The sequence below is a fragment of the Hakea prostrata genome, chromosome 7, assembly GCF_041222555.1.
Source record: "Hakea prostrata isolate BN-2017 chromosome 7, UWA_Hpros_2, whole genome shotgun sequence".
Lineage (NCBI taxonomy): Eukaryota > Viridiplantae > Streptophyta > Magnoliopsida > Proteales > Proteaceae > Hakea > Hakea prostrata.
In genome coordinates this window covers 66167503-66239591 of record NC_142606.1, presented here as the reverse complement: position 1 = coordinate 66239591, position 72089 = coordinate 66167503, and the positions used below count along the sequence as shown (strand labels likewise).

General features: G+C 37.6%; 4 protein-coding genes across 9 annotated transcripts in view; 2 read left to right on the top strand and 2 right to left on the bottom strand.

Moving 5' to 3' along the window:
• Positions 1 to 2643, bottom strand: part of LOC149011746 (casein kinase 1-like protein 2) — a 16902-nt gene extending 14259 nt beyond the window's left edge. Inside the window, exons 1-3 of one of the 3 annotated variants that reach the window (XM_089164225.1) lie at positions 2350 to 2643; positions 2069 to 2255; positions 1937 to 1977 (exon numbers count right to left, since the gene is read on the bottom strand). In XM_089164225.1, coding sequence (XP_089020351.1) covers positions 1937 to 1977; positions 2069 to 2144 — 117 coding nt within the window. In that variant the 5' untranslated portion in view covers positions 2145 to 2255; positions 2350 to 2643. The remainder of the gene's footprint in view (positions 1 to 1936; positions 1978 to 2068; positions 2256 to 2349) is intronic. The other 2 variants (XM_089164226.1, XM_089164227.1) reach the window with 2 other exon arrangements.
• An 11489-nt stretch (positions 2644 to 14132) lies between these two features.
• Positions 14133 to 21911, bottom strand: LOC149011745 (putative phospholipid-transporting ATPase 4). Its single transcript, XM_089161308.1, has 11 exons — positions 21680 to 21911; positions 18999 to 21021; positions 18792 to 18902; positions 18354 to 18630; positions 18157 to 18245; positions 17972 to 18059; positions 17404 to 17613; positions 17148 to 17273; positions 15506 to 15604; positions 15134 to 15325; positions 14133 to 15034 (listed from the first exon to the last, which is right to left on the bottom strand). Exons 2-11 carry the CDS (start codon positions 20828 to 20830, stop codon positions 14363 to 14365), a joined length of 3696 nt encoding a protein of 1231 aa, XP_089017434.1. The 5' UTR covers positions 20831 to 21021; positions 21680 to 21911; the 3' UTR covers positions 14133 to 14362.
• An 18859-nt stretch (positions 21912 to 40770) lies between these two features.
• Positions 40771 to 59260, top strand: LOC149011744 (glutamate--tRNA ligase, cytoplasmic-like). Of its 4 annotated transcripts, none has more exons than XM_089160727.1 (9): positions 40771 to 41061; positions 41230 to 41321; positions 41449 to 41614; positions 46805 to 46947; positions 49464 to 49560; positions 49719 to 49872; positions 50403 to 51526; positions 56456 to 56923; positions 57196 to 59259. In XM_089160727.1, the coding sequence occupies exons 4-9, from the start codon at positions 46811 to 46813 to the stop codon at positions 57409 to 57411; spliced, it is 2196 nt and encodes a 731-aa protein (XP_089016853.1). In that variant the 5' UTR covers positions 40771 to 41061; positions 41230 to 41321; positions 41449 to 41614; positions 46805 to 46810; the 3' UTR covers positions 57412 to 59259. The 4 variants fall into 4 exon arrangements, with proteins under 4 accessions (XP_089016853.1, XP_089016852.1, XP_089016851.1 ...); XM_089160726.1 differs by having other exon boundaries at positions 41220 to 41321; XM_089160725.1 differs by lacking the exon at positions 41230 to 41321.
• Positions 59261 to 68915: 9655 nt separating this feature from the next.
• On the top strand, positions 68916 to 70672 carry LOC149011743 (UPF0481 protein At3g47200-like). The gene is made up of 3 exons (XM_089164050.1): positions 68916 to 68996; positions 69116 to 69250; positions 69354 to 70672. The coding sequence occupies exons 2-3, from the start codon at positions 69134 to 69136 to the stop codon at positions 70614 to 70616; spliced, it is 1380 nt and encodes a 459-aa protein (XP_089020176.1). The 5' UTR covers positions 68916 to 68996; positions 69116 to 69133; the 3' UTR covers positions 70617 to 70672.
• Positions 70673 to 72089: the final 1417 nt, after the last annotated feature.

Sequence of the window (72089 nt, the reverse complement as noted above, 5' to 3'; positions counted from 1 at the left end):
TGATTCAAGCTAGGAAAATAGAAACTAAACTGACTTAAACTCTTAAAACTGAAAACAAAAGAAAAGAAAACTACTCCTTGTAACTTGACTTGGGCATATTTTACATAATTAGACTAATTAAATTAATAACTAAACTATTTTCATAGTTGACCTAGATGTAAAAATTTTAAGCCATAAAATAGGCCCATGACCATACAAACGTATTAAACAAAGGCATAACACCCATATCTATCAACCTTAGGTTAATTTCAAAAGAAAAAAGCCAATTCAGTGGTGGATCTGCATCAACACGGCTGATCTTCATCTCTATGCAGTGCCCACTCGGATGAGAGAGATTCTAAACTCATGCTTAAGCTATGCCCCAACTGAAGCCATACATAAAAGACATGATCCGGTAAGCCCTAGATGATATGCACAAGAGCATTGCAAGAGATCCAGCATACCATTCAACCCATGAAAGACAGTACTTGGATCCATGCAACTTACTTCAAGAAACTTGACACATCGATATGAAAAATATAAGGCATTCATTTATTCATCGTAGATGAATATTTTCAACAACGTCAGAGTTGATGTAGGTCCCAAGACCTACAAGAATGGAAGCCCAGGTCCCAAGAAAGCCACAAGGCTTGCTGCCCAACTCCACCATGCCACTACAGGCATTTAAAATTCCTTAGTCATTTTTCTTGGTTTTGGTTCAATCATCCAGGGTTGGTCTTATTCAATTGGTTCAATTTAAGTGGTTTTTTAACACACCTTTGGTCCAGTTTAAGTTAGGGACACTAGTGTATTTTCCTTACTTTATTCAGTTAAAAGCATTGTAATAGCAGACCACAATTAGGTTGTTGACTCCTATAGTCATGGTAGAAGTACTTAGGATTATTTGGGTCTTGCTAGCAATAGCTTTAAACTCCCACTGATGACTGGGTTTCTGTTTGTAACTTGGCTTGTTATACTCCAAATGAGATGGAGGAAGAAAATGGATTTCAGATTCTGTTTCCAGCTTTGCTTTTTTATTTGTTGATTGCTGGTCAAGGAATCTACTGCAGCTTGCCAAGGTACTTCCAAGGACTCCATTAGAGGTTCTAACCGTTAAGTTGTATCGTAAATCCTACAATGGTTATGGACTTAAGCTTGCATTATTGCTACCTCTAGGCTTCTCCATTGATTCGTAAAAGGCTCCTTAATCAAGGTAACTTGAGGCCACCAGTCCCATCACCTGTTTATCCCCTTAAAATAAATTTTCAAGCACCAAAAGCTTGCAACAAGCTGATCAAATTTCATCTTCTCCAAACAGAATTTTCCCATAACTTTATATCCCTTTATTAGAATCGCACCTCCTTTTTCACACATCACAGCCCCACACCATTACCTTCATTGGATCGAAAGCCTAGCCTCATCCACTCACCAAAACCCCATTGACCTTACACTTCTACATTACCTCAACAGATCCCCAGATTTAGGAAGTCTCCATTAAATTCAAAGTTTGACAGAAACCTCATTAACATACAATCCCTTCCTTTAAAGCCACGACTCTAAATAATCCATCAAACACTACACAAAAACCTATAGCACCTAACAGGAAATACCCGAAGCCAGCTCCGTACTGTAAGATCTTTGCAGCTTTTGGACTTGCTTGACCCTTTCATTCAAAGGCTACATTTGCTACCCACTTCCTTTCATCCAAACAATTACCTAGCCAATATTAGCACATCTTACAGGTGTATCCAGAATTTACGCTGGGAAAAACTTTTGAAATGAACATCCTTCGCATCCAATTAAGTTGAGCAATGAGTATAATTGTTGCATAACCTCCTGGAGGCCAAGCTCAAAGAAAGGGAACCAGAAGGAAGGAAAACGGGAAATAAAGACTAAACAAGAAAACGTAATAGTCATTATAAAGTTGGTAAGTTGAATTGGTGCCGGTATTACTCACAAGTTTAATGGCGACCTCTTCGTTTGTCTGAATATTGGTACCTGCCGAAGAAAAGGTAAACATGCTTATCAATCACAGTCCAAAATAACAAGAGTGAAGAAAAGAGGATAATACGCAGAAGAATCAACAAACCCAGATAGATCTCTCCAAACGACCCGCTACCGATCTTACGACCTAATCGGAACTTGTTCCCTACACGAGGCTCCATCAACAAAAATTGAAACCAGAATAAGGCAGAAAACCCTGAGTTTCCAGAGGAAATAATACGAGAAGAAAACCCTCCCTAAACGTCTTAAAATTCACTTCACCCCATCCAATTCTGCAAATTCAACGACAGCAAGACGCTGAAATCAGAAGTCCAATTGATGTCAGTCGTAACAGATGCCAGCAACGATTGAATGCTTAAAACCTACGGGGAACCAAAGCAGATTTGAAGATCGACGGAGAATAGTGATAGATGAAAACCTATGTATTCCTCCCCTTCTTCCTCTATACCTTTTTGAGGAGCAGGAAAAGCGATGATCGGGAGATCTAGGGTTTCCACGATCAAAATTTAATTTCCGAAGAGGTTAAGATTAGTTAGTTGCAGGTTTCGGAAGAGAGGAGGAGCGAAGCAGAAGACGAGTCATGATATCATCCTCACCATCACGCTTCGATTGGATCGAAGCGAAACTTTGAAGAACGGACCCAACATAGGGTTTTCCCCTCCCCACTCTCCCCACCTTTCTCTTTTCGGTACTTTTTCTTTTTATTAATTTTTTTACGAAAAAAAAGGCAAAAATTAATAAAATTTTCTATCTGGAAAAATGAAAATTATTCAGGAGCTTCTAACTTCTAAGATACACATATATTATACCCAAAAATAAAAATACATATATTACGTTTTATTTTTTTTTTTTTTTGTAACCAAGATACACCTATATTACAATTTTACAAGGGAACTTCTAAGGTATATGTACATTAGGGAACTATTACATTTACCACAAGGAAAGTCCAACCGTTAACTGCCATTGCGGATGAACCAGCCCTTTGATGGTACTCTCTCCATAAAATTGAATTGGTGCTTACACAACTCTAGCACTCGGCGCTCTCCTCTTTGGTTCGTAAACCATAGAGTGGTGGGGCACAGGATTGGTTCATTCACACCTTTTAAGGTCACTCGGGCCCTTTCATGTAGGGAGTAGATCATCTACTTGCAAGGGTTGTCATCTCCTCATACCCTTCCACTACATATTTAGAATAGGGTTCATCTTTAGTTTATCTTGTAAGTGCTCAAAGGTGGATTCCCTTCTTAAATGTATGGTAAAGAGGTGTGAGATGAGCATAATCCTCTATCCCTGTAGGTAGAGGATCTGAAGTCTAATGTAGGCTTTTAGATTCATTAAAGCCTGTTAAAGCCCTATCTATTACGCGTATGACAAAGTGATTATATTCATCTACCTGCAAGGGTTGTCCTCTCCTTAGATCCCTCCATCACATATTTAGGATAAGGTCCATCTTTAATTCACCTTGTAAGTGTTCAGAGGTGAATTTCCTTCTTAAATGTATGTAAAAGGTGTGATACGAGCATAATCCTCTATCCCTGCAACTAGAGAATCTGAACTCTAATGTAAGCCTTTAGATTCATTAAAGCATGTCTATTACGCGTATGACAAAGTGGTCACATTATACTCCTTGGCCTTGGCTTCACCAACCTTGTTCGATAGAATCTTTTGCAATGATCAGTAAATTTCGAATTAGGGCTAGACGCTTACTACCTTTTGGAGAAGCAACGTTTATTTAATGGAAGAAAGATTGTAAAACAACTACTTAGAGCCTCTAAAGTCACATGTGTGAGTTTTATGTTCATAAATGGCTGTGTTTTATTGAAAAATGAATACACGTTATTATTATATATTTTTTTAAATAAGCTACTTTTATATATTGTGAATGAGGGTGTTACATAATATACCATCAGACAGAATAGAATCCACGACTTCTTCACAAAAAGACATTAGTTTTACCAACTGAGCAACATTGCGATGGTAATGAATGCATATTAAATACAAAAATGGGAAATAAAACTTTATCCATAAGAAAAGAGACCTGTCTAGAATAGAAGATTACAATAAATCATGGAACTACCTATAATAAAAAAATTATAATAAGAGAAATACCTAAAATAGAAAGTTGTAGTAATTAAATTACCAAAAACGCAAGACGCACAATAATGTCAGATGACACTCCCCTCAATATGAAGCATGAAAATCATGAATGATCATCTTGGACTGAAAATGATAGAACAATGCATGACTAAAGGGCGTGGTAAATAAATCAGGAAGTTGCTCAGATTAAGCAATCTTGGTTGGATCGAAGATGATGGATAACACACGACCAAGGGAAGTGATAAATAAAACAAGAAGCAAACAAGTTTGCTTAGCAAGAATGTTAACCGGGCATACATGTTTCAGAACAAAAGAGATTAGTTAAGGTTTAGGATTTTGAGTCTAGGATTCAAGATTTTGAATTTAGTGCTTAAGATTTTGAATTTAAGGTTTAGGATTTTAGAATTAGGCTTCGATAGTAATTCATGCAAGATTTAGTATTCATGGTTTAGGTTTAGCATTAAGAGATAGTTTTGGATTTTTTGTTACACAACATAGATAATGGGGGATTTGGCTAAATCGTACTAATTTAGCACAATGAATGAAATTTAGGACGAGGATTTGAAATTATGAAGAAATGAAAGAGACAGTGGGTTAGCAACAGCTAAAGTAGCAACCGGGGATGGAAGATTGGTTGCCATGGGGAAGAAAATCGAACCAATGTTAGGTTGATAGCAAGTTGAGTTTAGAATTGACTAAGTATTGGTGGTCGTGTGTGTTTTATTGAGAAACGAATGGATATAAAGACAAGAACCGGAGATAACTTTCTCCAAAAAAAAAAATCTATCTCGAATTGAAAACTACGTACAAAAATAAATAAATAAAAAATTACAACAAAAGAAATACCAAGAACGGAAGAGTACAACAATTAAATTACCAAAAATAGAAGACACACAATAATATCAGATAACATTGAATCAATCAATGGGAGTTTATCCATGCACATCACACAAATAAAATTTTTGTTTCCTCGCAGGGAGAATATAATGCTTTCGTCTAGACAATGAAACCGCATGGATCACACCATCAAATACTATTGTTTTCTCATTACAAAAAAAAAAAAAAAATATTATTTTCTCCTAAATAAGTTTACACTTAAAACTTATATTTATCAAATATATTAATCTTTAAAACACTTAAATGATGGAGCCCATTAGAGTCTATAATCATGTTAGCCGTTGCTTTTCCTTATATTAGAGTAGAGTAAATAACACCTTAGATGTACTTTTCGAATTGGACACCTAAGGTGTAATCTACCCCAGAAGCAAAGAAATTTATTGAATTCAAAATTTGTTACAATTAGATAATAATTTTGTATTTTAATATGATATATCTGTTTCAATAAAGATAAACATATGGTTCTATTTGGCATAACAACTAGTGGAAATAACATATTAATAGATCAGTCTCATCATAACCATTATTTTAAAATATACCAAACAGATAACATTCAATGTATTTTATATTATAGATTGTAAGGTATAAGAATAGTGCAATAGGCACGCATAATTTCAACAAACCATAGGGACAAATTTGTAATAAAGTAAGAATAAGGTCACACCAACGTCCATGCAAAATTGAAAATAATAATAATAATAATAATAATGTAGAAAATTGAGACCAACCCCAACTACCTGGTCGGGTTAGTTTGGAACTTTTAAGACTCCTTTGTATTTGGTGGATGAATTGATTAGATTCACACCAAACCCATCCCAACCATTTCGACAACTATTCATTTTTTTCTTTTTTATTTTTTCCTTCAAAACTACTAGCTTTATATAGAGGCAAGATCATTTATTAGTCTGTGATTATCTCACACTTTTCTACCATATATTAGAAGGAAATTCATAGGAGACCCATTAGAGGTTCCACATCTAACTCATCTTGTCAAAACTTAGAGGTGGGCCCTCACCTAATATATGGTGGAGAGATGTTGGGAGGGAGGCATAGACTTCTACCTTTATGGATAGAGGATCTAAACTTCTTTATATAGCGGGTGAAAAAAACTGTTGTTTTTTTCTTTTTCTTTTTTAACATGCTCCTCTAAAATGAGTGTTTACACTCTCTCCTCCTTCTGAGTGGTAGTATTGGATTATTGCAACTATGTACATGCAAAGCCATGGCTCCACCAAGACCTCGAGGTGGTCGTCTGCCAGGCCCACCATGCCTTTGCCCTAGAAGGCTTAGTCACCGCCCTCCCTAAAAAACCTTAATCCCCACAGAGCTACACTAACCCAGGAACTGGACCCTCTCGTCAATCACCGATATATTGTCGTTCAACAAGGTATGAAGAGGATGAGATTGAGGTAGGAATCCAAAATGTGACATTAAATAAATGTTCATCAGTCACATAAAACACATCCTCATAGGTATGGATGTCCGTAGTCCAGTACAACTGCTCCAACACCAGGTGTTGCGGGCTAATCCTGGTGTGCAGCATAGTCCTCTTCGGTACCCTCACAATAATCTTCATAGTAGCCACTACCCTGAGGGTAGTGTGACTCATCATAGGGTGCTTCAAAGGACATGCCATCGGACTCTTCAAAACCTGTAGGATAGTCTAACAAAGCAAATGCACAGAAAGGAATGAATTCAAAGGAACTCAGCAGGGCAGTTAATCCATCATACATAAACCATATGATACAAGTCATAACATGATGTAAATGGTATGAGATAGATGATGCAATTATGATTCTAACTCTACATATGCTAGTCTCTATGGTGGACATGCTTTAAGTCATAGCACCATACTTCCTTGGGTATGTCTCAAATCACTCTTCCCTCAACCATCCAGGTATCTTGGGTTCTCCGGTGTGAATTGGGTCATGCATCCATCTCGGACAATTCCATGGTTGGGGTTTAGGTCACCACTCTCTCACATCACCATTGGTATAAGTATTGGCGCATGTCACGGTAAAGCCTAGCCCAATGTAAGTCATCTACTCAGTCATACCATGTCAGATCCAGATACGTCCATTCCTCACCCAAGACGATCCTTTCCGGTATCCTTTGTCACACCCCACCCAGCCGGATCCTGTCATTACCCGAATGCCCGTGGGGTGATACACCGCAAGATCTAGGTTCAATGACAAATCCATACAAAACATGATATAGCATAATTAAATGGACAAGAATAAATCAAGTTTATCATACTAAGTTATCAAAACCGAAATAATGGTTACAATCATCCATTACTTCAAAATAAAAATATAACATCAGAGTTTTGAAAAGAAAAGAGAGTAATTTTCAACGCAACGGAAAACTAAACTAAACTAGTTCTCTAATAGAATCCCACCCAAAAGAATAGTCTTGATACTGGCATGAAGCTCCATGTGCGTCCACTTCTTCTTCGATCACTCCTTAAAGAAGATATACTAGCAACAGATCCTCCATTTGGAAGAAGTCCTCATATCCTGTAGCATAATCTAATAGAAAAAAGACATATAAAAGGAATGAGTTCAACAAAACTCAGTGAGGTCAACTCAACATCATATCACACATTCATTCTCAAGATTCCACACCACACATATAACATAAATATCGATAATGAAATTAATGACAATGATATGATATATGAATGATTATGCTCCTAACTCTATCATGAAGTCTCTATGGTAGACACGCATTAAGTCACACACCAGTCTTCTTTGGGCGGTCTCATTACTCTTCCCTCACGGCTCTGATGCACGTCTGTTGGGTTCTCCGCGGTTGTTGTGTAAAGTCCTGTCAAGCCATGGTTGGGGATTAGGTCACCACTCTCTCACATCACCATTGGTATAAGATCTGGCGCATGTCAAGGATAATCCTAGGCCCAATGCAAAGTCATACGGTCTCGTACTACATGTGGTATAGATACTTCCCCTATGGCACCAACCAACTCGGTTCAGTATCCAATATCTCCCCTCATGCCTAGTGCCTTGTTGGTTTGATACTTTCCCACCTAGAGTCAACGTATCATATGGCACCAACCAACTCGGACTACGTTGACCCCTAACCCTATGGTCATGCACATATAATGGACAGGATGTTCTCAATGTCCTCTCACGGGTCATTTCACCGGTCTTGAGCGCCCATGAGCCCTTGTCTATTATATGCAACCCTACCATCTCATGATGACAATGGGCCTGCTTGACACACAGGACCCAACCACTAACATCACGAGTTAACCGGCTTCAATACCCCTGCCGAAAGGGTAGTAGTACTCATGAGGTCACCTAACCAAAGACTTCTAGACATGCCCTAAATATGTAAATCAGTAATCGGGAAAGAGCCAAGGGCACCATAGGAATGCGTCCCATACCGCCTCCTCTGGTATCCTATGGCAGAAATGCCAAAAGGGCATTCCCCATTTCCAACCACAATATGAGCAATCATATAATGTCACTAGGGCAATGGGTGAACCGACAACCCTAATAGAAAATACAAGGTAGAAGAAATAATAATATTTCTCCTCTCATTCAATCACATTCCATTTCATAATAACAATAATAGATTTCAAAGCAAGGAGCAACATCAGAAGTAACAATAAACATAAATTATAGCAATTCATATTTAACATAAGACATAAAATAACCACAAGATAAAACTAAAGCAATACAAGATATCAATAATGAAAAGTAACTAATATTATTACACATGTAATATAAAGTTAAGTATAGTCCTCACCTTTTACTTTGTTCTTCCTCCAAATCCAAGAATCCACTCTCAAAAATTAGTGATTAAAGATATATTTACCTATTTATGCAAAAGAAATAATTATCACAAATTAGAGCCAATTTGGGTTTCAAAGGATATCCTAAAATCTTCCCACGAAAACCCAAATCTGAAAACTAGGTTAAAAAGGGTAGTTTTCAACCTCACTAGTGAATGGTCTCTAATTTGCCACCAATTCGAAGTCTAAACGAAACGAAAATTTGGGGAAAGCTAATTGACAACAAAAGGATCTTACCGGTACCTTCAATTTTATTCAATTTGACCAAAATCAAAATGCCCCAAATTTGGCTCTCATAAATCACTCGTGGGTGACCCGGGGAGTCAAATTCTAAAATCTTTTGCAAGGGAATAAACCATTACTCCCAAGCTCAAGGGGAACCTTAATACAATAAAAGAGGATCATCCAATATACCAAACATGCATTCCTTTAAGATCTCTCAAAAGGAAAGAAGAGAAATTACTCCCACAAACCAGGAAGGGACATTAATACAATAAAGGAAAGCAACCAAGACACCTAACAACCTTCCCTTTCAAGATCTCCATGAAAGAAGAAAAGATGAACTCTCATCAACTATGATTAAAGAGAAGGGTTAAAGAAAACTAACCTTTCCTAGTGATTTTGCGAAGATTCGGATCCTAAAATCCTTCGGAAGGATGGAAGTTGCTCCTCTCTTTTGTTTCTCATTTTCTCCAAAGCCTCCGCCTCTTTCTAGCCTCCAAAAATGCGTTTACGAATGAGATAAAACATAAATAGGGTTTAAAAATCCGAATTTCCAATTTTGCCCCTAAACAGAAAATAGGGTGGGGTTTGGTTCACCCAAACGACCCAACTTTCTGTCAATAGTTGGACCCCCAAACGAACTCCGATTTCAATGATTTTTAGCTCGTTGGAAAGGTCTTTCGACGATCTTCGATTTGATATCTTATTCGTGTCAATCGGATTCTCCATCACTGACCTATGAACATTTCAAGATCACTCTTTTTACACCATCGGGATTAATCTTCTCTCTTCATTTAAATTCTATGAGAGTTTTTGAGTCATTACAAGGGTCATCTACCAACATTGGTTCCATTTCCAATCCTTTGGGCTTGACTTGAATGGTCCACGATTGTCGCCGAATCAAGGCCTAGGTTCTCGGTCTTAAAACCATGGGTTAAAGGGGTAGAAATCCGGGGGATTTCACATCCTTCACACTAGAGTCACGGATATTAATCACCGAACTCATCAACCCCATTGGTCATCCACAAATAGTAGACGGGAAGCTCTCACGTTCCCTCACAGATATGACTCACCGATCTTCGAGCGCCTGTGAGCCCAAGTCTAACTATTTGCAACCCTACCAACAATGGCCCCTTTCGGCTATCCGTAATATGATATATGTCCTCTCACGGGTTGGTTACCTATCTTGAGCGCCCATCAAACCATACTACTACCACGGGTCGTTCGGTCTCAATACCCTTCCGATTCGGGTCTGATATGACAAGGACATCCTAGCCATACACCTAGACAAGTCCTATATATGTCATCCAATAATCCGGGAAAGCGTCGATGGACACCTTCGGAGAACATCCCATACCATTCCCTCCAATGTCCAAGGACATAAATGTTAATAGGACATTCCTCAATCCCAAATTATACTTCTCCAATCACATTCTCAATTCATCATGTCACACATACATGATACAACATCATATTAGAAATCATATCATAACATCGCATAATTCAAGTGTAATGTAAATAACAATAATTAAATAGACATGATATACAAGAGTACTTAAACATGTTATTGCTGTTAAAAGACAACTACAGTAGTCATATGGTGTCTAGATAGAATTGATAAGCAAAGTATATCGAGTTGCCAATCATCATTTAATAAACACATAGTCCATGTCATATGGGTATAACTGTCCTTACCTTAATCGAATCGAGAATAATAGCAAATACCACTTAGGATAGTCCCCAACTTAGTACTTGAACCCTAGATAACATATAAGTAACATTAGAGAAGGAAACAATCAAATCGGAGATCAAACGAAGCGAAACGAGCAAGAGTTGAGTTGCTGTTTTCCTTTGGTCAACTGACCAGTCGACCAAGAGGATTAGTAATGGGCAGCATAGGGAAATTGGGCCCGAAACTGATCTTCTGGGTCTCGGATCGATCTGAAATTTGGAGGGAATGATCATAGCAATATAGGGACACTACACAATGAAAATTATCAAGATCCAACAGTCCAATTAGGAATACCCAAATTGAAACCCTATGTTCTATATGCTAACATCAATAATTGAAATGGGGTTTGTTGCAATGGCAAGGAATGATGGGGAATTAGCTAAGGAAATGATAAGAACTATACTAGAATTATAAACCAATCGTAAATCAGACCTAGCATACATGTATACTTCAGTTTAGCTCAATAAGACAAGTTGGAATGACAAGAATCATGGAAATGCAATGCTATTGATTGTATTGAATGCATAGCATAACAAGAATAAGAAGAAATTAATGGAGATGAAAGGGAAACACATGGCTAAGTGTTTGCAAGGTTGCAGCACTTCAGCCATGGTCTCAATAGTGAAAAAGAGTGGAAGAAATAGTAGATTAGAGGATGAGAGAGAGGAATCATACCTTGAGGAAGTGAATGAAGATGGAATGCAATGATTGAGACCAAGAATCTTCACCAACTTCAAGAGAGGGCTTTGGGAAGCTCACTCTTCGTTCTCTGGAGTGCCAATGATTAGGTTACGCTTCTATTCACGAGTTCCCAAAAAGTAGGGTTAAAATAATAGAGAATTTTGTAATTTTCGAATTTACTATTCTGTTGGTCGACTGATTGGTCGATTGGCCAGTCGACTTGCCAATCGACCAAGCCAATCGACCAACCCTGAACAACAACTTCAGTTAGGGAAATGGAACGCCAGACTGATCCAAATTGAGTTGGGTTTTCTCCTACAAGTCAATCAACAAGTCTAGAATAGATAAATACTTTCGGAATGAGATCGGGAGTGCATCATGTACTTCAACTACGCTCTCCCCCTTCTAAGTGCAGTTTCTCAGTGAACATTGATAGTGTATCCAAGTAAGGGGCATCACTGTCAATATCTATAGGCTCTGAGTCATACACCGAATCTTCGACTATGAGGACCCACAAGTCTCTTCTTCCACTACTCCAGGTCTTCAGACCTACAAACACAAATGGATCCGGGTCAAGGTCAAGGTCAGGGTAAGGAAAGGGCTGGATTTCACAGCCAGAGCATCTACCTGTAGGCTTTCCAGTTATGGGTTTAAATGATAAAGATGACCAGACCTTGTCTTCTTTTGGTTTTCAAGGGAAAGCTTGAGAGAATGTCTCAACTCTTTTCTAAAGGAAGGCTCAGGAACTCATATGCCATTCATTCTGATAAAACCAGAGGCATTTTTGATGCAACAGTAATTTGTTTACATTTAATTAGTTTGTTGGCGAAGGTCATGTAGAACTAATAGCATTTGATTTTGGTAGAACTAAGAGTTGCCACAGCAGAGTCAATTTATTCCTCACATTCAATTTCTTCCTCTGCTTCAAAGAGCTTCCACAGATGGCTTTGGTGTTGCCATTCCATTGTTTGCGGTTGATAATGGCCTCTACGAATGTAGGGTTAAGATCAATGTAGGGATATAGAGAGAACAAGTTGTTGGATTACGATTTCTTGAGTGGGTAGTGGGTTAAACCCATTTTATCCGGGCCTTCACACTTAAAATAAGCATTTATATCTTAGCCATTAAATGTGAATTTTCCAGATGTCATCTTCTCCTGCTGCACTGTTATGCACAGTGAGAGGATGTTTTTCCCAAAAAAATACATCCAACGATTTTGAGTAAATTGAATTTAGCTCAAAAGAAAAACCCAAAACCATTGGATGTATTTTTGTGTTGCTGCGGCACAACCTTAATGCTCAGTAGCAGGGAAGCAAGACCTAGAGGCAACATAGGATCAAAATCCAATACATGTTTCTAAATGCCTAGTTGATAAATATAAATAGATGTACCATCGCAAGGTTGCTCGGTTGGTAAGACCAACACCTATTAATGAAAAGGCCATGGGTTAAATTTTGTCTAATGGTATATTATGTAATACCCAACTCCCCAATATATAAAACAATTGTTCGTTCTAATAAAAAGATGAATATAATCAGATGTATTTGATATGGGTTAGGACCCTATTTCTTTTATGAAAAAACTGAATCACAACAAAATATGTTCATTTAAACATAAATTTATGATTTACCCAAACTTGAAATCTTTTAATAATTCATCCAAGTTCACCATCTTGCTATTTGGCACCAATGCATCTGCAATCTTTCCAATGTTTGGAGTCCTATTATGCACAAGTTTTATACTTTTAGGGAATGTCCCTCCCCCTATCACCGTACTTTCCCTCTTCTCCCCTAAAAACCCCCCTATCATCTCATGGTTTCCAACATTATACTGTTGGCACGCCTCTTCTGTAAGGGTCTTTTGGAGCATCATGATAAAGGAGGTTGTGCTTTGGAAGACTCTTCCATGTCATCACCTATATTACCAAGCTCAGATCATTATACATTGACATCAACTGATCTGCGTCTGCAGCCTCAACGTGTTCTTCACTATCACTCCATTTCTGCAATGACTTATTTCAGATCCTCAGTCATTGCTAAATATGATACATAAGTACATAACTCATCGTAGATCTTGGACATTTCGCCTTTCATCTACATTAGATTGTATGATCGTTCAAAATGATTCACTAAATATCTCTATTGACTCTTTCGGGCTTTTTTAACCAACACTAAGGTTCATCTTGAAGTCTAAATTTATTTTTAGGGGAAAAAAAGAGGTGGTAGGATATTTGCAAATTTTATTGGTGAACCTAAACGTGAAATAAAAATTAGGGTTAACTAATACAATTCTTAATATGATTCAATGTCAAAGTAAGGTCCTCTTTTTTCAAGCAAATTAGCTAAAAGAGAACTTAATATCATTAATTATTATTTTCTTAAAAAAAAATTAAAGAAAAATATTTCACTTTAAGATTGGACATGTGTCAAGAATCCAACCATGTAGGTTGAAAAATTTCCGCTCCAAAAGAGTAGAGAATCCAAACTCATAAATTCATCATAAAAGAACTATAAATCATATAAATAGTAAATACTGACTTTGTATCCTCATGTTAGACAAACCACAAGGAACTGCTTGGAGTTGGAGTTGTTCTGAACTCTTAAAGAAAAAACTGTTGTGTCAAATCAGCCCTGTTTTGGGTAATGATGCTATGATCCAAATGGTAAGGGCAAGGCAAGGAACTAGAAATACCGTACATATAAACTATTTCCATATGCTCCTACTCTTTCAAACTTTATAAATATTGTACAAACAACTCAGTTAATTTCTATAATGGGACCTGAGCCAACAACACTCTACACCCAGAAGGAAAAATAATACTAAAAGATGAATGAAAGGACCAAAATGGGGGGAAGGGGACAATAAAACAAGTATGAGGCATGATACCCTAACCGAAAAAACAAAAAACAAAATTTAAAATAAAGATCTGCCCATTCTTATGAACCTGTGTTTACATTCTGCAAAGCTAGAGAAGAGTACTTCTTATGCAACTTGCCTTTCAAATGCCTGATCTTGGCATCCACCCTCGCAGAGAACCCAATCTTGGTCTCCTGCCTTGCTTTCGATCGTTCCCTTGTCCACATGCGTTTATCCTGGACATCTTTCTTGTAATACTTGATCTCTTGGATGACATGATGGTCCATGGGGTTGAAAGATCTTTGGAATGCTATGTGGGCCAGGTAGGGGAGATTACAAGCAATTGTAACCAAGAGGGTGACAGTCCAATAAATGGGTGCTGGGGCAAGTGCTTCCATTAGAATTCGGAAGGCATTACCAGAATAGATTGGCGAGACCATACCGTAAAGTATAAGAAAAATGTACCACGTGCCAATGCTGCCCCAGACGAAGAGGTGTTGAATCCATGTAAAGTGACTCATTGTGAGTGCAATCTGGCAATTTACAGCCCAAATGATGCAAGTGAACATTGTGGCTCCTACGGAAGCCATGTCAGAAGTCTGGCCTCCAACACGGAATGCCTGTTCGTAGAAAATGTTTATATTGAGGAAGAAGATGACTAGAGACGAATAGAGACCATTTGCCATCCACCCAAATATCCTATACCAATCAAAGAACAGATTTCTAGGTCCTTGCTGATAGAGAGCTGGGAACTGCAAGAGAAGGGAGTGAATGAATAGGTATTAACAAAAAAAAAAGGCTCAAGGGAGCTGGAGCTGGAACTTGAACAGAAGGAACTACCAAGTACTAACCTGCAAGCAGACTTCAGAGGAAACATCTTGCTCAAAAACTCCAAGTGTAATAACAGGCAATGAAGTAAGGATAACATTGAATAGCAGCATATACCAGTCATCATAGACAGACTGCCCCGAAAATCCAGTGTATGCCTCAAAGTAGAAGAGGGTGAGGCCAAAGGCTATATTCTTGTAAAAGAAATAGCATATCTGGATACAATACAGTCCAATTTAAAAGGCATGCATTAGAGAAAGCTGCAAAAGAAACGGAAAAAACAGAGAAGAGAGAGAGAGAGGGGGGGAAAAAGACATACACAACAATAGTGCATTTGCATAAATATGTCGGACAAAAAAATAAACAGAAGAAAAAGGTGGCAGCTCCACCCTTACCATTTGGGCAATCCTCTTATAGCACCAATGCCCATGAACAACCAAAAGCCGCTCCAAAAACCGAAACTGTGCAATGGCAAAGTCACTAGCCATTACCGCCTGCAAAGCTGGAAACTTAGTTACTTGACCAGTATGATCAGAAGCAAGCAATGAATTTGAAAAGCAAAAATCATGATACCCAGTCAATTCCTCACTAAGCCTTGACAACCACAAACCATTAAAAGATTTTGAGTAGGTAAATAGGTAATTGCAAGTGATATATGTATACACAAACAAGCATGAGAATATCTCTGTCTGAATGGACTTATTATAGCTTATAAAAATGGCCGACCCATAAGGTGGCTCCGTTGTCACCAAGTGAGTGCGTGGGTAACACTGAGTACTGCAGTGGGCTTTTTTATTTATTCTTTTTCAATATTTGCAAAAATTAAATCAAATAATAATCACCAATTTAAGGGTTCTTCAGAAAATAATTTTTTTTTATTTGTTCGAAATAAAAGTATTGTAGGAGTTCTTTTTTTTTTTTTCCTTTAATTTTTATACTATGATAGAGAGAGCCTCAAGGAGAGAAACTCCAGACCTCTTAACTAAGGGATGTTGGTCCTTGCCAACCAAGCTACTTCCTTGGGTTTCATTTCAGGGAATAAATGAGAGAAGCAGATTAAGATAGCTATATCACACGTAATGAAGAGCATGGAACACAGAACCAGTGGCAGTAAGTAGTGATATTCTGCAAGTAGAAATTTCTTACAGGAAAACAGGCCAAGTAAGGAAGATGTCAAGGAAGCAAGAGAGTACACAAACACAGATGACTTTAACAAAGGATATGGCAAAACTTATGCGGAACAACAACACAAGATTCATATAGCCAACTCTAAGCATTTGGGATATGAATAGTTGCATGGAACACACAATATGGTGTACCATTGCACAAGGCTCTTGCCACAGCAGGGTCTGGACAGGATCATCATGTCTGCAGATTTACCCGTTGTTGCATAGGACATAAGATAATCAATAAAAGGATTTCCTCCAAGTTTTAATTAAAGACAAGGTTAGAGAACTGGCCAAGATGAATCATGGAATATGACTTAAGCGCACTGACTCAAGATCGCCGTAATATCTCATTATCTTGGCAAGATTAGAATATTCTCTCAGTATTCTACAAAATCATATGGAAAGATGCTTTTGTATTTGATATATAAGGGCAAAGTGACTCAAGTGAGAACAAAAGAAGAGTGAACAAGATCCATGTTAAGCCTGATGAATTTTACATGTTTACATTTCTAACGCTTAGTTAAGTTGTTTTACATTGATTGATTGCTTTGTTTTACTAGCTTATCTTGGTCTTGTGGCGTTTTGGTGGTATGTCATTGCCTATCAAACCTGGAGTCTGAAATCGAACTCCTATTTGGTCTTTGATTTTGCAAAAGCTGAAAGTACCTTTGTGTTTATACCAAGTTTCAAGACCAAACTAGCCCAAAAACCCATCAAAACCATAAAAATAAAAATGCAACAACTTCCCAGGATTTCAGCCCAACTCAGTTTTTTGGCTGACTGATGTTGCAATATAAAAGCATTCAGAATGGGTAGATGAACTTGACATTTTTTAAAAAGACAAGAGCCTCTTAGATGTATTACCAACCTGCATCCCTTCAACCCCGCTGATACCTACACCAATGTCTGCCTCTTGAATCATACCGACGTCATTAGCACCGTCACCAATTGCTAAAGTTGTTTTTCCAGTTCCTTCTTTTACCAACCTTGTAACCTAAAGCCCAAATTAAAGAAAGCAGACTAAAGTAACTCATTTACAGGGTTATTGTCCATCTAAAAATAGGGATATGAACAATATTTTAGTTAGAACTTATATATGTAAATGAAACAAAAGTTGAACATACCAGTGCCTTCTGCTTTGGTGAAACCCGGCAGCATATGACAGACGCACAGTCAACAGCTAAACTCAGAAATTGATGCTTCATATCATCCTCTAAAGCATAGACTAGAGTTTTCCCATCAATAACTAAAGCAAAGGCAGCATGAGGGTCCTTTTCCAGCTTAATCATTTGTGAAGCATTGGTAATTTGCAGTAAAACATTTTCTTTCACAGCCTGCTCAAGAATCAGAGACAGTAAAAAGGAAAACATTAATACATTCGGCAGTACTCTTGTCTAAAGGGGCCTGTGCATCCACTACTATGTTAAATTTTGACTTCAAAGTCATTTAGAACAATATAAGACATTAAAATGGTTGGCCTAAGGATCTATTTGATACACTTCTAAATATTTTAAATATTAAGCCTAAATTGTTACTGTAATCTGCAAGGATACTTGTTCAATAATTGTACTTCTAGGGCTACTCATTGAGTTAGGGTAAGGAGATAATTTGTGGATATTAGCCATTATGCACATTTATTTTTGTTTTCCTTTTATCATATAAAAAATGGTAAGACACCAAAACAATCCATACCTTCTTGGAGTCCTGGGCTAACAAGTCTGTGTTCATTGATGCTATGCAGATCTGCTTCATGCCCTGACGGAGAAGACTGCATGCGTATCTGCAACAAAGAAGACCTATCATTTCAGTAAATCCAATGCAGCCACTGAAACGGCTATAGTTCTCCAAAAAGTAATTTGCAGTGTAAAGGTGCTAACCCTATGTTGATAGCAGTCTCCATCTTATCGCCTGTCAGAACCCAGAGCTTGAGACCAGCTTGTGCTAGTTTATCTATGCACTGAGGCACCTATTGGCAAAAGTTCAAGAAAAAATTCAAAAAATTTCAAAAAAAAAAAAAAAAAACCTGAAGGAAACTGCAGTTAATTATGGCTCCTAATATAAAAGCTGAGTTTACCCCTTTCTGCAGTTTGTCCTCTACAGCTGTAGCACCAACAAGAATCAAATCCTTCTCCATCATATCTGAAACCCGTTCAAGCATGGCATCTCTGTCAGAACCTATGGTAGTCTTTGCTTTGACAAACTCAGTGTTCCAGGCAGTATACTCAGTCTGTTCAAGTATTCTGTATGCAAGCGCCAAAGTCCGCAACCCTGATTCTCCATATTCATTTAAATGCCTACTTGTATGCTCCTCGAATATTTTTCCATTTTTTGCAAGGCGATCAAATATTATGCTGAATGATTCAGGTAAGCATGCAATCAGCACTTGAAAGACAACATTCATGTGACTAAGAATTAAGACGGATGGAATTTAGAAGAACAAAACTTAAGTCTACTAGATTGCTATTGGTTCTTGTGAAGATAGAAGAACCACAGAAGGCATACTAAATCAGACCTGTCAGCACCTTTACACAGGAGGAGGATCTGCCCATCTTCATCCTGGACAATTACAGACATTCGCTTTCTTTTGCTGTTAAACTCCAACAGGTTTAGGACTTTGAACTCCCTGAAAAATGTTGCAATAGACATATAAACAAGATGCCAAGAAAACAAAACCAGAAAAGTGCACAACTAGTGCAAGTAAAGCTGTTAAAGTCCTAACCTCTCTATTGGACGCCCAGAAGGATATCTTTCACGAACGAAAACACTCGTTTGAGTCCGTCTGCAGAACTCAAATCCAAACTCCCTAGCCGCAATAAGAAAAGCTCCTTCATCTGGTGATTCTGCCTCATAATTGAAACTGCCAGTTTCCTCATTAGGCTCAGGAATTGCAGTGTGACAAATAGCCAATATTCGAAAGAATAACAAAATGACATCAGCATTGGGTTCTCTCAACCAATTTCCATTCATGAGGCGGCTGTCATCAAAACTGAATCCTTTTATCATAGGTTTTGACTCTTTTGCATCATTAGATGAAACAACAGTCTCCATTTCAATTTCTGACCCTGCAAAACCAACTCCACTCCTTTCCCAAGGATCCTCAATTCTGCTGTTGTGCATACCCATGCCAGAAATTTCTGAACTCTCCCCATCAAGGTCAGAAGCCATCTGCTTTGCTGCAGCAATTTCAACCTCACTAGAACGCACGCCATAAGAAACACCGGCAATGGAACACTTCAGGAAATCCATCTGATTGCACGTCAAAGTGCCAGTCTTATCTGAGAGGATTGTGTCAACCTGACCTAGCTCTTCATTCAAATTTGATGTTCGGGCTAGAGCAGGATTCCCACTCTCCTCATCATACATGTGTAAGTCTTGGTTAATGAACATCGCTTGCAAAACCTTCACGACCTCAATTGAAACATAAAGCGAAATGGGTATTAAATATCCATAAAGGATAAGAGCAGTGACCAGATGGTAAATACCTGACAATGCAGGCCTTGATGGATCATACAAACTAGTGGTATTCTTAGGTTGCAAGTACCATGCATGTGGCATATCAAACTTCGTCTTCACAGCAAAGCCAATAGAGCTCATCAATGAGATCAACACGAGCAGGGTAAAAAGGAAGTAGATGATGTAATCCATTTTTCTTTCAATTTGGCTCCTTTTGGAGGGGGATTTTGTTGAATTCTGCATGACTTTGCTGTCATGGCCAGTGAATATTACCACCCCATACACATAAGCAGTATTTCTGAGCTTAGAATCTCGAAGAAGAATCTGACTAGGGTCAATAGCAAAGACCTGACGGTCATACTCGAGATTACCCACAAAAGTGTAGAGGTTAGGATTGGGATCTTCACATCTAATTGTTCCTGTAAAATCCTTGAAAGAGGCATCTTCGTCCAAGGGCAACGTTACCTCCAAAGATCTTTTCACTTTTAGGTTTGTCTCACCATCCAAATTCATAGTCTCCACATAGCAAATCCCATCGTCATAACTCGATGACAACAGAAGCAAATCCGCAGGGAAGAACTGATCCTTCTCAACTTTTACAATATCTCCAACTCGAACCTTCTGCCAAGGTTTGTAACCAAAGATACCATCGGCTTTATGAAGACTAATTTTTCGGGAATTGACCTTCATATCCTGCATGAATCGACGCCAATCTTCCAAAGCTTCCTTTGCCATACTAAGGCCGACGACAAAGGCCAGTGGAGCAATCATACTTACAGCAGAGAATGGAGCAATGGGTGTGAGTGACAGAAGTGCAGCCATTAGAAAGTATAGGTTTGCCACCCGCCGAAACTGCTCGAAGATCGCCTTGGGAAGGAAAGTGATGATATTGTATTTTGTGGTGGATATATAATTAGTTGGGTATTTCAGAGGCTTTCTCCTGTGCACACGAGGTTGGTTGCAGTATACAACCCGTGAGAAACCAGGTCCACCAAGGGGATTGAGGCCATCTGACTCTAGAACAGGCGGACGAAAGCAAGCAAATGAGTAGAGTTTGCTCCATCGGAGCTTCCCCCTAATTCTGCCTGCTGGTGACATTTTCTATTTTTCAGGTCAGCTGGAAAAATTCAGATAGAGACCCATATGAAAAGCCCGAGCCCATAATCAGACCCTGCAGATACCATAGGTGTTTGGTCCTCAAATATCCTTCCATCAAAATTGAACTCTGCGGGCCGGAGTCAACATTAACTTGCCGAGCACCGGAGAAACAAAATGCAGCAAAGAATAACCTGAAAGAAAAAAATATATCCAAACCCACCACCACAATCGAAGCTTAGATATTAAAAATCGTCTGATGAAAGTAAAAAAAAACAGTTGACAATTGAAAGACGAATATTATGCTTATAAACCACTGTATTTCCAAATTCAAAGAAAATCCAATGAGTAAACTAAAGAAAAAACCATGGCTTCAAATTTATCCAACAGCAATCGTTTTCTCCAATAATACAAGAAAATCAAAAGAGAAAGAAGCGAAGAAAAAATTCACAAAATTCACCATTGCTAATTCTCTTTCCAGATCTAGCTTACAATTGTTAACAAGTTGAGGAAGAACAAAATGGCATCAAAATTATCAGCTGAGAGTTAAACCCATATCTTCCTATCTCAACCCAAAACCCCAATGCCGACAATGACCATCTCATAACTATTCAAAATTGACTAAGAAAAATAAAACAAGAAAAACCCCAAATGATTCCACGGCTAAAACCCAAAAGAACAACTTCTAAAGCTAAAAAATTCTAATGAAATCAAATATATATACACATTAGTTAATTTTAGCCTATACACAAGGGTAAGAACAAATAAAAAGAAGAAGAAATTTCAGCACAAGAGAATAAAAACTATAGCCTCCTTCTTCCCAGCTCTCAGCCAAGGAAAGGAAACACTAACCTGTAACCATTACAGAAAGCGAAAACGTACAAGCTATCTGCAACTCTTCGTGAATAGAATCAAACTTTGAGAAATGATCGACAATAAGATCTTCTTCTTCTTCTTCTTTTCTTCTAATGTGATCAAGAATAGCCTTCAGATCCAAATTACGGAGAAAGAGAGAGAGAAGGTTCCAAAAGAGCCCGCTTTCTCGTCCGAAACAATTACAGGATTTCCCGGCCGGTCGTCGGTTATAAATTTTAGGAACCTAAATTACATATATATTTTCCATTTTATTTATTTATATATTTTTTTTTAAATTGAATTTTCGAGAATTTTTTTTTTCTCCCGACATCTAAGATGAGCTGGCATAGAAGTTGTATTACCTGAGAGGGAGGTCGAGAGTCAAGTCTTCAAGCTGTGGTCCCCACATTATCTTACGTGGAATATTTCAACGAACCCGGTAACGTTTAACCGCATCAAAAACTAAAAATTACTAAAATACCTTTTTCTCCCTTCTTGTTTAAGTAATTGTTCCGGTTAGCTACGCACACGTATCAGCTGGTGCCTCAAAAGTCTTTGGGGGTAAGAAAGTCACATTAATGCCTTTGTGGTCCCTACGCGGTCTTACGTGGAATATTTAAACCAACCGTGTAACGTTTAACGGTATCATAAAACTTAAAATTACTTACATACCCTTCTCTCCCTTCTTGCTTAAGGAAAATGTTCCGCGTTAGTGACCCAAAAAGTCTTTGGGATAAGAACGTCACATTAATGCTTTTATGAAGGATCTTGGTTGCTTCTTAAAGAAAAAGGTCTGCATCACCAATGTGTAGAGATTCTTATCCATATTTTTTTCAAGATCTAGCTCGTTATTAAACACTACAAAATATTGTATTTATGACATTATATTAAATTAAAATATCTAAAAAGAAAAATAATCGCGAATCCGATGCCGAAGGTTTTCGCATAAGCAGAGTCTGTAATTGGGTAGATGGAAAAAAAATTTATGCAGTCTTACTTCAGACTACAACTGTGATCCATTGACTGTAAATTATATACATAAAGGAAGAGCACTTCAATAATAAAACAGAATAGGAGAAAAAGAAAACCCTAATCATACTACATTATATAAGGAAAAGCAAAAAGGTATCAATTGCTAGGCACGTTTTGAGAGAGAATTTTTTTTATTATTATCTTTGAATGAGTCTAAAGTCTGAAATTTGGCATATGGTCAAGTTTAATTCATTTTCAAGATATGCGTTCCTCCTATTTTGGGTGTAAAAGCTTCTACCTAAGTTAAGTAGGATTGGACTTCTACCTACCTAGAGTATTTGGCTCTTAATTGGTCAATAAAAACTATCATTATGAATATATCTTAGAAGATTCTTTTTTTCTGTATTTAGAAAAATAAAGTTGTCCCAAATGAAAAATACTTCTTTGGCTCTCCACTTCATTGAATACAAAACTCTCAAATAAAAAATAAAAAATAAACAGTCAAAGTTGAAGCTCAAATTAGGGTTTTGAATATTATATCGGATATTTAGGGAAGCCAACAATGTAGTTATGGTGACAATCTCCTATATAGAAATAGTAAAATCAAAGAGGTTTGAGCATCCGTTGCTTTACACTTTCCCTTTCCATCCCTTGGGTCAATATCGGGTTGATGATGACCAAGAAAAACAGCTCTCGCCCCATACCTCCATATGCTGAAAAAAGGAAAAAAATTATGTTGACTAGACTAGTAGATATCTAATTGTACATTTCCATGTGGTTTCAAGCTTCAATAAATTCTCTCACAAAGAAAAAAATTCAAATAAATTCTTGAAATCACAAAAAGAGAGTATCATACTAAATTGACCGATATGTATCAATTAATACCGACATCGATATTTACTATCCAATATAATAGTATAATTGTGAAAATATGTATGATGCACTAGTGAAATTGATACATATCAGGCTAGATGTTAAAGCCGTAATATTTAAAAAGGAATAATTACTGATGTCCCTTGTATTGTAGCTTCTTTTTTTATAGAACAACATTTTTTTTATAGGGAGAATCCCTTGTTACAACCTAAACCTAGTTGATTAAACAATAAAGGCCAATGGAGGTTGTGGGCGGGGGGGGACGGAAAAGGCGATAGTGAGGCAGGCATTTTGTGATAGGGCACTTTCCTTTGCTAACACATCAGCTACCATATTAATTAGCTTCGCGATAAATTTGTTTGAATGTGAGGGAGGCAAATAGGGACTTAAGTTTTAGGATGTCCGAGATGATGGAGAAGATCTTCCATGGTGCTTCCTGTGGACTTTATTGCAAGATGTGCACCTTGTATTATAGCTTAATTACTATATTTTCTTCTATACTTTTAAGTAAAAAATTTTAGACTTTGCTTGACATTACTAATGCCTTTTTGTTGTTAAACTCCATTAATTAACTATGGCGTTGCATTGTATACCAAAAAAGAACTATAACGTTGCATTTGTGTCTTTCAAAATCTCAAAATAACCCTAAAACTTGTCATTAATTATTTACCTACCCTTTGTGTAAAATTAGTAACTACTTGAATAGAAAAGCTCACACTCTCTCTAGTAGTCCCTAAATTTTAGTTTTTTGGGTGGTCATACTAGGATTTAAATCCTCGGCGGTCAAATCTTAGCGGCCATCCAACCGCCAGTCTGGATGGCCGCCATGTCTCAGCGGCTGAAATCTCATCCACTGACATTTAATTGGTGATTTCTCAAACAAATGGGTAAAACCATCATGGGCTGAATAATGGACCGGTTTGGTTTAATCAAACCGGTCCATTGTTTCATTATTTTTCAAAATAAAATAAAGTATAAAATTTAATAATATGTTATAAACTAATTCTATTCATTCGACGGAAGAAAACAAATCAGCGTCTTCTCTAGAGAGAAGAGTCGTTCCGGTTGTTTGATTTGTAAATACTATTTCAGTGACGCACTATTGATCAGCCACTTGTAAAACCAATTGAGTTGCAACTTAAAACTCACAACGAGACTCAAGGGAAAACGTTTTTCCCTTGTGAATCCTTAACATGGTTTTTTAAACAGATCAGAACCAACCCACTTGAATCTCTTTTCACTCGATTTTGAAAGGGTAAAGCTAGAGATTCGACCCACTTCTATTCAAACTTAGAAGCGATTTTAAGTCTGAAATGAACAAATATCCATGTGAAGATGGTGTTCAACTTCAAGTTTTAAAACCTTAATAGCAAAGTAGATTGCTTGCTTTCCCATTACTTTTCACAATCTCCATCAACCGCTTTCCCTCTATAATCAACCTTGACCCACAGAAAGGTATTAGGCGTGATAAGGATGATTTTTCATCATTTCCCTAATTGTCTCATTTGAATTCTTTCCATATCATTTCATCTTCTCATTTGAATCCTTTCCATTTATCACTCATCTCATTTGAATTATTTCCATTCATCATTCTTTACATTTGAATTCTTTCCATATCATTTCATCCTTCCATTTCATCAATATCTTAATTTGGTTTTGGTTTGATTAGGTTCTCTATTAAATCATTTCTATACAAACATTTTCATGTATTATATTTCCATACAAACATTTCCATGTATTGTATTTACATGTTTTATATCTTTCTTTTATTGTTCATAGTTACCTAATAGCATGGAATGTATGTTGTCTATATATATATTTAAGGTTCTCTCATATGAAATCATTCAACCATCTTTCCCATTGAGGTTGTTTCTTAATAAAAGGTTCTGATATGTCTAATTCTATAATATGGATATTGACATCCATATGGAACAATCCCTCTCCTCTAATAAAATAAGTGTTTTGAATCCATGAGTCCCCATTTCTTTTATTTATTATCATGCACTCATGCACTACCCATCTCGTCAATTTGATTTGAATAGTTAATCTTGGTTATGGGTCAACCGTGTATCCTAAATTTAAGAAAAATACCCATTGAATTACGGGAGTTATTGCCATTTCCCAACACTTTCTTCAAGCTTTCATTCTTTGCATGACCTCCACACGGTTCTTCTCATGTAAGCAAAGCCCAAAGTCGATGGAGACCTAAAGTGAGCTTGCATGAATCCAGCTATAAAGTATAAAATTCTCTCTTATCTCTCACTCCACATGAGCCAGGCAAACCCTTATATATAGAAAGACACTGAGCATCAATTCACCATTCAAACAATTCAGATCTTGATCTTATTGCAATTTTGGTTTCTTGAACCCCAGATATCACAACAAGGAGAGATTGGTATATCTAACAAAACATGATGGTGAGCACCTCTAGGGGGTGAGAACCACCTTCATATGTTCGTTTGCTGGAGAAGACGACCAGATGATTTGAACCCGTCATACTATACCTTAATTTGCATTTTATGAAGTGGTTAATCAGAGAACATGAAAATTGGAATCTCTACCCATAAAGGAAAAAATCAGTAATCAAATCGGTGAGTACAGATTTCAATCCCAATCGAATCAATACCAGCTAGAATCAATATATAAAAAAATCCAGTAACAGCAAAAGAGAAGAAAAAGAATCAAATCTGATTACTCAATGATCCAATCAGAAAACCCTAACTCAGATTAGAATTTCAACAATCAATTTCAAGTTAGCTTTAATCTAATCATACATATTCGAATGATTCTTGTGCCCTTCTTGGATTGATTGAGAGATCTTTTCTCAGTCTTTCTTGAGAGAATGTTCTTCTGGTTTGGCAAACGGTCCTGCAACGGTTGTATCAATCAAAAGTTTTTGAATCTTATATTGGAAGTGTCAACGGCTACAACCTACATGCATAGCTGAAGTCTCTTCTTTGCGGTTGTGCAGACATGACTATTGTGTCTTTCTCTATTCCAAGTGACAATAATAAAATATTACATTTAAAGCTGTATATTTGATGCTATGAACATGGTCATGATGGGCATTTGGAAGTTGGAATAGAAGGTTCTAAGATATAGATTTTTCACTCGTTTTTCACAAGACCTAACAGTCATGGCGGCTTCTACCAAAGACGATCATGGCGGCCTGCATGGACAAAGTTGATGTTATATTTAAGCGTTTTCTCACAAACGCGTAATCAGAAAAGTTGGTTTGCTTATAAGAGGAAAGAAAAGAGAGAAAAAAAGGAAAAGTTGATGTGACTTTTAAGAGTGAAGTTTCCACACGGGAATTGTAACTTTCGAGCGGCCGTGAAATGTCGACATAAAATGAGTTTGGATCGTCCCTACCTATTTGACGATGAAAATTCTGCTCAGATTTTTTTTTTTTACGATATAGAGTTACTCGATTGATAAAATTAATATTTTTTAGTGAAGAGGTTATAAGTTTGACTCTTATTGATAAGATATGTAATATTTCTATTTTCTATATATAAAAGAAAAAAGTCATTGTATCTAAAAATTGAATAAAAACATAATTCTTTCTTGTTGTGCAAGTTTGGCACGAAGTTGTTCAACTCAAGCTCGAATTGGTTGTAGGGCTGCAACTAGGTCGGGCTTTTGCAATCCTAAGTCCACTATATGTTCTAATTTGAACCCATTTCCCGCATTGCCCTAGTTCAGGGCCAAATATTATTGTTCTTGGCCCTAAGCCCTATAGGGCCAACCCAAACCCATTCCCGCCCTAATTGGCCCTAATTGGGCCGGGTTGGGATGGGTTGGCCTTGATTGGCCCTAATTGCCCTGGCCCTAATTAACCTTGTCCCTGGCCCTGATTGACCCTATCTTGGCCCTAGCCTTAATTGGTTATATTCTTGGACCTAAATAACAAATGTAAATTCATAAAATAATAATAATAATAATAAAAATAAAAGTATCATAACTAAACTAAAAATAAAATTCATAGAAATATAAGATGATTTAAGCTCATACAAAATGATAAAATTGTCAATAAGTTGATAGTGTTGCTTTAAACATGAATAAATTCATACTCCATAATTCTATATTGATCTCTAAAAATCTCTCATTGCTTTGATGATGAAAATTGAAGACCCCTCCCATTGTTAACAAGTAAATCAACGATAATTTAGTTTTTTTTTTTTTTTTTTTTTTTTTTTGTAGTTAAAGAAAATTATATTTAGTTACAAACATAGCTATCTGTCCTTAATAAGTTTTTTTTTTCTCCCCCTCCGAAGGTGATGCTGATTCAAGAAAATTAGTTTGGTAGCAAGGTTGAATACTTGCGTTGTAGAGTCAAGGTGAACATAAATAAACCCTTGAAGGCTTATCTCCCACTAAAGAGAAGATCAGGTGTTGTTCTTAAGGTAACAGTTCGTTAGTTACGAAAGACTGCCCTTATATTGCACAATATGTTGTTTATTGGGTCACGAAGAAGGGAGATGTTCTATGCTCTTTCAAGAACCTCGGAGAACTGGAAATGGCAAACTAATGGAGGTGATGACAGGTAAGAATATGGCTGAGCTGCGAGCTCCTAGTCCAGATGAACGTCTTATTTCTCAAGCGGCCAAAATGGATTTTACAGAATCCGAATATTACCAAAAAAAGTATGTCGTAGCAACGATGCCGGTGCAGAACCCTAATGTCATGATTGGGGAAGAAAGAGGAGGGAAGAATTAGGAGCTGGCAACATGTACAATTGTCAGTTTACAATGTATTTTGAATACTCTGCAATCATCAATACAACATAGTATGCCTTGCACTACAGAACAAAATTACCACGACAACCACCGATATCAATTTGGAGAAGGGGAGAATCAAAAGACAGGGACCAGATAGCGTAATAATTTTCAATACAAGGACGAGGTGGCTGTGAACTTTTCTATGTGTTTGGAAATGCCATGTCAACATTGCCATGTCAGCCTCCATTAGTGTTTTAGGATAACAAACATGAAGTACTAATATTTATACTGAGTTATGATTGTCCAGCTCAATACTAAAGCAAGTGGATCAGATCCAACCATTGGACTTAAATCACTCGAAGTTCGAAGCCAAGTCAAGACATGTCAAGCTTGAACAAGAAGTTTAAGTCAAATTGATCAATAAGATAGAAGTACAAGAAAACTCAAGAATATCAAATCAAGCTCTAGCAAGAAGACTTACAAAATTCAAGGCTTATGACACTCTCATACACTCTCACATGTAATCACACTCAATTGCACATGTATCATGTCATTATACTAACCTAGGACATGTTAGAAGACTGTATGAGGCTTAGGAATTGGCTAGAAGGACCCATAACCCCCTCATGTCTCAAGATGGGACTTTATGTACACTTTGTGTTGCAGACGGACATCCATCTGGGCCAGACAGTTGTCCATTTGGTTTAAAAATGCCTTTACAGCTACTTCCTAGATGGACGTTCGTTTGGGCTAAAAACTGGGTGAAAATTTCTATCCGTTGGGAGGTTGGGCCAAGCAACTGAATGCTATTTTTATAAGCCCAACCAACCCCATTGGAGAGCTTCTACCTTGTCTATTGAGTAATAACTCCCCTACAACTCTCAAGCTCTCAAATTGTGAATTATCATTTATTACTTGCCTTCCAACCTCACTTAACCTTGAAGAACATACCAAGGTGTCTAAACAAACTCATGAAGCCAAGTTTGAGGTGATTGAAGGCTATTGGTGTAGTAGTACATCCAATCTTGAACCAAACATTCATACTCATTGCATCACACTCACACAAGGGGTAAAGTGTCACACCCCTTGGTAAGTAATATTTTTCATTTCTTGTATTGTGTTTGTTCAATTATAATCTAGGTTGATTAGAATTGCTTGAGGGTGCTCTTGCCCTAGGATAAAGATTGTAAAGGGTGTTCTTGCCCTATATGGAACAAATATTATAAAGGGTGCTCTTGCCCTATAGAACATAGATTGTAAGGGTTTGATCTCTATCTGTTACATCCCACCCACCTTGATCCAGTTATGCCCGAATACCCGTGGGGATGATACATCGCAAAACCTAGGTTTAGTGACAATTCCATACAACATATATATAGCATGATTAAAAAGACAATAATAAATCAAGTTCAAGTATAAAGTTATCAAATATGAAATAATATTTACAATTGTCCAAGACTTCAAATTAAAAGTTATAACATCAGAGTTCCAAGAAAGAAAGAGTGTTTGCAACGGAAATATTCAAGGGTCTTGGTAAAGGATACTCTCGGCCCTCCTAAAAGAAATCAATGTGTAAATATAGAAAAGTGACATGAAAGACATTAAAGAGTTCCTTAGGATGACAAGGTCTCTATCACTAAAAGCCGGCTCTGTAGGAGCAGTCGAGGCACAAGCATGAAGCTTCATGCGCTTCCACTTCTTCCTCAATTGTACCTTCCAAAAAGCTTCCTTGTGATGAATCCTCCACCTATCTCATGATCTGTAGAAAAATCTAAAATGACATACATAAATAAAGGAATGAGTTCCACAGAACTCAGTGAGGTTGACTAACATTCATATAATGCATTCAACCATAACATCCACATCATGTCCACAAGATGTTAATAAAATAAATGGCAAAATATGATAAGGTATAATTATGATGATATATTCCTAACTCTGCCATGAAGTCTCTAAGGTAGACATGCATTAAGAAATCACCAGTCTCCTTTGGGTGGTCTCAGTCACTCTCCCTCAACAAGAGACGTCTATTGGGTTCAAAGTCCGTCAAGCCATGGTTGGGGTCATAAGTCACCACTCTCTCACATCACTGTTTGGTATGAGACTTAGCGCTTGTCAAGATAATACTTGAGGCCCAATGCAAGGTCCTATGGTCTCATACTACATATGGTCCGAATATCTCCCCTCATGCCTAGTGCGATACCTTCCCACCTATGAATGAAATCCTCAACAGAAGGCATCTGTTGGATCTCATTCCTTAATCCAATGGGCATTCACATATAATGGACAGGATGCTCTCCATGTCCTCTCCCAGGTTGGTTACCGGTCTTGAGCGCCCAAGAGCCCTTATCTATTATATGCAATTCTACCAAACTATGATGACAGTGGGCTTGCTTGATACACAAGACCCAGCCACTTGCATCACGGGTTAACCGGCTTCAATACCCCTACCGGAAGGGTAGTAGTACTCATGGGGATTCCTAGCCCAACACTTATAGACATCTATTATTCATGTAGTTGGTCTAGATGCAAGCGCGTAAGGTCATTAGGGAAATGGGCGAACCTACAACCCTAGTTAGTAAAATAGGATAAGAGAAATAATCTCATACATTCTCACATAGTTTTCATCCAATAATATAATATTCAAAATAAAGAGTAAAACTCAATCATTCTATCCTTACCTTCAATTTAAAGCAATTTATATCACCAATAGAATTTAAAATAGCAACACTTAATAATACAAAACATGGTTAGTCATTCCTCACCTTTCAATTCGATTCCGTTCTCCAAAGTCCCAAATTTCACACTCATGAGTCGATGATTATAATCAAAATAAACCTTATCATGTAAGAGAATTAATAGACATTAATTAGAAGTCAATTGGGTTTCAAAAGGTATCCCAAAATCATCACACAAAAACCCAATCTGTCATATGGGTTCAAACCCCCGTTCTTGACCTAGTTTCGGCGAAAAGTCATTATTTTGCCACCAATTTGAAGTCAAATCAAAACAAGACTTTGGGAAAGTCTAATTGGCAGCAATAGGGTCCTAAGAGTACCTTCAATTTGATCCAATTCATTCTAAATAAAAAGGCCCAAATTTGGCTCTTGCGAGTGCCCGCGGGCGCCTCAGAGAGCCAACACGCTAAATCGTTTGCAACGATTCGCACAAACTACTCACAAACTATAGGGAACCATAAATACAACTATTTATGAGCCATTCAATATACCTAACATGCATCAACTACCGATCCCACATAATTGGAGAAACTGCAAAGGTTAAGAAGGGTTGGTCTCACTTTTTCCAATGATTTGCTAGGGGTCTGCGGCGCGTTGGGGGGGGGGCCCTCTCTTTCTTGGTTTTTTCTCCTCTTCTCTCCGCCCCCGCCCCCGCCCCCCGGCTTTTCAATGCGGGTGGGGGGATATGCTTAAAATATGGTTCAAACCATAAATACAACTATTTATGAGCCATTCAATATACCTAACATGCATCATCTAGTGATTTTGGCTTGAAAGAAAGGTCTTTCGATTATCTACGTTTGGGTGAAATTACCTCGTCATTTAAATTCTCCATCATCGATTTCCAGACATGCCAATATTGCCTTTTAAATCCTTCATGACTAACATTCTCTCTCCTCTTAAATTCTAGGAGAGATTTCGAGTCATCACTAGGGTCATCCATTTGCATTGGGTCCGCATTCGAATCTCTAGGCTCGACTCGAATGGCCCACAGTTGTCGCGGACTCGCATCCCAGGTTCGAGATCCTGAAATCATGGGTTAACGGTTTAGAATTTCAGCAGATTTCACACATTACAGACTATATTTAAAGAGAATCACCAGTGGAACATTTTCTTAAGACCAAGAGAGGAGTGAACATTGACTTTTAAAGCCCAACCACTATAAAATCCCTTGTCTTGTGATTAATTACAATATCATAATCTCACTTAAAGTTACATAATATTTCATATTTGCAATTAAACCAAAAACTTAGGCAAATCCACTAGTTGCAACCTATTCATCCCCTCTAGGTTGCCTTCACACTATGCAAACTATGCGTATTGCATCCATGTTGTCAAAGATGATGTCGCAATTAGGTATGATGTTGCCTCAAGAATCACAGTTTGGTGTACCGGGGTATTCACAATAAAACCATTCTCTAGCCATGCCTTTTCCTGTGAGAGAATTCCCCAATTTACTTTCTAGTTCAATACCTTTTTTGGCAGCTAATACTTTGTTTGGGACCATTGCTCTTCAGAATCAGTTGTTGTCAGCTTTTAATGTGGGAGAACTTTTTGAATACACCCAAGTTAACACATTAGGCCTAACACGACAAATTCCCTAGCCTTGATCCCCACTAACAGTCAAAACGAGAACCTTGAACCATCTTTGGACCCCACATCTTTACCTGCCACTTCATATTGACCGACTTCTTCTTCACTCAACCCTTTCCCAACTTCATCACCCCCACAACCCATTTTAACCTTGCAACCTCTGTCCGGGGAGAATATTAGAACCCCCACAAAAGGAAAAGGTGGACGGGAGAAAAAATCGGTAACTGAATCTTTGCACTTCAAGAGTAAAACAAAGAGACAACGTAGAAGCACAAGGAACATGGTGAATAGTCTGTCACAGGAGGAAAGTAAAGGGTCGGTTGAGCATTTTTTAGAAGAAAACCCCATAATGGAGGCTGTAGTGCTCCATTGCGGGAAGCAATGAAAATGCTATGTTGGAATTGGGGGTTGGGGAGACCTTTGCTGTTCTGAGAATTCAAAAATATCTCCCAAAAAAAGAATCAATTGAGGTTATTTTCATGATGGAAACAAAACATAGAGCATCAAAAGTTTGCCATTTTGCAAGGAAATCGAAGTTCCAGAATAATTTTATTGTTAACCCAGTTGGCTTGGCAGGTGGTTTGGTTATAATGTGGAGATATTCAATCAACATTAAAATACTTCATAGTTCTAACAACTTGATTGATTGTAGTGTAGCTATATCTGATGGTAGGAAGTTTTTTTTCATTGGAGTTTATGGTTGTAATACCCCCCGTATTTCTAACCCGAGATCCGTATTCCAGGTCCGAGAACCCGAAGGTCTAGTCGGGTGAACTTGTGGAGTATCCGGATTGAAGCCCATGATCCATACCCAGGACCCATGGATCTGGATCCTATGTCTGAAAAGCCTGCCTTGGCTGGAGTGGGAAATTCTGGAAGTCAAGTGTCGTTCAGAGATGTCCGGAATGAAGGTAAGATCTTCCCCATCTCTTATTTAGGGCTAGGTTGACCTTGGGTATCAACCCCCTAGTAAAAGCACCCTTGTATGGCAAATTACATGGGGGCGGTTACTAGTGGCGGTCGCTTAACCTAAGCGACCGCCCGGTCTGTTTTCGAGGATTTTGCCCTATTTTGCCCCCAGACTTCTATAAAAGGCAACCTCCGTCTCATTAACGATTACTTTATTCGTTATTTCTTATTTGGGAGTTAAGACGGCTGCGGGGAAGATCCGAAAGAGTCTCTCGGAGTACCGACAAGTGGTTTGGAAGATCGCCTTCTCTTCTTCTCGGCTTTCTCGGTGTGAGGTATTGAACTAACCCTTCATTCTCTACTCTCTTATCTCCGTTAGTTTGGTTTTACCCTTTTTCCCTCGTCACTGTGATTACCCCTTGGTTATTCTTTACCCTTTTTTTTAATCTACGTGAGATGGAATAACCATAAACGGAACCCTGCTTCTGTGAGATGGTAAATCCAATCAAGGAGAGGGTTAGGGGTAATCCACTGATGATAGTGGATTGTTTTCTCTTACCCTTTTGGCTTAGGGAGTGTTTAATTCGAGACTTAGGATGAGATTACTCGAAAACCGGATTGAAATCGAGTAATCAGAAGCCTGAGTTTCGGATTGAAACTCACTGGTTTTTGGGCGGTCACTAGTGGCGGTCGCTTAACCTAAGCGACCGGCACAAGCGACCGGCTGGTAAACAGTGACCAAATAGATTTCGGTTTTGATTCAAATTGGTTTATGTGACTTATATATTCTAATAACCCTGTGTTTAGGTGAATACTGTTTAAAAGAAAAGTCTACTAATAATTACTGGATTCCATTTTACGGACATTTCAGTTATATGCAAGTAAGGACATCTATCTTATCTATTTATGTATACTTCAGCATGTTGATTTATTAATTGTTATTCTTAATCTGTACCAATATAAACTGCTGTAGTTTCATATATAATTCTGTTATACTACTGCTGTTTACTTTGATTTCATATTTACTTTATGGTTTGTGATTGTTATGAGATGGTGGTAGTTGGTATATGATTATGATAGTTGGGGTATTCCTTTTGGGATATCTTGGCTGATGTTATCGGAGGTCAGTGGAATGGGACACATGCCTGCTGATGCCTTCAGCACTATCATGATTAATTGATGACATTGTTAGGATGAGTCTAGATTGCATGGCTAGGTACCCCACATGCTACTACCCTTTCGGTAGGGGAATTGAAACCGAGTGACCCGTGATGACAGTGATGTGACTTGGTGGTCCACCGTTGGTCATGAAATGGTAGGGTTTGCATATGTTAGGGTTGGGCTCATGGATGTCCAAGGACCGGACCGGGTGTCGGGAGGAATCATGAGAGCATCCGCCCCAATGATATGTGGATGACCATAGGGTTATGGAGTAGAGTCCAACAGAGGTAGCCAGTCCGTGAGGATTCTTACTCCTAGGTTGCGAAGGATACTTGAACCGAGTTGGTTGGCGGTGCCATAGGGGATGTATCTCGGACTTCATGTAGACATGTAACCATTATGACCTTGCATTGGATTAGAAACCCAGGACATGCGCCAAGTACTCATTACCAATGGTCGTGGTGAGAGAGTGTGGACTTAACCCCTAACCATGGTTTGTGAGCCAGTGTGGACTTTCCCTTTTTCCCCGGATCCCTGCAGAGGTAACCGGTCCTTGCCGGATCAGAGTGATGAGACTTACCCAGAGGAGGGCTGGTGTTTATCTTAAAGCATGTCAGCTATTAGAGACTTGCATAGTTAGAAATCATAACATCATTCATGTTTTGCATTCATTCATATTACTGTTGTATCATGGCATTTTTGGATGATGGATGAGATATATGATTGTTTCTTACTGAGTTCTTTAGAACTCATTCCTTTATTCTTTGTATGTTTTTAGCCTATACAGAAGAAGGATTTGTATCCGAAGATGGGCTGGTTCCCTATGAAGGAACCATCCCGTTTGAAGAAGATGTGGCACCGCCAAATGGGAGATGGAAATAGCATGTGCGGGAGTTCTCTGCGGGTGCATGGAGTGCGCTTATCGCACCGGTTGATGGTCGAGGCGCAAAGGTGGTCGGTGCGTTCCGACAGAGATCGGAGAAGAATTGGAGAACCCCTCACCTCATTAAACTGGAATCTAAGTTCATTGACTTAGAGAAACAAACTGGAAAGAAACTGATTTAAACACTTTTATTCCGCTGCCCTCATTTTTGATTTATTTATTATTCTTTATTTTCTTTCCTTTGTTATTGGAGCATTTTGGGCTTCTGTAATTCATTTAATTCAGTTATTGAATATTCTTGCTCATGATTATCTGTATTTGTCTTAAATATTGTTGATAGACTAAAACCTTGGATCTTGTGACGGATCGCACCCACGGGTTGTCGGGCGGGTAACCGAGACCGACGGGTGGGGTGTGACAATGGTGATCATAGGAGAAGTAGGAGACAAGCTGTTTTGGAGGAGGTGATAAATCTTGCAACAGATAGGTGAGATGGATGGATTTGTTGGGGAGATTTTAATTATGTTCTACAGTGGACGGAAAAGGAAGGTGGGAAGTGTATTAGCTCTAGAGATGCAGAGGATTCTCGGACAATGGTTGACCGATGTGGACTAGTTAAGATTATTATTAAAGGGCTCAAGTTTACCTGGAGTAACAGATTTCAGGGTGGAAGCACTACAAGAAAGCGGAGCTACAGCGGCATTTTGGAAATGCCGCCATAAGTCTAAAATGTTGTTGTAAACCTTTCTTGGCGCTTCAAAAATGCCGCAAAAAAGCCGGCAAAAGCACTGTCGTATTATTATAGCGGCACTAAATGCAAACGCCGGTGATGGTAACTTACGACGACACATTTACTGGTGTCTAGGAAGTGCCATTATAGGATTCTATTTGTGGCATTTATTAACCGCCGCGGGTGGAAGTGCCATAATATTGCCGGCGTAAAAGGAATTTATTACGGCGCTTAAGAAATGCCGCCATAGACTATTGGTTTTTTACTTTATTACCGGCATTTTTAATAAATGTCGTCATGTGTTACTTATGCCAGCGTTTTCAATAAACTTGTCATATGTTACTTATGCCGGCGTTTGTAAAACACCAAGATAGGTTTTTGTAATTAAAAAAAATTGGTTCCAAAAAGCCAAATTCAATTTTACAAATGAATATCCAATTCCATCAATCCAAATTCAATTTTACAAATGAATATCCAATTTCATCAATCCAAATTCAATTTTACAAATGAATATCCAATTTCATCAATCCAAATTCAATTTTACAAATGTAAATGTGCCACTTTCCATTATACATATACCAACAATCCAAAATATATAGTTGAATCATGTAATCAACAATCCTCATCTGGATTCACACCCTTGTTAGGTTCCTTCCCATCAAAGTAATCCTTCAGAAGTTGTTGGACCTTGGGAATCCTGGTGCTTCCACCAACAAGAACAATCTCCTCAATCTGGTTCTTTTGCAATCCTGCATCGTCCATTGCCTTCTTCACTAGTCCCATTGTTTTCCGAAAAAGATCATTGTTCAGTTCCTTAAAACCGAGCACGCGTCAATGGTTCAGAGAAATCCATGCCATCATAGAGAGATTCAATTTCCACACGGACTTGGTGCTGGCTACTCAAGGCCCTCTTGGCACGTTCAGCCTCCCTCCTGAGCTTTCCAATTGCCCTATTATCCTTTGTTGATGTCTTTCCCATGCTTCTTCTTGATCAATTTGATGAAGTACTCCATAATTCTTATTTCAAAGAACAAAACATATGTACTTGAGTGAGTTAGAGACAGAGAAAGAGAGAATCTGATTCTTCTACAAATGATTCTTCCGTGTTTAGTAACTCACTTCTGCTGCAACTTCATACTGATTACCAAAAGGGTCATCCTTAAGACCTCCATAGAACTTCTGTGGATACTGAACAAACCCACTTTCAGGTTCCTTCTCAAAGCCAAGCAGGAGGCACATCGCATGAAGCACAATGAAGGAGCCGAGTCTAATCTGAAAACCAGATTGGAGAGGGAAGTAGTAGTGATAATGAAGTAATTTATGTTGCGTAAATTGAAGGGAATCTAGAAGAACTCTTGAACCAAGACTAAAGAACTCTTGAACCAAGACTAAATTGGTGAAAAAAGCATTATTGCACGGTATAAAAGAAATGATAGCTGATCTCTAACTTGAAGTAATTTTGCATTTCTTATCAAAGTTTGTTAATGATAGGGAATATATGAAACATACATAGAAAATCAATTTTACAGCCCTATTTTTTAGGAATAATTAAGAATAAATAGTATTAATATATAAAACACATAGCACTACTCAAACCAATCATACCAATGAAACAGTTAGTTCTGTTTTAATAATTACATTCAATTCCAACAAGGAAATTAGATAAATGACCTGAAGCAACCCAAACATGTAACAAAAATAAAGAAGCTAACATTGTGATTCTTCAGTCCTCCCTTCAGTGGAATTCTTAAACCATAATCTAATTACCTATTAGAATATAAAATTAAGTATCTAATGAACCTGCTCATAATTAGCTTTCAACAAAATTATTGGATTATCTGTATATTATCACAAAATATCCCACATTCTCAGTCCACCTGATCTGATTGAGAAGCCATAAAAAGAACAGCTTCTTTTCCTGCCTTTTGAATTGCTTAGTACAATGAGTCCAGATGAAATAAAATAAGGGTAAGAACCAAATTGGACAATAACTTCTCATGTCACTAAGGTTAGAAGTCAGTGTCATGAGGGCTAATTAGGATCAGGGCCAATCAGAGTTAGGGCCAGGGCCAGGGCCAATCAAGGTCAAGGCTAGGCAAGGGCCAATTAGGGCCAACCCATTCCAACCTGGCCCAATTAGGGTCAATTAGGGCGGGAATGGGCTTGGCTTGGCCCTGTAGGGCTTAGGGCCAGGGACAATAATCATTGGCCCTAAACTAGGGTCAGGGCGGAAATGGGCTCAAATTAGAACATATAGGGTTGGGCTTGGGATTGCAAAAGTCCAGCCCAATTGCAATCCTAATCAGTGCTGTGTCTAACTATTCGGCCAAATTCCATTCCGATCCAGAGATTTCGGGTCTTACCTCGACAAAGTCACTGAGTTTTTTTCCCCCTTCCTTTTTTGGTAATAAGGTCATGAGTCTTCCTGACTAATACAATTGTTTTTTATTTTTTAAACAGAATAATAAAATTGTTTTACGTACAACCAAAGCGAATATGGAATTTAGAAGAAAAACAATTTAATCAACAGTCACGTTTGTATACGTGTTTAGGATTAACGAAGCATAAAATAATAAATTATCCAATTTAAACCAAACAAACCATTCACTTGGAAATTGGGTTTTGATAGTTTAATGAATTGATATACATTTTTTTATTTATTTAATACAGAAAAACATAAATGCACAACATGTTCAATTTATTAAATTTCTTTTTTCAAACTTGAGCTGCAAAACTATTTATCTTCACGACATTCATATCTCACATGGAATGATAGATCATTTTTTCCTTTCAATTACACTGATCACTAGTTCTTATATGCGTTTCAAGTTGCCTATGTCCATCAACAACAAGATGAGGAAACAACTTGCTGACTTTTTATGAGGAGTTTCTAGAGCAACATGTAGTATATATTAGTATTCTTGGAACAAGCTTACTCACAATAAAGCTGAAGGGGGACTAGAACTTAGAGAACCTGAACTGTAGAACTTAGCTTTATTGTCTAAGGCAGCTTGGAGATTATATACCAACCTAGATTGTGAATGGGCTAAATTGGTAAAGGCAATTTACTACCCTAATACAGATGTTTTGAATGCAAGTCTGGGTTCCTCATCATCGTGGTGATGGAGGAGTATTTGGGAAGGGCTACAAGTGATATAGCAAGGTTTACTTTGGAAAGTGAGAGATGGGGAAAAGATAACCATAGCTATAGAGAGATGGGTGCCGAGAGTTGAAGGTGGTATGGTCCATTTGGTTGATGATGGCAATCCCTCTATCTTCAAAGTAGCTCACCTTATAGACTCAATTTTGGGGCAATGGAAAAGAGGGGCTAATTCAACAATTGTTCTTAGAAGGTGATGCAACAATGATTCTCAACATACATTTTTACCTACTCACAACAAGGAGGACCGTTTGATTTGGAGGGTTGCTAGGGATGGAAAATACTTTGTAAAATCAACATATTTGATGTTGAAACGTGATAAGGAACAGAAAGAGAGATCCCAGGCATCAACAACATCGATCAACAGATGGAAGAATACGCTAGTACAAGTGTGGAAGGCTATATGGAACATTAAAGTGATGCCAAAAGGAAAGTCTTTTTTTATAGAGAGCTATGGGAGGAGGAATAACATCGAGAGAAGGTCTAGCTATTAGAAATCTGCCTCAGGAGATGAAATGCCCAAGATGTAACGAGGAGGAGGAATAGCATTGAGAGAAGGTCTAGCTATTAGAAATCTGCCTCAGGAGATGAAATGCCCAAGATGTAACGAGGAGAAGGAAACACCTAAACATATACTTCTAAAATGCCCCCATGCAAAATCGGCTTGGTACGGTAGCATGATGTCCTACAAAATGCTCAAGATGAAGCCTTCAAACTGTAGTATTGGATTTAATCATGGGGTCATTGGAGTGTATTGGGGAAGGAAATAGAGGAGGATTTGAAGCATTTTTCGGCTTGTCTAGCATGGGTGCTTTGGATTGCACGAAATGAGTTCATCTTCGATGATCAAGCAAATCCCCTATAAAAGTGGTAGCTTCAACATCGGTAAGGATAGAGGAATTTAAGAAAGCCAACATAGAAACTCGATCGACTAACCCTTCTCAACGTCAACAACATTCGAGGAGACCCCAACTATAGAATGACTAAAGATCAATTGTGATGCCTCGTGAAAGAAATGAACTTTGATCGGTGGTTTGGGAGTAGTGTGTCTGGAAACCCCTCTTTGCCATTGTTGAAGCAGCGACTTTTAGAAGCAGCATCGAAGGTGAGGCGATGGCTATTCGCAGAGGTCTGACTGAAGTGGTACACATGGGCTTAACTAAGGTTGTTTTGGAGTCTAATTGTCTTGAACTTATGGGCTGTCTTCAATGTGGATCTTTCACTGGCCCAGCCCAGCTCTCCTTCAATTCATTTTAGATGACATAGAGGTTTTGTCACACCCATTTGTGGAGTGCAAAACCTACGGGCCAGGAAAGAGGGTATTTAGTAAATCCGCGTCATGCGTGTAGAAAGTTTTCAAATTCACGACTTTTAACCCCTCAACTTATTTGATTCATTTGCATCACCCTCGTTTTTTCATTCTACACAACACGATCGATCTGGGGAAAAACCTTGATCGCAACCCTAAACCCCAAGCTTTCCCTCCCTCTCCGCCGGAAAACGCCTTCCTAATTTTCTCCTGATGTTCTAAATTTCGTTGATCCATTTCGTTTTATTGGCAAGAACACTGGTGTTGCGAGCGAAGTTGAGTGAATCGCAAACGGGATAATGTGCTATAGATTTCTTTGACGAGCTGAAGGTACTGTTTCCGTTGGACTCTGCAAGTTCTCTTTCCCAATAGGAACTTTTATGATATTAGAGGTCTATGTCGATGAAGGTTATTGGGAACTTAAGGGTTGTGTAGTGTAGATGAATAGAAGTGTAAGACTTTTTCAAATAGTTACTATTTTAGTTCAGGTTCTTGCAGAGTTTTCAGCAGATTTTATCGAAGTAGCAGTTAAGTGACGTAATCGTACCGGTTACCGTGTGAAAAATCTCATTTTGTCTGTCGATTTTTAGGTATTCTCCATCATTGTAATTTATGATTTCCCTTGATGCTCAGGTGATATGGTTACAGATATTTGTGACTCTGTCTGCCCACCAAGTAATGTAAATCCACTTCATTTAATCCAACGACCCTTTGCAGGTGCAGGTATCATCTCCTTGCTTGTCAGGCTTGCCTTTACACAAGTTAGAAGCATTGAAAGAGCTTGAACTAAGTAAATTCCCCCAAGGCCCTTTGCCTTTTCCTACGCTGAGTGATATACCAAGCCTTACTTCACTAAACTCTGTCTTTGCTACCTCTCTCTCCGGTAAGGTTCTTCTTCTGTTATTCAGCATTCAAGAAAAGCTTCCATTCTGCAATAGTGCTGAAAATGAATGGCTTAGACACTAGCAACGGAACATTTGGGCAGGTAAATAACCTTCTAAAAGTCAGGGTTGCTAAATTAAGGATGTCGGGAGGCATGAGCGGTAGGACATGGGAAGGACAGAGTTAGAAGTATTTATATTTGGGGAACCTAGCGTACAATCAGTAGTTGACAAAATGGGAAGTCAGTTTAGCTGGCTTTGTCATGCATGTGAACCAGCAAAGGCACTGTGAGGAGTGATATGCTGCAGACTGAGCTGTCCAATGTCCAAAAGGGAAGAGTGAGGAAAGTTAAAATATTAGTTCTGTCATTATTGTGATTGGTACAGCTCTTTTGATGTTTTGCCAGTTTTGCACTGACTTGAACTACTCTGACCAATGTGCTTGCCCAGAAGCGAAAGCGAATCCAAACAATTTACTTAAAAAAAAAAAGCGGGGGTTTTGAGCTTAAATAATGTTGATGTGGGTGGCTGACTCTCCATTGGCTGATGATGATACTTCTGTTTAAGCCACGTATTCTCCAGTGGCATCTGCTTTGTCTGCTTCATCTGCTTCTTCTTCAGCCTCTGTTCTAGCTTCCTTACCTGCCTACCGCCCTTCTTCTTGGGTGTTCCTGGTTTGGTTATAGAAGTTCTGATCTGTGTATAGTTTTTATTTAAACCATTGTAGGCATCATCGTCCGTCCTTTATTTTTAGGTGCTTATTATTATTGGAAGTACATACAATACTAATAGGTTTGTGTATTCTTTTCTACAGTGTCTTCCTACAAAAATTGGCTGGCTTGTAAACTATAATTGGCTGCCTTGTAAACTATAGTTAGACTTTTCTTTCTTGTTCTCTTTATTTCTCTCCATTTTTCTTCAATTGATCTTCTCCTTAATTTTCATTTTCCTGGTTCTGCTACTATGTTCTAGACAATAGGTTCTCTTTATTTCTCTCCATTTTTATCCTGCTGTTCTTTTCTTTAATTTTCATTTTCCTGGTTTTGGATTCTTACGCCTGGATCGTCCACAAGGGTGTGAATCAAAATCCCACTGGGAAGAATATTGGTGTAGGGTGTTTAGTAATTAGGGTTCAGACAGTCCCTTGTATTGACAAAAGTACCTTGAAGGAACTCTTTGTCTTATGTAATATGCTTATTATTTTGAAATGAAGATGCTGGCCATGTATTTGATCTGGGTTACTTTTGATCTGATCTCATAAGACCCTCCGTAACACCTTGGGATTAGTCAAATAATCTCTCCCTTATACGATCCTTCTCCCTCTTTCAACCTCACCAACATTGTCACAAAACTACACACACACACTGTAACTCAAGGATAACTCAGGACTTGAAGTAAATTGTAGCAAGAGCACTCGATTAACATAAGAATGGTTAACACAAGGCTGCAATACAAGATACCTCCCTATCTTGAATCTTCACCCTAATTGCCCCAAAACTAGAGGGTCTTCCCCTCTCCTAGGAGTCAAGCTCGCCCGAACACTTCCACCAAATTCTCCCCTTATGGGCCTACACAAACACACACTTCCCCTATACATACCCCCAACACAATCCCAACATGTAACCAACTAATTCCCTCATTTGGAGTTGATCCCCTACAACTCCCAAGTACTTTACGTCTACGGTGCGCGTCCCTCAAAGTTGGTGCCTTAACATAATCTGATGGGGGATGCCTTGTGTAAGTTTATCAAAAATCCACCTGAGATGTTACCGAGTAGATCACATTGATTTTTTGTAGTTTGAGGAGCGAAATGAATGCAAATGATTTACAATTGTTTTTACTGATGAGAGAGTGTCGAGGTCATATCACTATTTACTGATGAGAGAGTGTAGAGGCCATATCCCAAAGTGTTTATATGAGACTACTACAGGGCCTTGTAATAGCCAGGATTTCTAGATGGTGGTATGGTTATTCATGGACTTGATGTTGGATGGCTTGAAGTAGATCAATCAATTGATAGTACACTTGTCATTTTGTTTATATCTTTACATGTTTTTTGCAATTTTGATACTGTTGAAGATGCAAAAACAGTGTATGCCCAATATGTTGACAACAGGAGTGAAGGTGCTGAGAGGATATTTAATCAAATGGATGAAAAAGAATCCAGTTTAATATAATGTGATGATTAAAAGGCATCAGTTGGCTGAGCATTCTAAAACAACCACACCTAAAGCACTTCCCAAGGACGTTATGTTTTTTTCCCTGATAAAGAAACACTTGTTATTTGCTATTACTAAACATGTTTCGTTCCTGCAGAAGTATTCCTTAAGGTGGCAGGGAGACTTTCCACCTCAGAAATACTTCCATCCAACAGTAGTGTTACAAAACAGATGATAAGTAATTACCAACTTGTCCTCCTGTCTATTTTCTAGTCATTAGGGAAATTGCCTGAAAATAACATTGGTTCCTCGGTGAAAATTGCGGTTTGATGATCACTTAAATTCTGTCCACTTCTTTCTTTACTGTAGAGAAACATGTATCTTTGAATGAATGAAGTAGAATTTGAAGGAACTGTCATGTTGGTGGGACGATTAATGGGAGAGGGAGAGTTTCGGAGATTAGAATAGTATTCTCTTGGGGGTAGGTCTCGGAGGGAGAGGTGTTATAATATTGATTTTTGTCAGGCTGGGTTGGGGTGTTTTACTAGGGCAACATCTTAAGGCTTCTTTCAGTTCAATATGATTCACTGGATTGGGTATTGTGCTGATAAGATATGAAGGTCGGGACTGTCGGGTAGCTGGAGTGGCTCGATAGGAAGAGGGCCAACTTACAAGGATTCTTGATGAATGTCAGACTTACTTAGGGTTTTTAGGCCCTGCGGTGAGGGTAATCTGGTTCCTGGACCTTGTGGCTAGGGGTTATAGGGATTTTAGGGGAGGTTAGGGGTGAAGGGAGTCTTGTCTAGGTTAGGCCAGCACGCTTTAGGGTGGTTCTTGACTGAAAATTGAATCTGAACTTGGTATATTTTCAGTTTCAGATTCAATTCCAAAGTTAAGGGTTGGGGAAAACTAGGGTTTCAGTTTATAAGGTTTCTGGGAAGGGTTGGGGGCTGAAACTTAGGTCGAGTGCTAATGGGGGATGGGATGGTGTTGGTTCTCTGAAGGGATGGGGTTTGGTGAAGGGAATTGGGAGTTGTAGAGTTTTAGGGTTTGGAGAAAAGATACTAGGTGCCGCAAGATGGAGAGAGGGGGGTTTAGAGAGGCTTAAGATGAGGTAGGAGATGGGGAATGGGGTGGGTGGCTACTTACTGTTTACTGCTGGGAATTGAAAAGCTCTTGAAGAAGAAACACCACAAAGCTGCTGAGGGGTCTCCTACAAGTTGGAAACTGATCGTGTCGCTAACCAATCAAAAATAAAATCCTATACTAATCTTGCAAGTAGAAAGTACGGGGTCGAACTATGGGGAACTAAAAGGCTAAGTTACTAAGATTGAATTTAACAAAACTAAATTTAAACTAAATCTATTAACTAATGTAAAACGTTAACTGTGAATATGTGAAGATCTTTGGGATTTCGAATCCCCAATGCTTTTCCCTAACCGATATAACTCTACACTTCAAAGTAAATTAGGGATGGTCTTCCTAGATATGCCCTATCTTCGCAAGACTATCGTCCTTCACGGAAGCTTGGCACGCTTAGTTCGCTGAGTTATAGAACATCTTTGGTCAAACTCAAACACAACCAACTAGAAGATATAGAACAATCAACTTAATGAAATAAGCATGGTTCATCTACATCCCAAAGCAAAGGAACTAGCTACTCATTATTACAAAGTTCATAAGAAAAATAAAGATGAAACATAGGGAGAGAGAGAGATGTGGTCTTCTTCTTCAGCAATGAGAGAGATGAGAGCCGCATTCGCTGTCCTCTTTTCTGTGGTTGGCTTCTCTTTTATGTCTCCCGCACACAATGAATCCCCTCTCTTTACCCGTCGATTTGACCTTTATTCTTTCGGAATTTGGAAAAACTCAAAACTGGAAAGTTGTAGATATTTTCAATATCGTTTCATAGCATCTTGAATCATCGAATTCCAAGCTCATACGAGAGAGATATGCCCAAAATACTGAAGGTAGGTCTGTTTACCCGATTTTCAGATTTATTACCAATTTTGTTCCTTAGACCTCCACCTATTTCCAATTTGGCTAAGATCTCACTTTTCATGATTTCTTGAGCAGCAAGATTGAATGCCATGATTTAAAAGCCACCAATATCTAATACATTTGCCAACTTTACTCCATATTATCTCTAATATCCAAAATCTCCTTATTCCTGAAAAATACACAAAAATACTCAATTAGATCTCTTTAATTAAATAAGTATGGGGAATTAAATCAAATAAATAATGGTAAATGCATGCTTATCAGAAACCTTGAGCAACCACAATTGCAACCTCCTTGTCTCTAAACTCCTTGAAGAATTTTATTCATCAGCATAAACTGGTTTGGTTACAAGCCTAGGCCTTATATGTATAGCCTGGATTAAGGTATTCCTACTAGGACTCAATCAAACAAAGAGTGATATTTTAAATAAACTTGCAGCTAAAAGGAATTCTATTTTAAGTGGAACTCCTACATAGACTAGGAGTGTTATCTAACTGATCATAGACTGAATTAAAAACAAAAATAAGGTAGGAATGGAGTCCTGATAATATCCTGCATCTAATGCGACCCAATAGGTCTCGAATAGAGTTTGCAAAAAGACCTAGCTACTCCCTATGTGGTTCGGCCTTTCTGTAGGGCTGCAGGAAGTAGGCATCAGCCCTAGGTCTTCTTTCCCCTTTATTGGGGGTGGTCCTGGCACTTCACTTCAGTAGCAAAGTCAATAATTTGTCTCTCTTTTTTTTATTTTTTTCCTTTTCTTTTTAGTTTAAATGAAGGCTGGTCTTTAATTTTTTTTATATCTGTGTAATTTAAATTTAGTGAAGAAAAATAGTTAACAGACTAATTGGATTAGGCATGCTGGATGTCCCCCCCTCCTTTTATTTCCTTTTGGTGTTGGATGTTCTTAAACAAATCTTGGATGCTTGGATATTCTCTTAGGTGGTTAGAAGATCTAACCCAACTCATTGCACCCTTTCGAAGGCATTAAATAACTGAAAATTCTTGAATGTGTCATTTGTTTGTTTGTTGCAGAATACGATGGAAATATGCTTAGCCTTTGCTGCTGACAGTCCTCCGCTTGCAGTCATTGCAGCTGCAAAGATTGCTGGCATTTTTGTAACACCTGATTCTAGCCTTCCCTCTGGCTCTGCACCATTTTTTCGATTCACTTGTGGGTATGATTACCAACCTGCTATACGCATGTCTCTACTTTTTCTAAACCTGTAAGAAGCGTAGTTTCTGATTGTATTATATTTTACAAGTATTATAATTTTGTGTTAACTTGTTATCATTGAGCAACCATTTTGAGATTTGTTCATTTTTACTAAATAGCGCCATTGTATTGGTGAAAGTTCTGATATCTAATAATCCGTTACTTGGAAAATAGAAACTCACCAGCTGTAAATTACTTCTACTGCCATAAACATCACTACAAATTTTGGTATCAGATGAGATATAGAGGTGCTAATAAGAATAAGCGATTGGTTTCTGAGTAAATTTATCAGAATTGGAAGTGTAGAGTATTGAGAACTCCAAATTAAAGTGGACATTAACAAAGAACATAGTTGTCTAGGATTCACCTTGGCATTCAGGTGTCTTAGATTCCTTGATTACCATGTGTCTAGGCTCACCACCAAAACCAATATGTTCTGTGAGCTATACTGATCTCGGTTGAGTTATGTGCATTTATAAGCCGGGTTGGGCCGAGATCTTGTTTCAGTCAAGATCTTGTATTCTTTTTATTTAATTTGTAGGATATCTTGTCTCGATGGGTGAAATTTCTGGGGTATGAAAGGCAAATGATTATGGCTGCGCTTGGTATGCATTCTCAGTGCATAACATATTCTGAAATTATCCAAAGGAACCATTTCATATAGCTCTTCCTCGTAAACTGGAAAACGCCCAAGAATGAGGCCTGCTTTTGAATGGCACTTTTAACTGATTCTGCGTCTCATTCTGTCACTCTTGAAGGGTGAGAGATAAAGGATAAACTCTCACCTTACCATTTACTGTAGATTTTTAACCTCTTGGAGTTGAGTCTTCAATTGAGTAAAGAACACTATAAAATAATAGAGATCTTTAGCTTCAATGACTCTTGGTCTAAGCAAGGTACCATAACTTTGGCAAGTGCACTGAGTGAGTGCGGCTCAAAGATGGAGTGTCTGAGCTCCATGGCCTGGAAATGCTTCATCGGCCAGTGTACCGTTCCACAGTGGAGCCAAGAAATGCTTCAGATGTTTGGTCCCAGATGCAGGTCTCTAAGGTGGAGCTTGCATCGTCCAGCCTACTGTAGCCAAGAGCAAAGATCTGGTGCAATTCAGGATTTCCAGGAGGTCGGCCTGGCATCTGACTCATAAATTTCAATTTAACTTAGTAGGTATCTGATTGAAACTTCATGTAAAGGATCTTGTCCACTGAGATGGTGTGGCAGATACCATGCATTTTCCATGCCTTGATTACTGAGAAGGCACGGCGGGCATTCCATATTTTTCTATGTTTTGGCTACCCCAATGACCGCAGTGGATTCAAATGAAGTACTCATCTAAATTTTCCAGTTTTGCAATTTCTGTGGGCCTAAAATGTCCACCATGAGTTGCTTGATGCAACACTAAAGTGTATTCTGAATTCAAGATGTGTTTTATACAAGAGCATCTAAACAATGCTCTGATTCTTAATCACAAATAAATTCTGTGGTATCAAAATGTGAATGGATGCCACTCACAACCTGAGTTAGCTGACATTGGTTGCCTCCTCCCTCTGAAAAGTAGAAAAAAGATAACTACGTGCTTGAAGATGGATTACACCACAATCCCATCCCCCACGCTTTAAGCTGTGTCACAACACTAGCTCGTGACCTCGTCACACTTGTAATGAAACCACAGCATTTTCTTTTCCTTAGTGGAACGAGAACTTCATTGCATGGTACTGGAATAGGTGTCAGTGACATGGAAAACAATATGGTATTGATTGGTATCGGCGGTATCAGGTAAAATGTTGCGTCAGGCAGTCAGCGTACCTTTTGGGTATCAGACCAGTATTGCCATCCCCACCTTTGTCTTTCTAAAGTCGTAAAAATTCATAAAATAAATTCCAAAAATTTCCTATGAATAATAAAAAAAATGTTTGTGTGAAATATTAAATAAATACAATAAATTTTGCTAAGCTTCAAGATGAATATGAGAAGTATTTGTGTTTTTTAGGATAAATTTGGACGATCAGTATCAACGAATGATATACATTTGGTTTTTTCCCCCCTTCACTTTGAAATTCGGTGATTTAATGTTAGGATTGGACCGTGCGAAAAGGTGCGACTCTACATGAGACAGACTGAACTTGACATTTTGAAAAGTGCTAGAGAACTTTTAAAAATAGAAGAAAAATAAAAATAAAGTAAGCTCGATGCCACTTTCCGGTTGCTGACTAGGGTGTTTTTTGTGGGCTTTGCAAGTTCCTAGCAAGCCATACGTAATAAAGTTAGTAGACAGATTATGGAGATTGAGGCTTCCCCTTCCCCCCCCTCCCCTGGACTCATTGCTTCTGTTTTTGTGTCCTTTATGTGCTCAAATGGTTCAGCACCAATGACTTGACTGCTTGTGTGAATACCATAGAATCTTTTCTTGCCGAAATGGATGTTGGATGTAAGACTTCTTTTTAGGTTCTGATTATCATGTATCTTTCACCTATTTTGCAGCTTGAAATTGCGTGGCTCCACTGTACTTCTACGCTATCTTGGTCGGGTGGCAGCAATTCCGAATTTCTACGGGCAGGATGCATTAGAAGCCGGCCAGGTGTGGCTTGGTGAATTTGCAAAATCTCTATATTACTTTACATGACTAATTTGAGATTTGAGTACACTGGTGCAGTTCCCCGGTTTTCCTTTTTTGCCCTTTGTGGTAAAGCTTGATAATAAATTTGTTAATATAATTTTCCTATCTCCCTTCTTCAGATTGATGAGTGGCTAGAGTATGCCTCTATCTTTTCTCGTGGTTCTGAATTTGAGTGTGGCTGCACCTATGTTGATGAATATCTATTGTTGAGGACTTTTTTGGTCGGTAGTAGTTTGTCTGTTGCAGATATAGCTATTTGGGCTGGTCTTGCAGGTAATTTCCCGTTTTGCGTCCATGGGCAAAACTTTGTTCTCATTTCCTGCAAACTAGATACATTTATGTTATTTCCTGTTCAGCACCCCTTTCCGTTTTTCTGTTTACATGCGGAACATGTTTAGACTCCCTTTCAATTCAACTGTAAAAGTGTAAGTGGTATGTGTGTGGTTGATCAATTCCCAAAGTTCTCAGATGGACCAATTCTGATAGTTTTTCCACACTCTGTATTGTCACTAAAATTGGATGACTCAAATCATAACCCACGATGATCTCTGTGTGTGATACCGAGTTTAGTTAGTTTGTTCATGGATTGTATGGATAATTATTGTCTGACATTATCATCATCTCTTATACTAAACTTCACTGCCAAATATTTCTTCCTGGCAATTTTACTTCCAGAAGTATTTTTGGCCTCAAAATGCAGTGAATGGCAGCAGCTTCAGCTTTGTCTACTGTTGCACCCCCTTTATCTATATATATATATATATATTTATTACCTTTATAATACGTTACTCTGTCGTTGACAGGTAGTGGGCAAAGATGGGAAAGCTTGAGAAAGTCAAAGAAATACCAAAATCTAGTCCGTTGGTATAACTCAATAGCAGCAGAACACAATGTGCTGTTAAATGAAGTCACTGCAGTATATGTTGGGAAAAAAGGTCTTGGAAAGTCATCTATTATCAAACCAAAGGAAAGTGAGGAGCGTGTTAATCAATCAACAAGTGTGGGTGGGGAAAGCAATGAGAAGGGAAAGGTTGGCACTCGATCCACCTCTGAAGTTGATCTTCCAGATGCTAAAATTGGAGAGGTCTGCTTGCGATTTGCACCAGAACCCAGTGGGTATCTTCACATAGGGCACTCAAAAGCTGCACTATTGAATCAGTATTTTGCACAAAGATACCAGGGTCATGTAATCATTCGTTTTGATGACACCAATCCCTCAAAAGAAAGCAGTGAATTTGTTGACAATCTGCTGATAGACATTCAGACTCTAGGCATCAAGTATGAGAAAGTTACCTACACTTCAGATTACTTTCCACAGTTGATGGAAATGGCTGAAAGATTGATACATCAAGGGAAGGCTTATGTTGATGATACACCAAGGGAACAGATGCAAAAAGAAAGAATGGATGGTATTGAATCAAAATCTAGGAATAATAGCCCTGAGAAGAATTTGGAATTGTGGAAAGAGATGATTGCAGGATCTGATAGGGGGCTGCAGTGCTGTCTTCGTGGTAAGCTGGACATGCAAGACCCAAATAAGTCTCTTCGAGATCCTGTATACTACCGGTGTAACCCAGTTCCTCACCATCGAATTGGGTCCAAGTATAAGATATACCCTACATATGATTTTGCATGTCCTTTTGTTGATGCTATTGAAGGTATAACCCATGCCCTTCGATCTAGTGAATATCGTGATCGGAATGCACAGTATTTCAGGATTCTTGAGGATATGGGATTGCGCAAGGTCCACATTTTTGAATTTAGTCGGTTGAATATGGTATACACACTTCTTAGTAAAAGGAAGCTTCTTTGGTTTGTTCAAAATGGGAAAGTTGATGGATGGGATGATCCCCGCTTCCCGACTGTTCAAGGAATAGTACGTAGAGGTTTGAAGATTGAGGCCTTGATACAGTTCATTCTTGAGCAGGTGAGCTATCAGATTGGCGGTTTTATTTTTGCTGTTGTTTATTTTGAAATCTTTTTTTATTTTTGTTTTTTGTATCAATTTGATGTTGTAAATATTCTACATCTTTTTTTGGGTGAATTATAAACATTCTACGTTGTTAGACTGTTCGACATGCACGTCAGGGTCATACCCATTGATTTCATGGCCTTGTTGCATTGCTGTTTCCAGGTGCCTATGAAGGCTCAGCTGGGGTATACTCTACCTAATCTGCCAGATAGCCTCTCCCCTGGCATCCCCCATGCAATATTCTGTTGTAGTCCTAGACTGATGGGAGATCAACTTGGATTGACTAGAATGCTCAATAAAGAGAACTTAGAATTGGTCAACTTGAGTTTTGTAGGTCAATACTCGGATTAGATGGTAGGGTTTTGTCAAGTGAGTGTAGAGGGATATCTATAATTGAAGGTTTGTGGTTTTGAGGATGGTGCAATATTGCTCAATTTGAAAAGAACAGTTTATGGTTCCAGGTATTTGGATAGTGAAGAATGGGAAGGATCTAGGTTTTCTAATGATCAGATGAGGTTGCATTGAAAATCGAGTTTCTGGATGGGTGGGGAAGATTGAATCCAATTATGGGGTCAAGTCAATGGTTGATTTGGATTGGGTGAGTCTAAGGTTTCACAGGAAGAACCAGAAATGGGGATTTTTAGGGTCTGAGTGAGAGATGGGGGGAATTGAGTTTACCTTCTGGGCAGGGAGTGTTTTGATCAGTTTTTGGGTTGCTTCTGATGGTCGGAAGCGTCTGGGGGTGAGTTAGGTTTTGAAAATTGAAGACTGTTAACCATGATGTTGCCTGCAAGTTAGACGTCCCTTATTCGGTAAAATAATTACACGCTCCTACCATTAGTGAATGACTGTTAGATGGTGATGTTGCTCGGTTTATTTATTTAATTTTTTTCCAAGACAAAGTACCTATATGATGGTGTGAAGTACCTATCAGTACCTATGATACCCATTCCACATTTAAGAGCCACACACATCTTCTTCCTCAACCGAATACCTCAATGGGAAGGAACAGCAGAACTGTTTGCACTATGGTGAACCAATTTTCCTTTCTGGTAAGACTATATTCATGCAAAAAAAGAAGCTGAGTCAATTGAGAAAGGTACGTGACTGATCTTCCATCTTCCTCTATGTTCTGTCTTCTCCTTCTCATCTTCCCTTCTACCTGAGTTTCTTAAATAATCACCATAATCTGTTTTCCGGCAGTTGCAACAGCCTTGAGTGTGGGGATATCTCCTTGACATATCCCCCTTTGTCCCTAAGGTTTTGAGTCGGAGTTCCTTATGTGATAACCGTAGGTCTTTTTTGCTGAATTCTTACCTGTTTTGAGAACACATAATCAAGTTTCAGAGGTGACCTAGTGGTTGGCTTCCTAATATTTCACTAACTAGAGACCAGCATATTGAATCCAGTGAGATGTTTTAAAGTCAGAGCAGTAACAGTGACCTTTTTGATAGTCACATGCCAGAGATAAAGAACACAATGTTTCCTTTCAAGCAAGATAATGTGCAACTATCTGACAGACATGATCTCAAAAACATGCATTGCCAGCTACACATGCTGACCATGATAACAAGGAAATTTTTAACAGACAGCCCCGTCTTTGTCTTTTACAGCTCCTTCTTTAAGACCTTGGTGATTGAGTTATTTTTACTAATATTCATAACATAAGAGACCGTATGCTGGGAGAAATGAGTAATTTCTAATTGGAGCAAACCTGAGATAAAATCAGTGTTTTATTATTATTTCAAGCTTCCTTGGGACGGCCTTTGAATCTTGATGGACTCTGGTGCTTTCCATGAGGTTGGAATCCTCATCTTCCTCGTACATTTAAACTGGCTCAATTGCTTCACCTTCCTCACTTTTTTGGTAGAAGGCTTTGGTCTAAGTGTCTTTACTGGCTTCTTATTCTTTGACGTCAAGTTCGTCCTGTTTGTTTTGTCTTTATTTCTTCACCTTCCGGATTTCCTCTTCCATCTTCTTAAATGATTGTATCCCCCATGGTGGTGTTGGCCTCACAATTTAGGGGTCTTGTTTTGTTGGAACTTGGAAGTTAGAGATCAGTGTTAAATAGGTTTACTGAGGAAGGGTAGTAGATACAAGCAAGGAGGAAAAAAGAACCAAAGAAGCGTGAAAGTGGGGTGATGGTATGGTGAGCAAACAAGAGTCTGGTGGCAAGTCCCATGGTGGGGGCGTTCGGGCTGTGAAGAAGGTAGAAGAACAATAGTTAATGGGTTTCCACATGTCCCCTGTATAGAGTACAAGGGATGGCTTGTGTTTTATGTTTTATTGTAAAGGATAATTTGATAAATATGAGTTTATCAATGTTTAAAAATGGGTACTGGTTGATATTTCTATGCTTACTGTCAGGGCCTTAATATTAGGGTGAACCTTAGGGGGTGGTGCTGATAATTTCCCAAAACGGAAGGGGAAGTTAGATTTTGGGGTTACGAGGATAGGAAGAAGAAGAAGAAGAAGAAGAAGAAGAAGAAGAAGAAGAAGAAGAAGAAGAAGAAGAAGAAGAAGGGTTGGGGATGATTCGCTTAGTGATTGTAGATGAACAGTAGATAAGAGACTTGAAGGTGTCCCTGGAGTTGCAGACTGTACTTCAATGTTTAGTCTGTTCAATGGAGACCTAACTTGGCCAGCTTTGGGGAGGACAAACAATTCCCTGGATCTGATTAGAAACTTAGAACTAATTGAAAGGCAGTTGCTGAAGACAGTTTTATTCAAACAACCTCTAGTGCAGGGGTAGGGAGGATTCTGGCACGGTGACACCTGATGGTGCTGGTTTAGGGAGGAATCCCTACAATTGAGGCTACTTTTAGGTATCTGAACTGCATCACCTTCACCATCAGTAATCTGCATATTTGTACTATGTTCAGACATGCACAAACAAATGACACTTTTTCAATTCCAATAATGTTGTTGTTTCAGTGTTCATACTTGAATATCTTGGCTATTGAATGGTGGGTGTGGGTATTTTTAAGGTCCTAGATTTAACATATCTGAGAACCTCCTGACTATCTACTCTACAAAGCTTTTTATAATGATAACTTTCCGATACCAAAAAATGATGGATAGCTTTTGCATAATGGGTACGGATATGTACGGCAATTAATCAGTCTGTACGGCAAGTAGTATGTCGCCAGTAATTTGGCCGAATAAGTCGTGTACGGAAATTGTACTTTACGTGTTTAAAACGATTGATTTGAACAAGTATGGGATCAAAAGTACCCGGCGGGGGGAGGGGGGACAAGAGGGGGTTTAATCCTTGTAAAAATCAAGAGCAAATACAAAGGGGGAAAAATAAAAAATCTAATTTGAGGCCATTTTTTATTCTTTTGGATCTCTCTGTCTTAAGATAAATAAGACAAATATACAAAAATATTTGTCAGGTAACTCATTAAATCCACAAAATATTGTCTAAAAAGGTAAATATAAAAATCAGTTGTACATGATGTATTATGTTTCTCTCTTTTCTATTATGAAACAATCCAATATCTTCTTGTACTTTGACAAGTCTTTGTTGTGGTGCTGTATGAAAATGTTCCTTGCCCTTTTCATATTCTCATACAAAAATGGGCTTGTTGCTTCATTACCATCAACCAAATGAAGGATGATCAAAGGTTCTAAAATCGGGTATACATCCCTTATATTTTCCTCAAACCATGAATTTTATATTATTTTAGTGACCATTGCACCCAATTGAGACTTGCGATGCCTATTGGCCCTCCATTTTGATGATGCCACCATTACTCCTAGGTCATCATCAACATTATGATTGGTTTTAACGCATTAAAAAGTTTAAGTAAATCTTGTTTTGCATGGCCTTTTCAACTTTTGCTGTTTTTCAACTTAGGACCTTTGATGAAAAAGGAACTAACTTACATATGGATTGAGTTGTTCAACAAAGGTGATGGTTGATGATGAGCAAGTTGCGAGTCTTGACTTACGAATGAAGAAAAGACATGATGAGTAAAAGGAAAACAATGGGAACGAGGTTTTTGTGAATACATATAAGGGTTAGAGATTTTCTATGAACCTTTTGGCCTTTTAATTTTTAAATAAAGCATAAAACCAATTAGTATGCCAATTAATATGCCAAATATAACGGAAATTAATAAGGAAATCAATACGGGTTGATTTCGAAGTCGGGTATGACAACAAAGTGTATGCTTAATATGCAAAAAATTCATTTTTGTCAATTATACTTTCGGATTGCGTATTAATATGGCGATTAATACACGTATTTACTAATTATGGGTTGGTCTTCCATTACACAAAGCAATATTTCACTTATTTTCAATGGATTATAGGATCACTCTTCAAAGCATTGAGAAGATTTGGCTTTTGAATTCCTATCTTTAAGTCTATTATGACACTTTTTTGGATGCACTGTTTGTATATGTATTTTTCCCCAACCTATTTGAGTAAGCCCCTCAGGATCTAATATAGCTACAGCAACATTTAACACTTGAAGTATTTATTCACAACCTGTTCACAAAAGAGAAGCGCTTAGAGGAGTTGAATTACTAGATTCAATTATGGAAACCACACATGATGACACATAATTACTATCTTATCTGTCTTCCATTTGCATTTAGTTTTAGGAAATGAAGATGGTCTATTATGTGGTTTGGACTGTCAGACTGTTCTATTCTAACTAGCTGCATGTTGTGTAGAAGGTGAAGTGTATGGCTCTGGTTTTTAGTTCCCAATGATTTGCAGTCTCAGAATCTTCCTATTCTAATTCATAGTTATAATTTCTTTTTGCTGTACTTTCTATTTGCTGTTCATTTCATTTCTGTTGATTTTGGTTACACCTGGGTTCTGTAAGTGCTTGAATAGCTAATCTCTAATATGTATATATATTTTTTGCTTCAGGGTGCCTCAAAAAATCTCAATCTTATGGAGTGGGACAAATTGTGGACAATTAATAAGAAGATAATTGATCCAGTATGTCCTAGGCACACTGCAGTAGTTGAAGAGCGATGTGTGATGTTGACCCTTGTGGATGGACCTGAGAAGCCATTTGTCCGGATAATACCTAGGCATAAGAAATATGAAGGGGCTGGAAGCAAAGCTACCACATTCACAAAGAGTATATGGATAGATCAGACTGATGCACTCTGTCTGTCACAGGATGAAGAGATAACTTTAATGGATTGGGGGAATGCAATAATTAAAGAAATTGTGAAGGACCAAGATGGAAATGTCACTAGATTGGTTGGAGCTTTGCACCTTAAAGGTTCTGTTAAGACCACAAAATGGAAGCTTACATGGTTACCTGTAATGAATGAGCTTGTTAACCTATCCTTGTTTGAGTTTGACCATTTGATTACCAAGAAGAAGGTAAATCTTTGCTGCAGCCATTTTTAGGGGTCACTAATTATTATTATTATCTTTCTGTATTTCACACAACTCCCTTCTCATCCCCCTTCCCTCCCCCCAAAACAACAACCCAAAAAAAAAGGGGGTTGGGGGGAAGAATTGGAAAGGGCTGATGTTTGTGTAAATGTCAATATTGTGCCCTGCTCTTGTAATTCCATTTTTACTTTCATGGTTTGTACAAGTTATAGTACAATGGTGTTAATATCTGGTTATTTATTTATGATTAACTGCAGCTGGAAGAAGGGGAGGATTTTCTTGATGCTCTTAACCCTTGTACAAAAAAGGAAATTTCTGCACTGGGGGATTCCAATATGCGCAATCTGAAGCGTGGGGAGATAATACAGCTTGAGAGGAAGGGCTATTTCAGGTGTGATGTTCCATTTATTAAATCTTCGAAGCCAATAGTCCTGTTTGCAATCCCTGATGGCAGGCAACAAACATCAATCTGATGAGACCTTTATGAGCTAGTTGCCTGACAGTTAATTTTGTTTTTAGAGTTTTCTTTTGCCATATAGTGCTCTCCATATTTTAGTGCTGAGTAGAGAAATATGTTCTTATAAAATGAAATACTCTTACATATTTATCACTGTATTAGTTGTTGGTCTCAGACATATTTATCCCCCAATGCGCCTTCATTTCTAAAAGTGTCTAGCTCATGGATTGTCTAATGCTTAAGGAACTACTTGTTTAATTGGTCGGGAAGGGAGGGAGTGTTGATTTATTTTATTTTAGGCACTAGGCATCCTATCGAGGTCATTTCTCGACTGCTTCTTCATTTAGCAAGTTGATGACTCCCATTCTGGTTGTTAATGACCTGTTTTATGGTCCTGCCATATTCATGTTTTACTTCTTTTGCGGATGACCATGGTATTTTATAACTGTTGTTTTCTAGTGCTTTCTTTTCGTTTGTGACTCATTGTGTATCCTATTTTCTGTTAGCATTACACTTGGCTCTAGCATCTGGGTTTTTTCATCTTCTGGCATGGTCTGGGTGATATACTTGGAGGCATCATGATGCTGCTACAAAATAGATAATAGTAGCAGCAGCCAGAACCTTATCTCCATATTCACTCTCTGTTTACACCTGTAAGTGGTCAGAAGCAAACTCCAGCCTACTCAGCTAAGCATCCTCTTTTGGCCGTCTTCCCTTTCTTATAATGCAAGTCAATCTAAATCATGCAACAACTGGTGCTTCTACGTTCCGCGATTAGCCTTGTGGGTTTTTCTCGGTTAACTGGTTTTCAAAATTTGCCCTCACTCAAAAGATATCTAGTACCGTGACAAGCTCAGCTATTTTTAAGAGGTCTGAACTTGTTTCAAGAAGATATCGTTTTGAGTTTTGCTTGAATTCATCCTCTTTCACTCTAGAATGTCAATTCTGTTTTTGAAACATGATTTCCTATTTGGGGTGCTTGTGTTCAGATTTCTTATTTTTGGTTATCTGTTACTCCTAAAGCCTTGGCTCTCCAACAATCGATTCTTAAAAATGAGTGCTTTGTCACGAGCCCTTATTAAGTACTGGAGAAGTGGTTACTACCTTCAAGTTCTTGATAAATTTTCAATTTATGAGAAAAATGAAATACTCTTTTCGAAGCTGATGGTTTTCCAAGACTATAACTTGATATGATCTGTTCTCACCTTGCTGCTCTCTGTTCTTACGGTTTTGATTTGTGGGGAAAGGGATATGGTGACAATCCCTCTTGTACAAGTTGGTTCTTTTTGGATGAGAAAAGTAGTTGTGCATTTTCTGTTGACTGTATTATGTCATGATGAGAATAATTACTTCGTGTTGTTCAAATCAGAACCCAGCGCTATAGCATAAAGTTAACCCAACAAAAGAATTTAGTGCATACATTTCACAGAAAGAAAATGGGAGATTGAAAAGAATGAATTACAGAGGTTTGAGCAAGTGACTCCGAGTCTTCTGAGATTGAATGGTGGCAGTACATTCGGTGGGAAAGCCCCGAGGAAAGTGTTTCATGTCTGTTTAATTACTGGACCCATTTCAAATTGCTGTTGGTTAGCAGAGATTGAAAGAACCTAGTTTTGTTGCCAGATGCATATGAGGCAGAATTGGAATTGCAAGAAGGGGATCCAGGGGACTAAACACAGGCATTTGAATTGAAGTTGTGGTAGGAAGCGGAAAGGGGTGCTTTGGGTCCGGTCAGTCATGACAAGGCCACCCTCTGGTAGTGCAGTCATCGGAAAAAAAGGAACAGCCTCCGGCTCCAAGTTCTTAAACTCTCTTAATACATGAAAATGAGATCAGAACGTTAATATATGTGAAAATCTGAAGAATTTGTAGGGATCTCCAATCAGGTTTCCCAAGAACTCAAAATCTCTCCCCTTTGAAGATTACTGCAACAGAATTGAATTTTGGCTTTTCACTAGTCTTGGTGTTCATCTTACTGGATACCTCTTTAATGTCTGTCTCTGCAAGTAATTTCACCATCGCTTGCGGTGCCGGTCGTGCCAAGATGCTAGCAATGGGAGCTTCTAATTCTGTCACTTGACAAAACTTCGGGCTCTGGTTTCCTGCCAAATAACGAGCATCTGTTTGGAAAGACTGATGGGAGCTTCTCATTCTTATGCATGACAAACACATTCCTGTTTTCCTTTTGACCCAAAAATAGAATTGAACTCTGGAATCGCCATGGTTTACAAATTACAACCCACCCTATATCGCACACAATTCCTGAGGAGCACTATCATGCAACTCAGTCTCAAAGCTATCTCTTAAACGACCAAACTAATTCAGGCGATAGAGATACCAACCTGAATTTGCTTTGGTTTAATACTTTGCATATGCTTTAAGATGCTTACCAACCTAGATGCACCATACCTACGTTGCTTATCAGAAGATAAGATAAGCTAGCCTGTCAAAGTCCCTCTAGGTATTGCTTTCCGTTGGCTTGTCGAGAATTTAGAGCAAGAGATGTCCCATGTGGTGTCAATTTTTGCAGGGTTCAGTACGGACTTTGTTAGACGCACCAAACCCAAGCCTTTGCCTTTGTCCCCTCAATGAGACTCGTGGGGAATCGTGCCTGGCCATCCTATGGCTAGCATTTGTCGTCTCCATGATGTTCTTCTTGTATAAGAATGGTCACTTATACCTTCTTCTGGTAAGCTAAGCCAAGCTGAGAACAAGCTAAGGCAAGTTCAGACTAAATCAACTCCAGCACCTACCCAAGAGAGTTTCATCTGTTTGGGCATTTACTCTTCTCTGAGAGGAGTTGTGTTATCCAAAGTTTAACTTTATCATCGGAGGCGGTTTCTGTCCACAGGGATGGCCCGCTCTCGTGTTTCTCTGTTTACAAATCCCTTATTCAACACGCTTCCAAGCTGAACTGGAGTGGTAAACTTCTTATTGCTACCTGCTCCTTTACAATTCCTACAGAATAATTGCATGGTTAAACAAATACAAGGAAGAGAAGTAGAATCTAGGACTCCGCATCAATTGTCATTGTTGTCCCATCTACACCATCGTCCACCTCAAAGATATCTTCGCGTCTAATTCCGGAATAGGTTCAGGTGGTTTAAAACTCTCATGTAAAGCAACTTAGCTCTTGCTGGTCCAACAAGTGAGAGCCAAACGATTCATAGTGTTCTGTTCTTTCAACATTTATCGAGCAGATCTTATTGTTATGTGTAGAATCATTGTTGACATACTCGTATTAACCTTGAGAGCAAATTATGTTTACACCCCTAGTGTTTGCAATCACATTTATGGACACTAGAATTTTGTTCTTTTTATGTTAACACCCTTGTGTTTTGAATTATATAACAATTCTACCCTTAGTGTTAGAATAACAGGATTAAGTGGTGAGTCATGATGTGCTATATATTTTTTAAAAATTTTCAATATTACCCTTCTTGACTTCAAATCCTAAAAGAAAAGGCATATCCAAATCATAGATCTTGGCTGAACTATTATTGGAACATTAAAGTTTTTCCATTTTCAACACGAGATTTCTAGTCCTTGATATGATTAAATTTTCTAAGTAGTTACCTAAAATGTTAAAAGCTATTACAAATGGCTTCGAATATGTGGAGATAGAAACCAACTCTCAGCTTCTAGTGAGTTATTTATCTAAGACAACCTTACCTCCTACTTTTATACTACCTGTAATTGAAGATATCAAATTTATAGTAGATTTTTGGGTTTACGTCCATTTATGTTTTTAGAAGATCCAACTGTGTTGCGGATCATTTAGTACGAAAGGCCTACTTGGTTCAGGGCCCGAGTTATTGGTCATGTTCCTCTGATTGGTTATTGGGTTTATGTTTAGTTTCCCATCCTGTCGCTATCTCTTAATGAAAGTTTGATTACTAACCTAAAATGTCTCCTAAAAAAGGGTCCATTCACTTTACAAGTTGAAGAGGTTGGATCACCTCAATCAGATAGTGCTCCCTCAAAGTTTTTTACCACATATTTTGTATGGGTCCATGTGAAATACATAGTCCCACTTCTAAATTTAAGCAAGCTCAGTTCACTTTTTTTTTTTTTTTTTGTGTTTTCTTGTTGTAACAATATTTCTTTGCTTTGATTTATTTTCTAATTCTAATAAATAAATAGAAATTCTGTTTCAAATAGCCAATTTGTTCTCTTATACATGCCAGAATTGGATTCAAAATTTATCAGTGAATTTCGGTATTGAGTGGTTGGACCAAAGTGATTTGATTGGAATTTCTGTCTTTATCTTCCACCATTATTTGAGTTCGCTTCGCCCTAAGGCTCTTTTTGGTATCAATTCTCATTCTCTATTATGCCTATTTAAAAGAAATAAGTACAAGAATTCATTATTGGTCAAGAATGAAAAATGATTTGGTGAATTTTGTCAAAAATAAATTATTGAATGAAAAATAAGTTTGGTGTCAAATAAAAATTGTTAGTCAATATTAGTGAGCAAGTGATAAAAAAGGGAAAAAAATATAGTTTTTATATATAAAAAAATATGTATTGCCTATTTTACCCTCATCTTAACCATCAAATTTTAAGTAAACTTGTGCATAATGGAGATAATGAATTTCTCACCACAATTCATAATAGGCAAAAAGTTCATTATGGATTTTGGAAGTTTTTCTATTATTTTAAATAAAAATAAAACTGGTAATAGATGCCAAACAACTTAAAATAAAATAAAAAAACCTCATAATTGAAAATGATAATTGACCAAAAATACCCTAACTGATGAATTGTTATATCATTACCTATTTTGTCATGCATTTTTCCTTCATAAATAAATTGGGATTTTCAAAAGAAAAGATTGTATGCTTTTGTTTATGCGTGGAGCAAGACTGCATTAGGACTTTGGGAGAAGAGTAAGTCCAAGGAGTTTGTAAGCGGTTGTAATGTCTAAAGCAGTCCTTTCTCCCATGGAAACAATCAGATGGGCTTTCTTATTTCTTTCATATTTGATTTCTGGTCCTAGCTCTTTATCTTGTTCAGTTTTTTTTCTTATTCTTTTAGTTCTCATTTTTTTTTTTCTCAATGCAAAAGTGATGTTACTTTTTTTCGCTAAAAGGATCATTATATTAAGCGAAAAAAAATTCATCAATTAATACCTTATAAGGAACCAACCTCCCTTATCCGCAACAACTGTTGCCCTCAATACACCATTCCTCACTAGGTCCTACTCAGATTAGAAAACCACTAATTCACACAACGAAATCAAGGACGTCTAGAGACATCCACATCAAATTCATTAAGGATTGAAGCTGACCAAGGAATGTTAATATTAGAAGTTCCTGTTCTAGCTGCCGAATTTGCCAAAAAATCTGCCACTGTATTAGTTTCATGATAACAATGTGAAATCTTCTAATCGTCAACAAATATTCTTGTAACTCTCTCCATATATGAAAGATATATCAATGTATTTTCTTCTGCTGTATTAAAGTCACTACAGCTTTTGAATCACTTTCTACCCAAAGCTTTGTAATTTGTAAATGCCTTGCCCAACATAATCCGTGAATGAAAATTTCCAATTCAGCCTCAAAGTTGGTTTTAACATCTAAAAAATTACTGAAATTGAAAACCACCGCAACAACCTCATTTCGAAATACTCCTCCACCGCCAGACCTTCCTGGATTGCCTAAAGAAGACCCATCAATATTTAGTTTAACCTAGCCTGCAGTAGGAGGACACCAAAAAATTTCTTGTGGAGGAGCGGCACTAAAGACAGAGAAGTGAAGGCCCAATCTTCTTGCATCCGAAAAAATGGTAGGAGTTACTTTTCTCCCATCCATTTTAAAGCTAAACTGTACTAAGTCTGAAAAAATTAAACTCACCACCTCATCAGTCCTGAAATTTAAATTTTCAAACTGGATTTGATTGCGGACCATTCAAAAAAAGTATAAAAGCAAACAACATCCATTAATCCAAGCAGTCTGTAAAGGAGACTGTGAAGCCTGGTGTTTCCAAGCCTTGAACGACTCTACAATCGAATCTTTTACTGTCCAGCTATAACCAAACTTTGCTGCAAAAGCTTCTCCACATCCACGTGAAAATGAGCAGTGAAGAAAGAGATGTCCTATGTCCTCTGAAGATGGTGGACAAAAGGGGGAATTTAAAGATTTATGGGCAGCAGTCATCTTTGATGTTGGGATTGAAGAAGGTTTGGGGTTTTGTTCAAGCTAATGAACGGTGGTCAGTTGGAGATGGTCTGAATATAAATTTCTAGTTTGACAGATGGTTGGGGAATTTTAACATTGCAGACTATGTTGGTATTCCTCTAGATCTAGAGGTTAATTTGAAATTGACTATTGCAAATTGTTTACAGCAAGGGAAGTGGAGATTTTCGTGAGTGGACAATGCCAAATTTTAAGAGGTAATCTCTCTTATTATGTTATATTCTGTTCCTTGTGCTGGTTTTGTTGATGTTTGCCATTGGCAAGGTTCGGTGGGGGGAGAGTTTAGTTTTCGATCAACATGGGATCTCTATCATAGAAAAGAAGAACAACTGTAATGGGCTAAAAGTATTTGGAAGACTTCTTTGCAGCCTAGACAACAAGTTTTCTGTTGGAGACTTTTTCATGATAGGCTACCTGTTGATGCCATGTTGACTCGGAAAGTGATGTTACTTACTAAATGTTTCATTTTCTGTTTTTGGAATGACTTTTTTATTTTTGGGGGTGCAAGTTCTTGGAATAAACATAGAAATATGGATGGTGATATGTTTAAATTGATCTTGTATATTGATGCCATCTTGGATACAAAGTTGTTGAAAAGGCTTAACTTTTCACCCTAGATTTCGGATCTTGGTGTTAACATACGGACATTTAGTTGCTATTGGTTTTCAACTGTTTGAAGATTCTATAAAACTATCTACGTTACTTTTTTAGCCAGATTCTAACCCTGGTGCTTCTTGATTCGACAAAGCTTATAACAATGATTTTTTGTTTCTTCTATTTTTAACTTTGATTTTTGTTGTCGGTCATGTTATAAAAGAGGGTGATGTGATCTCCTACACTCAAAATGATTACGTACATTAATGAAATTGTTGTTGCCTACCTAATGTTGTTCTTTATTTTCTTCCATCCAATTTCAACATGCATGCATGCACTTCATTTCTTAGAATTATATAACCCTTCTCAGGTTGGCAACCGGTCTATGGTATAACAATGTGATGCAGCTAAGATGAATGATTCCCCAACAGAGAAAATTAAGGAGTAATTATTCACTTTAGTAGAAATAGAATTCCTTCGATATTATGAATAATCTCAGTTCTATTAGCTTGTGCTAAGTTGAAGGGTTTGAAGACCACGAAGAGTGCTCATCCCAAGGTTTCTGAAACTGGAAAATGCTCTGATTGACATGTATGCGACATGTAGGAAAATGGATGTTGCACTTGAACTGTCCTTGCTCCCCTAGAAACAATCAAAACTACATCAAAAAACAATCAGCTGGAGACCATGCCCACCGTCAATCCATTGGTATATACTCAAAGCTATATGAAACAACTCAAATTGAAGTTATCTGGGTATGTTCCCAACGCATCAAAGGTTTTTGTTGATAATAGAGACGAAGAGAAAGAGATTTCAATAGCATAGTGAAAAGCTGACAATTGAATTTGGGTTGGTCTCTTTGGAATCAGAGGTTACAATCAGAATTGTGAAGAATTTAGAATGTGTGTTGACTGAAATTGATATCCAAACTTTAATAAGGAAGAAATAATCAGGATCGAACTCACTTCCATTATTTCACACATGGTCCGTGTTCATGTAAAGGTTACTGGTGAAAATTTTATGAGAAAATATAATCAGTTTATTCATTTATTATTTATTCTTAAGGGTAATTAAACTGTAAGCTTGGCCGCCTAGGTGCCTTCTTTGCTTGTGACTGGCATGATGTACGTACAACAACTTAAATATCTATGATGATGAGTGCTTGCTCGCTATTGTTGGTTCATTATGACCAGCATCTATGAATTCTCATGTTGAACGAAAAAGTTTCTTCCTTCCTTTTTGTAATTAAGGAGGGGAGAATGATGGTTAATGTTCCGCAGGAACATTCTTCTAACTCTTCAAAACTGCAACAAAAACAAATACTTGTACATTAAATTTTGACATAATCATCAATTATTACCATATCTTGATCAAATAGTAGTTTTCTAATCCAATGACTTATATTTCAAAGTGTGTCAACTTCATTCTTAGTGTATCACTTTTCTTAGCAGTTTTCTCATTCATTTTTTATTGAATAAATGAGGCTAGTATCATATCTTTTGATTTCTTAATTTTAATAAGGGGAGAAATAGACTTATCGAAACTTGATACCTACTTAACAACCGTTAGAAGGGAGGATGGCAACAGTAATTTTGTGAAGCAATAACGTAGAAAAAGAAGAAGAAAGGTACACATTGAAAAATATACTGTTCAATTCTTGATTTTAATGAATGACATGCATTTGTATGTGCAATTCTAACTAGTATGTGTATATATAACACCTTGAAAAGGAACATTTTAAGTCTTGAATTTACAACTTCCTTTGAAAGTAAACATTAAGAAAACATGTAACTGAGGTCTAAAGGCTAGCTTACGTGCACTTCAGCTTATCTTCAAAGAGCTATATGTATTTTGTGGTAGGTGAGGTGCTTGGTTTGATATGCAATTTTTTTTTTGAAAAAAATAAAACACACACACACACACACACAGAGGCTTAGCTCCTTGACTAGGTTTATAATTCATACCTCCTTTGAAAAACAATATTAAGAAAAATATATAACTGAGGTACTTGGGCCAGCTTAGGCACAACTCAATTAATCCTTCAAGGAGAGCCTATATATATTAGGGGAGAGATCCTAGCCCAATGAGATAATTCAAACTCTCGACTTCTTTCACACTCGCACATGAAAAGAAAAGAAAATCTTGACTCCATATTTATGAAGTGTTGGTCTTTACCGACTGAGCCCATCCCTTGGAGTATAAGAGGTCATAGTTCAGTGGATTAAATTGGTGTCCATCATCTCTTTACACTGTTATTTCCTCAATAGATCAACAAGTGTGCTCTGCAATTACCCAAAATATTAATTGCAAAAACTGAAACTGAAACTTACATGTGCATTTGTGGTATAATGTAAATTTATAGCACATCGTTCTTATGAATTAACCTTTTTTTTAGGTGTAAATGTAATACGATAAATAGATTTAATACATTCAAATATAAGAAAGTCATAGCAAATACGAGAAAGAAATAGACAAAAATCATGTTTGGTGGGTTTTTATAAAAGTAAGACAAAAAGAAAAAGCAAAAGATTACACACAATCGACAAGGTTCAAAAAGATAATATAAAATTAGGAGAAAAAAATTAATCTATGCAAAAGAAGATTTGTAATTTAATGATATATTATAAAATAATAAAATAGAGCGTAGAAAGAAAAGAAGCAAATAGACTTGTTAGTCATAGACGATTTTGTTTCTTAGTCTTTGTTTTCTATTAATGGCTAGCTTTTCCAAAAGATTACCTACTACATTTTGAATAAACAATTATAACATTGCAATAATGAATCTGAGCAGGTTCATGGGAGAGCTAAGCCGAAAACGAAGTTTGTATTCGTTAATGACATTTTTAAATTTGCAAGTTGCTTTATAATTAGTGTAGTACCTATTTTCGCATGAGCAAATAATTTTTCTTTTCCAACTAATACAGCACTTACTTTTCTTTCTATTATTTATTTTTCATTTTAAAATCAGTGTAGTACCTATTTTTGCACGAGCAAAGAATTTTTCCTTCTTTCCATTATTAATTTAAGTCAATTAGACTTTAACTAATCCTTTTTTATTAGTTAATAAGAAATTTTCAATGTTATCTTCTTGGCTATTTTTTTATTAATTTTATTGCTAGAAGGTAATCCTTTAGTGTTTTATTTCTTCAACATGGTGTTGGCATACAACAGATTAAAAGAAAGTTATTTACAGTGATTTGTCAAAGATCTTCATAATCACCATTTATTTATAATAGAGTTTTTACGTGTGGGTCCCTTTAGTGAATCACAAACTAATATTCAATTTTCTTAGTGCAACATATTATGTTTGGATCCTAACCAAACTAACACTGTTAGTATATTCAAATTTCAAACGTAGAAGGACTAAAATGTCCCTCAGGTTATTTAATACATTATGTTATTATTTTTCCCCCTTTTTTTAACCACATAATTAATGCTTAATGACTAATTATCTCTTTTTAAAACCATTTATTAACACAATATATTAAATAGCCTGGAAGACACTTGTCCCTTCACATTTAAAATTAGAATACACTTAACGATGGTTAACAATGTTAGTTTGTTTGGGACCCACACATAATATATTGTGTTAAGGAGACCCAACATTAGTTTATGGTCCACTAAAGGGATTCACATCTAAAAAACTCAAATGTTAATGAAAAATCACATATGTGAACCCCACAAGATAAGTTAAAGTATTTCACAAATGATTTTTTTATTTTTTTTTAATGTATGTTTACTCATTTTCCTATTCCAATGGAGCAATAAAGTTAAATTTTGGGATTTCATTGAAATCAATGTAGTTTTCCTTTCACATTTTATCAACCCATTGTATTCAATCAAACAAACGGTCTTTTAGGTTAAATGAGACAAAAAGAACAGAAGTGTCTTGGAAAATATTTCAATCAAATGAAATCTAGTCCACATCTTCTACTTCCCGTCTTGTATTTTTTTAGGGTTGAGGTTGTGCCACCTTAGTGAATAGTGAATCCAATAATCTACAACCGACCTTGACCCAAGCTATAATGGGGCAAATAAGAAAAATGAAAAAGAAGGCAGAAGCGGGAAATAGAGACATTAATCGAGAGAAAAAAAAATAATGACAAAGCAAGAGAGTGACCAAATCAAAACAAGAAAATAAGAAAACATTGTATAAATTAGAAGATTTTGGTGTGGGTATCAAATAGCTAGGGAGTTTATTCATAGCAAAGGGTGCCTTCCCAAAACTTGAATGAGAACCAAATAAAAAGCAATCTCATTCAAGTTATTTCACAAAAACTTATCATCGAAAAGTAGAAGGGGGAGACTACCACACTTGAGGAGCATAATACTACTAAGCCATATGCTGCATTCGATAAGGATGAATCACTCCCAAAAATGAACTTATATATATATTCGGTCATGGATGGGATGATCTGCTTCACAGACGAGATCTCTAGTTCAAGTCCAATGTGGGGGCAGCTGATGAGATTGTACAATTTTGAAAGTTGCTTGCTTTTGTCATTTTATGTTGCATCGTTGTGGAAATTTCAAATTTTGCTAGTTGTTTGGGTTTGGGTTTGGGTTTGCATTTTGTCATTTTATCAGCTATAGTCTCCTCCACTCAATTATTCTGTTTTTGGTAGGGCCCTTCCTTTGTTGATGAGGAAGAAAAAGTAAAAAATGCAAAAGACTCACTGGTCGTCAACGATTGATACATGCATTTATCATTACATGGGACAGTTTAACTTTCAGCTTTTGTATCGTCTGGGACTCTGAGGCCAGCTTTATTTCTTATCAAGAATTGGTGTTACCTACACAAACTGCATAGGTTAGTATTTCATCTCATTTTCCATGTTAGAAAGAGCTTCATATTGTTTTGTTTCCTGCAACTTTACTAATTCATTATTACACCTCTGTGGTAGTTGTGTTCTTTCCTTTTCTTCTTAGTTGAAAAGAACACTAGCTATGGAGCTTCATTCAATGGCAAATGCCTCTAGTTTTTTTGGTGATTCTAGTATATTTATGAATAACAATGACAAGATCAAGAATCCGATCAAGTCCAAGGAGGAAAAACTAGAACAGGTAAGTTCACTTCACTCAATGGCCAATAGTATTGCTGGTTCTTTTAGTGATTCAACAACATTTGTGAAGGAAAACTTTAACTTAGTGATATGATGATTGCCAGGAGAATATCAATGAAATCAAGATAATGATCGAATCCGTGGGAGAAAAACTAAAAGAGGTCAGTCCGTTACAATCTTGTTATGATATATACCATGTTCCCAGACAGCTTTACAAGCTAAACCCAGATGCCTACACACCTCACACGGTTTCACTTGGCCCTCTGCACCATAATGATGACCACTTATGGATCAAGGAAACACATAAATTGCAGTATTTGAATCGCCTTCTAAGTCGATCTGGGAAAACCTTTGAGTTTTGTGTCGAGGCTTTGAGTGGTTTGGAGGAAAAAGCTCACAAATGTTATTCAGATACCATGAATTTAGGAAAAGTTGAGTTTGCCAAGATTTTGGTGATGGATAGTTGCTTTATGCTCGAATTCCTTGAGAGTTGGCGTTTCAAAAAGAATGAACATTTTGCATCACATGATTCATGGAGTAATGATATCCTTATTGATATGATGAAGCTTGAAAATCAGCTTCCTTTGTTTGTTCTTGAGCATTTAGATGGCCTACTATTTGATCGCCATCGTAACTTCTCATTCAGTCATTATATATATGAGTCGTACATCCGGTATATGGAAAAAGCGCTACATGACCCAATCCCTTATAGTGCTGAAGAATTAGACTCATTACTACCAGCAAATGGTGGAGCAAAGCATTTTCTTGATTTATTCAAATGTATTCTCATCCCATCAAAGGAGATACCATCTAATGAAAGGCATGTGCAGCTTGCTTATAATGCCTCAGAACTTAAGAGTGCTGGTGTCAAGTTTCAGAGGAAGGAGAATGCTTCTAATTTATTTGCCATAGATTTTAACAAGAAAACAGGAGTATTGACAATCCCAACTATCAACATCTCTGATGAGACTGAAGTTGTCCTTAGAAACCTTGTCGCCTTTGAGCAAGATAAACCCTACACCATCCGTTACTTCACAACCTATGCAACCTTCTTGGATGGCCTCATTGACACTGCTATGGACGTCGCCTTGTTGACACAGAGAGGTATTATTATAAACAACACTGGCAGCCCAGAAAATGTCGCAGCCTTATTTAACAAGCTTGGCAAACAGGTTCTAATTGTTCCTTACTACTCAAATGTTGTCCAGGATTTGAATGGCTATTACAATAAATCATGGAATAAATGGATGGCAAATTTAAGGCAAACCTATTTCAACAGCCCATGGGCAGGAATTTCTGTTGCTGCTGCAGTGCTCGTCATCTTCTTGACAATGATACAGACTATTTGTTCTCTCTTACAAATTTAAAAATGAAATTGTACTCAACATTCTGTCATGTGTCATTTTCTATAGTCTTAGATCATCCTGGCCGTTATATGTTGCATGTGCCACATTTGCTTGTTTTTCTTTCATGTGTTTGGAAATACTATAACGGAGACATGAATCTCTCTTTTTACCCCCCCCCCCCCCCCCCAAAAAAAAAATCTCACATTAAAATCCCTAGATTGTTATGGACATCAAAAAGCTTTACAACATTCGGTCGTTTTCCCTTCCTTGGACTTATTACCTCTACCAATGAGGTCTAGCACATCCACTCCTATGAGAGCCCATGAAATGGTTGGGGGAAAATGTTTGGCTTTAAGTAGTCTAGCTTTATGTGATTGTTAGTTAGGTTTACATCTCTTCACACTCTAGCTCTAGATTGAGATCAGTACTCTGCTTCCATGTAAACCCAATATCTTTATGTGATACCTATCTTGAAAAGCTCGAGTGTCTTCTTCAGTAGCAGTTGTGGCTGTTAAACTGAGTCATGTACAACTTTGCTTTTTCAATCACTCATGGTCAATCAGCAGTTGGCTTGTCCGATGGATTCAAAAGCACATAAAAGTTACTTTGATTTCATTTCATAGGGTTAGCATTATCATTTCATGAAGGATGAAACGGTCATTTCCCATTTCTATGCTTACACTTGTTGGTCCTAAGCTAACAGAGATTTTTTATTTTTTATTTTTTTCATTTTATGGGGGGGTTCATCCATCATTTCACTCTCCATGTTTTTGGACACAGGCTATAGGTAAATTAGCTTTCCTCATGATCATCTGATTTTGTTTCCCTTGAAGAAACTTCGAAGGAGAGGCCTAACTCTCCAAAGACATATTTATGGAAAAATTTTCCAGATGATCAGACTTTAAAAAAGATTTACTCAAATTATTTTTTCTTAAAAAAAAGTTTTACTAAATGCATTATATTTTTCAAAATAATTATCAAATCTCAAATTTTGTGATAATTTTCTTACCTAATTAATATTCCATCATGAACTACCCAAATTACCCTCAAGTTTTTCATTGCAAAGGATGAAGCTGGCAAATGATAGGACTGAGAGATACAAAAGAAAAGATGTTGTTGGCCTTAGAATTGCCAAGAGATCGAAAGAATTGGCAAGCGTTTCTCACAAGTTTTTATATAAAAGACTTGAAGGTAATTTAGATAGTTAATGGTAGAATATTAGTTGGGCAAAAAAAATTATTAAAAAATTTAGAATTAAGTAATTATTTTCAAAAATAGAATCCATTTAAGTAAAACTTTTTTAAAAATATCTTATTGAGCAACCTAGATTCAGACTTGGTGTTTGCCATACATACAAATATATTGTTCAACCATATTACAAACAGAAAGAAACCTGCACCAGGCCAAATGGTCCAGGTGTTCAATGTCTGCTCCTCGCTCCTCCTCGCCCCTTTTTCCCCCAAAAAACGAGATTCTATAGCAACATCAAACAAT

Bases quoted from the DNA above. Each gene is read 5' to 3' on its own strand.
- LOC149011745 (XM_089161308.1), bottom strand. From the start codon at position 20,830: ATGTCACCAGCAGGCAGAATTAGGGGGAAGCTCCGATGGAGCAAACTC. The intron at 15,326-15,505 runs GTAAGGGTGGAG...TATTGTATCCAG, and splicing joins ATAAGAGGATTGCCCAAATG to ATATGCTATTTCTTTTACAA. The intron at 15,035-15,133 runs GTTAGTACTTGG...CTTCTCTTGCAG, and splicing joins CCTCTGAAGTCTGCTTGCAG to TTCCCAGCTCTCTATCAGCA.
- LOC149011744 (XM_089160728.1), top strand. From the start codon at position 46,811: ATGGAAATATGCTTAGCCTTTGCTGCTGACAGTCCTCCGCTTGCAGTC. The intron at 49,873-50,402 runs GTAATTTCCCGT...TGTCGTTGACAG, and splicing joins TATTTGGGCTGGTCTTGCAG to GTAGTGGGCAAAGATGGGAA. The intron at 51,527-56,455 runs GTGAGCTATCAG...TTTTTGCTTCAG, and splicing joins TACAGTTCATTCTTGAGCAG to GGTGCCTCAAAAAATCTCAA.
- LOC149011743 (XM_089164050.1), top strand. From the start codon at position 69,134: ATGGAGCTTCATTCAATGGCAAATGCCTCTAGTTTTTTTGGTGATTCT. The intron at 69,251-69,353 runs GTAAGTTCACTT...GATGATTGCCAG, and splicing joins AGGAGGAAAAACTAGAACAG to GAGAATATCAATGAAATCAA.